General features: G+C 42.4%; 6 non-coding genes across 6 annotated transcripts; 1 reads left to right on the top strand and 5 right to left on the bottom strand.

The window, feature by feature from the left end:
* Positions 1–14,325: 14,325 nt before the first annotated feature.
* LOC140287531 (U5 spliceosomal RNA) lies at positions 14,326–14,441 on the top strand. Its single transcript, XR_011911682.1, has one exon. It is a non-coding gene; the product is annotated as a U5 spliceosomal RNA (small nuclear RNA).
* Positions 14,442–15,889: 1,448 nt separating this feature from the next.
* LOC140287535 (U2 spliceosomal RNA) lies at positions 15,890–16,073 on the bottom strand. Its single transcript, XR_011911685.1, has one exon. It is a non-coding gene; the product is annotated as a U2 spliceosomal RNA (small nuclear RNA).
* Positions 16,074–16,381: 308 nt separating this feature from the next.
* Positions 16,382–16,495, bottom strand: LOC140287528 (U5 spliceosomal RNA). The gene has a single exon (XR_011911679.1). It is a non-coding gene; the product is annotated as a U5 spliceosomal RNA (small nuclear RNA).
* Positions 16,496–18,694: 2,199 nt separating this feature from the next.
* LOC140287537 (U2 spliceosomal RNA) lies at positions 18,695–18,878 on the bottom strand. The gene has a single exon (XR_011911687.1). It is a non-coding gene; the product is annotated as a U2 spliceosomal RNA (small nuclear RNA).
* Positions 18,879–19,186: 308 nt separating this feature from the next.
* On the bottom strand, positions 19,187–19,300 carry LOC140287527 (U5 spliceosomal RNA). The gene has a single exon (XR_011911678.1). It is a non-coding gene; the product is annotated as a U5 spliceosomal RNA (small nuclear RNA).
* Positions 19,301–33,564: 14,264 nt separating this feature from the next.
* LOC140287533 (U5 spliceosomal RNA) lies at positions 33,565–33,680 on the bottom strand. Its single transcript, XR_011911684.1, has one exon. It is a non-coding gene; the product is annotated as a U5 spliceosomal RNA (small nuclear RNA).
* Positions 33,681–72,089: the final 38,409 nt, after the last annotated feature.

The following is a 72,089-nucleotide window of genomic DNA, read 5'->3' as shown; positions in this document are numbered from 1 at the left end:
GGTTCAGCTGCAAGAAGGTTTGAATGTCCGACTAAAGTTAAAATATATTAAAGAAAGCGGGAGGAGAGGTCTTCGGATGAGAGTGGTTGAAAATTTCCGACCATAATGTATAAAATGCGGTGAAAAAAAGGTGTGATAGAACACTAAAAGGTGGAGCGGAAGTGTTCGGCTGCAAGAAGGTGTGAATGTCCGACTATATTTGGTGAAAAGCAGGTGAAGCAAGGTCTGAATGCCCAACCTTACATCATCAAAAGCGAGATCAGAGGTGTTTGGCTGCAAGAAGGCCATAGTTTGCCAAAAGCGGGTAAGGTGCGAATGTCATACTAAATATCAACAAAATTTGGGGCAGAGGTCTTCGGATGCAAGTGGGTGTGAATATCCAACCATACAAGTATGGTGGAGAGGAAGCTGTGAATAGCCGACCATAGTTTGGAAAAAGCGGGTAAGAAAAGGTTTGAATACCCGAACATACACCATCAAAAGAGGGAGCGGAGGTGTTCCGCTGTACGAAGGTGTGAATGTCCGACCATAGTTGGTAAGAAGCGGGTAAGAAAAGGTTAAAATACCCGACTGTACACAATCAATAGCGGGAGCGGATGTGTTCGGCTACAAGAAGGTGCTAAAGTCCGACCATGGTTTGTAAAAAGCGGGTAAGAAAAGGTGCGAATGTCCGACAATGTATGATCAAAAGAGAGAGCGGAGGTTTTCGGATATAAGAAGGTTTGAATGTCCCACCATAGTTTGTAAAAAGCGGGTAAGAAAAGGTTCTAATGCCCGACTATACACCATCAAAAGCGGGAGCAGAGGTGTTCCGCTGTAAGACGGTGTGAATGTCCGACCATAGTTGGTAAAAAGCGGGTAAGAAAAGGTTAAAATACCCGACTGTACACAATCAATAGCGGGAGCGGAGTTGTTCGGCTACAAGAAGGTGTGAAAGTCCGACCATGGTTTGTAAAAACCGGGAAGAAAAGGCTTGAAAGCCCGACTATACACCATCAAAAAGAAGGTTTGAATGTCCATCAATAATTGCTTTAAAACAAGAAAGTAAATTTTCGAACATCAAACCGTACATGATCATAAGCGGGAGAGGAGGTGTTCCGCTCTAAGACGGTGTGAATGTCCGACAATAGTTGGTAAAAAGCGGTAAGAAAAGGTTAAAATACCCGACTGTACACAATCAATAGCGGGAGCGGAGTTTTTCGGCTACTAAAAGGTGTGAAAGTCCGATCCTGGTTTGTAAAAAGCGGGTAAGAAAAGGTTCGAATGCCCGAACATACACCATCAAAAGAGGGAGCGGAGGTGTTCGGCTGTAAGACGGTGTGAATGTCCGATCATAGTTGGTAAAAAGCGGGTAAGAAAAGGTTAAAATACCCGACTGTACACAATCAAAAGAGGGAGCGGAGTTGTTCAGCTAAGAGAAGGTGTGAATGTCCGACCATGGTTTGTAAAAAGCGGGTAAGAAAAGGTTCGTATGCCCGAAAATACACTATCAAAACCGGAAGCGTAGGTGTTCGGCTGCAAGAAGGTGTGAACGTCCGACCAAAGTTTGTAAAAAAGCAGTTAAGAAAAGGTTCGAATATCTAACCAAACATAATCAAAAGCGGATGAGAAGGTGTTCGACTGCAAGTAGGTGTGAATGTCAGAGAATAATTTGCAAAAAGCTGATGAGAAAGGGTGAGAAATCCCGACTATACACCATCAAATGCGGTAGCGGAGTTGTTCGGCTGTGAGTAGGTGTGATTCTCCAACCATAATTGCTGAAAAATGTGTTAGAAAAGGTAAGAATGCCTGTCCATACATCATCAAAAGCGGGAGAGGTGGTGTTCGGCTGCAAGTAGGTGTGAATGTCCATTAATAATTGCTTTAAAACATGAAAGAAAATTTTCGAATATCAAACCTTACATGATCATTAGCAGGAGAGGAGGTGTTCAGCTGCAAGAAGGTGTGAATGTCCAGCCATAATTACTCACAAATGGGTAAGAAAAGGTACTATTGCCAGACCATATATGATCAAAACAGGGAGCGGAGGTGGTTCAGCTGCAAGAAGGTTTGAATGTCCGACTAAAGTTTGTAAAAAGCGGGTAAGACAAGGTGTGAATGCCCAACAATGTATGATCAAAAGAGGAGCGGAGGTTTTCGGCTGCAAGAAGGTCTGAATGCCCACCCATAATTACTGAAAAATGGGTAAGAAAAGGTGCGAAAGCCCAACCGCACATGATCATAAGTGGATGAGAAGGTGTTCGACTGCAAGTAGGTGTGAATGTAAGATCATAATTTGTAAAAAGCGGGTAAGAAAAGGTAAGAATGCCCAACCATAAATTATCAAAAGCGGCAGCAGAGTTTTGGCTGGTATTTATCAATGTCTAGATAGATTTCAACAAAAAACAACGTTGTACTTTGCAGTAAAAGAAAGTGCAAATCAAAAGTTTTAGGAATCCGAGAATAAGCTTATTTTCATGAGTTCTGCACGATTTCGGATTTTATGTATAAAATGAATTTCTTCACGCAAACTAAGTTAACACTGCTTTGTCCTTCATATGTACCCATTTCTACATATATTTCAAGCATAAACTTCCTCATATTACCCTGAATGAGAAAGAGCCACACTTGTGATTAAGCCATACCTCCCTTTTGAGGAGTTCTGCATGATTTGGGATTTTATCTATAAAATTAATTCCTTCACTCAAACTATGTTAAAACGGCTTTTACCTTCATATTTATCAATGTCTCGATAGATTTAAACAAAAAAACAACGTTGTACTTTGCAATAAAAGAAAGAGCAAATCAAAAGTTTTAGGAATCCGAGAATAAGCTTATTTTCATGAGTTCTGCACGATTTCGGATTTTATGTATAAAATGAATTCATTCACTCAAACCAAGTTAAAACTGCTTTTTCCTTCATATTTATCAATGTCTAGATCAACTTCAACAAAGAACAACATTGTATTTTGCAGTAGAAGAAAGAGCAAAACTGAAGGATCAGGAATCCGAGAATAAGCTTCTTTTCATACGTTCTGCATGATTTGGGATTTTATGTATAAAATGAATTCCTTCACTCTAAGTTAACACTGCTTTGTCCTTCATATGTACCCATTTCTACATATATTTCAAGCATAAACTTCCTCATACTACCCTGAATGAGAAAGAACCACACTTGTGATTAAGCCATACGCCCCTTTTGAGGAGTTCTGCATGATTTGGGATTTTATCTATAAAATCAATTCCTTCACTCAAACTATGTTAAAACGGCTTTTACCTTCATATTTATCAATGTCTCGAAAGATTTAAACAAAAAAACAACGTTGTACTTTGCAGTAAAAGAAAGAGCCAATCAAAAGTTTTAGGAATCCGAGAATAAGCTTATTTTCATGAGTTCTGCACGATTTCGGATTTTATGTATAAAATGAATTCATTCACTCAAACCAAGTTAAAACTGCTTTTTCCTTCATATTTATCAATGTCTAGATCGACTTCAACAAAGAACAACATTGTATTTTGCAGTAGAAGAAAGAGCGAAGGATCAGAAATCAGGATCAGGAATCCGAGAATAAGCTTATTTTCTTATGGGCAAGTGGGAACTGCTTTGTCCTTCATATTTATCAATGTGTAGATGGATTTCAACTTCTTCTACTGCAAAGTCCAATGTTTTTCTTTGTTGAAGTCGATCTAGACATTGATGAATATGGAAGGACAAAGCAGTTTTAACTTGGTTTGAGCAAAGCAATTCATTTTATAGCAAAATCCGAAATCGTGCAGAACTCATGAAAGCAGGCTTATACTCGGATTCCTGAAACTTTAGATTTGCTCTTTCTTTTACTGCAAAGTACAACGTTGTTTTTTTGTTTAAATATTTCTAGACATGGTAAATATGAAGGACAAATCAGTTTTAACATAGTTTGAGTGAAGTAATGCATTTTATAAGCAAAATCCCAAATCATGCGGAACTCACGAAATGCTTTTTCTCGCTTTTCACTGCTTTTTACAAACTTTGGTTGGACGTTCACACCTTCTTGCATCCGAACACCTCCGCTTCCGCTTTTGATGATGTATATTCGGGCATTCGAATCTTTTATTACCCGCTTTTTACAAACCATTGTCGGACTTTCACACCTTCTTGCAGCCGAACACCACCTCTCCCGCTTTTGATGATGTATGGTCCAGTATTCTTACCTTTTCTAACACATTTTTCAGCAATTATGGTCGGACAATCACACCTACTCACAGCTGGACACCTCCGCTCCCGCTTTTGATCATACAATGTCGGGACATCGCTCCTTGTCTTACCAGCTTTTTACAAACTTTAGTCGAACATTCACACCTTCTTGCAGCTGAACACCTCCGCTCCCGCTTTTGATGATGTATAGTCGGGCTTTCGAGCCTTTTCTTACCCGGTTTTTACAAATTATGGTTGGACATTCAGACCTTGCAGCCGAACACCTCAGCTCTCTCTTTTGATCATACATTGTTGGGCATTCGCACCTTGTCTTACCCGCTTTTTACAAACTATAGTCAGACATTCACACCTTGCAGCTGAACCTCCGCTCCCTGTTTTGATCATGTATGGTCTGGCAATACTACCTTTTCTTCCTACGTTTGTGAGTAATTATGGCTGGACATTCACACCTACTTGCAGTCGAACTGCTCTGCTACCGCTTTTGATTATGTTTGGTTTGGATATTCGAACCTTTTCTTAACTGCTTTTTACAAACCATGGTCGGACTTTCACACCTTCTTGTAGCCGAACAACTCCGCTCCCGCTTTTGATTGTGTACAGTCGGGTATTTTAACCTTTTCTTACCCGCTTTTTACCAACTATGGTCGGACATTCACACCGTCTTACAGCGGAACACCTCCACTCCCGCTTTTTATGGTGTATAGTCGGGCATTCGAACCTTTTCTTACCCGCTATTTACAAACTATGGTACGACATTCAAACCTTCGTGTATCCAAAAACTCCGCTCTCTCTTTTGATCATACATTGTCGGACATTCGCACCTTTTCTTACCCGCTTTTTACAAACCATGGTCGGACTGTCACACCTTCTTGTAACCGAACACATCCGCTCCCGCTATTGATTGTGTACAGTCGGGAATTTTAACCTTTTCTTACCCGCTTTTTACCAAGTATGGTCGGACATTCACACCTTCGTACAGCGGAACACCTCCGCTCCCTCTTTTGATGGTGTATGTTCGGGCATTCAAACCTTTTCTTACCCGCTTTTTACAAACCATGGTCGGACTTTCACACCTTCTTGTAGCCGAACAACTCCGCTCCCGCTATTGATTGTGTACAGTCGGGTATTTTAACTTTTCTTACCCGCTTTTTACCAACTATGGTCGGACATTCACACCGTCTTACAGCGGAACACCTCCGCTCCCGCTTTTTATGGTGTATAGTCGGGCATTCGAACCTTTTCTTACCCGCTATTTACAAACTATGGTAGGATATTCAAACCTTCGTGTATCCGAAAACCTCCGCTCTCTCTTTTGATCATACATTGTCGGACATTCGCACCTTTTCTTACCCGCTTTTTACAAACCATGGTCGGACTGTCACACCTTCTTGTAGCCGAACACATCCGCTCCCGCTATTGATTGTGTACAGTCGGGTATTTTAACCTTTTCTTACCCGCTTTTTACCAAGTATGGTCGGACATTCACACCTTCGTACAGCGGAACACCTCCGCTCCCTCTTTTGATGGTGTATGTTCGGGCATTCAAACCTTTTCTTACCCGCTTTTTCCAAACTATGGTCGGCTATTCACAGCTTCCTCTCCACCATACTTGTATGGTGGGATATTCACACCCACTTGCATCCGAAAACCTCCGCCCCAAATTTTGTTGATATTTAGTCGGACATTCGCACCTTACCCGCTTTTGGCAAACTATGGCCTTCTTGCAGCCGAACAACTCTGATCTTGCTTTTGATGATGTAAGGTTGGGTATTCAGACCTTGCTTCACCTGCTTTTCACCAAATATAGTCGGACATTCACACCTTCTTGCAGCCGAACACTTCCGCTCCACCTTTTAGTGTTCTATCACACCTTTTTTTTCACCGCATTTTATACATTATGGTTGGAAATTTTCAACCACTTTCATCCGAAGACCTCTCCTCCCGCTTTTGTTAATATATTTGAACTTTAGTTTGACATTCAAACCTTCTTGCAGCTGAACCACCTCCGCTCCCTGTTTTGATCATATATGGTCTGGCAATACTACCTTTTCTTACCCGTTTGTGAGTAATTATGGCTGGACATTCACACCTACTTGCAGCCGAACACAACCTCTCTCGCTTTTGATGATGTATGGACCGGCATTTTTACCTTTTCTAACACATTTTTCAGCAATTATGGTCGGAGATTCACACCTACTCACAGCCGAACAACTCCGCTCCCGCATTTAATGATGTATAGTCGGGCATTCTCACCCTTTCTCATCAGCTTTTTGCAAATTATTATCTGACATTCACACCTACTTGCAGTCGAACAGCTCTGCTCCCGCTTTTGATTATGTTTGGTTGGATATTCGAACCTTTTCTTAACTTCTTTTTACATATTTTGGTTGGACGTTCACACCTTCTTGCATCCGAACACCTCCGCTTCCGCTTTTGATGATGTATATTCGGGCATTCGAACCTTTTATTACCCGCTTTTTACAAACCATTGTCGGACTTTCACACCTTCTTGCAGCTGAACACCACCTCTCCCGCTTTTGATGATGTATGGTCCAGTATTCTTACCTTTTCTAACACATTTTTCAGCAATTATGGTCGGACATTCACACCTACTCACAGCTGGACACCTCCGCTCCCGCTTTTGATCATACAATGTCGGGACATCGCTCCTTGTCTTACCAGCTTTTTACAAACTTTAGTCGAACATTCACACCTTCTTGCAGCTGAACACCTCCGCTCCCGCTTTTGATGATGTATAGTCGGGCTTTCGAGCCTTTTCTTACCCGGTTATTACAAATGATGGTTGGACATTCAGACCTTGCAGCCGAACACCTCCGCTCTCTCTTTTGATCATACATTGTCGGGCATTCGCACCTTGTCTTACCCGCTTTTTACAAACTATAGTCAGACATTCACACCTTGCAGCTGAACCTCCGCTCCCTGTTTTGATCATGTATGGTCTGGCAATACTACCCTTTCTTCCCCCGTTTGTGAGTAATTATGGCTGGACATTCACACCTACTTGCAGTCGAACAGCTCTGCTCCCGCTTTTGAATATGTTTGGTTGGATATTCGAACCTTTTCTTAATTGCTTTTTACAAACCATGGTCGGACTTTCAGACCTTCTTGTAGCCGAACAACTCCGCTCCCGCTATTGATTTTGTTCAGTCGGGTATTTTAACCTTTTCTTACCCGCTTTTTACCAACTATGGTCGGACATTCACACCGTCTTACAGCGGAACACCTCCGCTCCCGCTTTTTATGGTGTATAGTCGGGCATTCGAACCTTTTCTTACCCGCTATTTACAAACTATGGTAGGACATTCAAACTTTCGTGTATCCGAAAACCTCTGCTCTCTCTTTTGATCATACATTGTCGGACATTCGCACCTTTTCTTACCCGCTTTTTACAAACCATGGTCGGACTGTCACACCTTCTTGTAGCCGAACACATCCGCTCCCGCTATTGATTGTGTACAGTCGGGTATATTAACCTTTTCTTACTCGCTTTTTACCAAGTATGGTTGGACATTCACACCTTCGTACAGCGGAACACCTCCGCTCCCTCTTTTGATGGTGTATGTTCGGGCATTCCAACCTTTTCTTACCCGCTTTTTCCAAACTATGGTCGGCTATTCACAGCTTCCTCTCCACCATACTTGTATGGTGGGATATTCACACCCACTTGCATCCGAAGACCTCCGCCCCAAATTTTGTTGATATTTAGTCGGACATTCGCACCTTACCCGCTTTTGGCAAACTATGGCCTTCTTGCAGCCAAACAACTCTGATCTTGCTTTTGATGATGTAAGGTTGGGCATTCAGACCTTGCTTCACCTGCTTTTCACCAAATATAGTCGGACATTCACACCTTCTTGCAGCCGAACACTTCCGCTCCACCTTTTAGTGTTCTATCACACCTTTTTTTTCACCGCATTTTATACATTATGGTTGGAAATTTTCAACCACTCTCATCCGAAGACCTCTCCTCCCACTTTTGTTAATATATTTGAACTTTAGTTTGACATTCAAACCTTCTTGCAGCTGAACCATCTCCGCTCCCTGTTTTGATCATATATGGTCTGGCTACTACCTTTTCTTACCCGTTTGTGAGTAATTATGGCTGGACATTCACACCTACTTGCAGCCGAACACAACCTCTCTCGCCTTTGATGATGTATGGACCGGCATTTTTACCTTTTCTAACACATTTTTCAGCAATTATGGTCGGAGATTCACACCTACTCACAGCCGAACAACTCCGCTCCCGCATTTGATGATGTATAGTCGGGCATTCTCACCCTTTCTCATCAGCTTTTTGCAAATTATGATCTGACATTCACACCTACTTGCAGTCGAACAGCTCTGCTCCCGCTTTTGATTATGTTTGGTTGGATATTCGAACCTTTTCTTAACTTCTTTTTACATATTTTGGTTGGACGTTCACACCTTCTTGTAGCCGAACACTTCCACTCCTGCTTTTGATGATGTATGGTTGGGCATTCACACCTTTTTTTTGCCCATTTTTCAGGAATTATGGGTGGACATTCACACCTTGCAGCTGAACACCTCCTATCCCACTTATGCTCATGTGCGGTTTGATTTTCGAAAAGTTTCTTTCATGTTTTCTAGCAATTATTGATGGACATGTAGACCTTCTTGCAGCTGAACACCTCCGCTCCCGCTTTTGATCATACATTGTCAGGCATTCGCACCTTGTCTTACCCACTTTTTACAAACTTTAGTCGAACAGTCACACCTTTTTGCAGCCGAACACCACCTCTCCCGCTTTTGATGATGTATGGTCCAGCATTCTTACCTTTTCTAACACATTCTTCAGCAATTATGGTCGGACTTTCACACCTTCTTGTAGCCGAACAACTCCGCTCCCGCTATTGATTGTGTACAGTCGGGTATTTTAACCTTCTCTTACCCGCTTTTTACCAACTATGGTCGGACATTCACACCGTCTTACAGCGGAACACCTCTGCTCCCGCTTTTTACAAACCATGGTCGGACTGTCACATCTTCTTGTAGCCGAACACATCCGCTCCCGCTATTGATTGTGTACAGTCGGGTATTTTAACCTTTTCTTACCCGCTTTTTACCAAGTGTGGTCGGCCATTCACACCTTCGTACAGCGGAACACCTCCGCTCCCTCTTTTGATGGTGTATGTTCGGGCATTCCAACCTTTTCTTACCCGCTTTTTCCAAACTATGGTCGGCTATTCACAGCTTCCTCTCCACCATACTTGTATGGTGGGATATTCACACCCACTTGCATCCGAAGACCTCCGCCCCAAATTTTGTTGATATTTAGTCGGACATTCGCACCTTACCCGCTTTTGGCAAACTATGGCCTTCTTGCAGCCAAACAACTCTGATCTTGCTTTTGATGATGTAAGGTTGGGCATTCAGACCTTGCTTCACCTGCTTTTCACCAAATATAGTCGGACATTCACACCTTCTTGCAGCCGAACACTTCCGCTCCACCTTTTAGTGTTCTATCACACCTTTTTTTTCACCGCATTTTATACATTATGGTTGGAAATTTTCAACCACTCTCATCCGAAGACCTCTCCTCCCACTTTTGTTAATATATTTGAACTTTAGTTTGACATTCAAACCTTCTTGCAGCTGAACCACCTCCGCTCCCTGTTTTGATCATATATGGTCTGGCTACTACCTTTTCTTACCCGTTTGTGAGTAATTATGGCTGGACATTCACACCTACTTGCAGCCGAACACAACCTCTCTCGCCTTTGATGATGTATGGACCGGCATTTTTACCTTTTCTAACACATTTTTCAGCAATTATGGTCGGAGATTCACACCTACTCACAGCCGAACAACTCCGCTCCCGCATTTGATGATGTATAGTCGGGCATTCTCACCCTTTCTCATCAGCTTTTTGCAAATTATGATCTGACATTCACACCTACTTGCAGTCGAACAGCTCTGCTCCCGCTTTTGATTATGTTTGGTTGGATATTCGAACCTTTTCTTAACTTCTTTTTACATATTTTGGTTGGACGTTCACACCTTCTTGTAGCCGAACACTTCCACTCCTGCTTTTGATGATGTATGGTTGGGCATTCACACCTTTTTTTTGCCCATTTTTCAGGAATTATGGGTGGACATTCACACCTTGCAGCTGAACACCTCCTATCCCACTTATGCTCATGTGCGGTTTGATTTTCGAAAAGTTTCTTTCATGTTTTCTAGCAATTATTGATGGACATGTAGACCTTCTTGCAGCTGAACACCTCCGCTCCCGCTTTTGATCATACATTGTCAGGCATTCGCACCTTGTCTTACCCACTTTTTACAAACTTTAGTCGAACAGTCACACCTTTTTGCAGCCGAACACCACCTCTCCCGCTTTTGATGATGTATGGTCCAGCATTCTTACCTTTTCTAACACATTCTTCAGCAATTATGGTCGGACTTTCACACCTTCTTGTAGCCGAACAACTCCGCTCCCGCTATTGATTGTGTACAGTCGGGTATTTTAACCTTCTCTTACCCGCTTTTTACCAACTATGGTCGGACATTCACACCGTCTTACAGCGGAACACCTCTGCTCCCGCTTTTTACAAACCATGGTCGGACTGTCACATCTTCTTGTAGCCGAACACATCCGCTCCCGCTATTGATTGTGTACAGTCGGGTATTTTAACCTTTTCTTACCCGCTTTTTACCAAGTGTGGTCGGCCATTCACACCTTCGTACAGCGGAACACCTCCGCTCCCTCTTTTGATGGTGTATGTTCGGGCATTCAAACCTTTTCTTACCCGCTTTTTCCAAACTATGGTCGGCTATTCACAGCTTCCTCTCCACCATACTTGTATGGTGGGATATTCACACCCACTTGCATCCGAAGACCTCCGCCCCAAATTTTGTTGATATTTAGTCGGACATTCGCACCTTACCCGCTTTTGGCAAACTATGGCCTTCTTGCAGCCAAACACCTCTGATCTCGCTTTTGATGATGTAAGGTTGGGCATTCAGACCTTGCTTCACCTGCTTTTCACCAAATATAGTCGGACATTCACACCTTCTTGCAGCCGAACACTTCCGCTCCACCTTTTAGTGTTCTATCACACCTTTTTTTCACCGCATTTTATACATTATGGTCGGAAATTTTCAACCACTCTCATCCGAAGACCTCTCCTCCCGCTTTTGTTAATATATTTGAACTTTAGTCGGACATTAACACCTTCTTGCAGCTTAACCACCTCCGCTCCCTGTTTTGATCATGTATGGTCTGGCAATACTACCTTTTCTTACCCATTTGTGAGTAATTATGGCTGGACATTCACACCTACTTGCAGCCGAACACCACCTCTCCTGCTTTTGATGATGTATGGACCGGCATTTTTACCTTTTCTAACACATTTTTCAGCAATTATGGTTGGAGATTCACACCTACTCACAGCCGAACAACTCCGCTCCCGCATTTGATGGTGTACAGTCGGGCATACAAACCTGTTCTTACCCGCTTTTTACAAACTATGGTCGGACATTCAAACCTTCTTGTAGCCGAACACATCCACTCCTGCTTTTGATGATGTATGGTTGGGCATTCGCACCTTTTCTTACCCATTTTTCAGTAATTATGGGTGGATATTCACACCTTCTTGCAGCGGAACACCTCCTCTCCCGCTTATGATTATGTGCGGTTTGATATTCGAAAATTTTCTTTCATGTTTTATAGCAATTATTGATGGACATTCATACCTTCTTGAAGCCGAACACATCCACTCCTGCTTTTGATGATGTATGGTTGGGCATTCGAACCTACTTGTTGCCCGTTTTTCATTAATTATGGGTGGACATTCACACCTTGTCGCAGCCAAACACCTCCGCTCCCTGTTTTGATCATGTATGTTTTGACATTCGCACCTTTTCTCACCTGCTTTTTACTATTGTCGGCCAATCACAGCTTCCTCTCCACCATACTTGTATGGTAGGAAATTCTCACCCACTCTCATCCGAAGACCTCTCCTCCCGCTTTTGTTAATATTTAGTCGGGCATTCGAACCTTTTCTTACCCACTTTTTACAAATTATGGTCGAACATTCACACCTACTTGCAGCTGAATACTTCCGCTCCACCTTTTAGTGATGTATAGTTGGCATTTGCACCTTTTGTTACCCTCTTTTTATACTGATTGCTGAAGATTAAGTTGTTCTTTCTCAAACTACAATTTTTTTTTAATTGTTGAAACTTGATTTGAAGTGGATAAATAAGGAGGACAAACAGTTTTAAGTCACGCTGATAGAAGAAATTAATTTTATAACAAAATCTGTATTTCGTCATATGTCGAGAGATGCTTATTGCTGAAGAAGTTCTTTCACATTCTACAAAGTACGTTGTTTATCGTTGAAACTTGATTAGACATGAATAAATATGAAGGACAAAGCAGTCTTAACTTGGTTTGAGTTAATTAATTCGTTTTATAGGAGAATCCGAATTCGTGCTTATTTTCGGATTCCTGAAGAATGAGTCTGGTTCTTTCTCATAATACAAAGTTTGTTGTTTATTGTTGAAACTTCATCAGAAGCGAAGAAATAAATGAATGCCTATCAACAAATGTGGGATCTAAACTCTACTGCTTCCTCTAAAATAATTTCTTTTCTCAATTCAGAAATGTGTGTGTGTAAGTCACAACACCCGTGACACCAAAACGGCTTTCTTTTCTCTCTTTTCTCTACACTCTGCACTATGAGCACACACACCAAATCAGAAAGGCTTTTTTCTCTCTTTTCTACATTATGGACTGTGGGGACACAAAACCGCTCTCTCTTTTTTTTTTTGATTGTGTGCCAGGGCGTTGTCTCACGTATTAGATTATGCTTAAGATACGAATGGGTTTATCAGTCACATCAGAATCCATACATACTGATCCTCCCGTAATAAAATGGTCGGATCTTATCAAACACACTTTGCTTCTTGTGACAATCAAGTCAGCGAAACAGCGTATACACGTCAAGACACTGAATCAAGTTTGCCACAAGAACTCATAAGTTTGGCAGTATTGCTCTGCCGTCAGCAATCATACACCCATTTTATTTTCGTGAGACGTGCAGGCACCTGTTCATCTACTGTTCTATCACTATGAATTAGTTTATCTATTATCAATAAGGATACTTCTACAACTACTATCAAAGTATGTCCAGACTTCTTATGTTGTCAGTTGCTATATATGAATAAGTGGATAGCTACTGACAAGCATTAAGCATGTCACACAGCCCAAACATATAACATTTCAGGACACACCACACAGTTAACAACCACAGTGAAGTGTCAAAGCCCAAACATTCAACAGGACACTTACACAACACATTCAAATCAAACAGTCAGACAACATACAAGAACATATACCCCAGCCGGCATTGCTCCCTGCCTATTTTCCTACAGCTCACTATGTGTGCGCACACCTTTATTCACAAACTCTTCAACTTATACTCTTTTACCGAAGCTGCTACAGCTCGATTGGCCGAATACCCTTAGATCCTATTTCGGTGAATTTGACATCTGCCTTACATGTAACAGATTAGCGGTTTAGCAGTTTTAATTTAGTTTGAGTGAAGGAATTCATTTTATAGCAAAATCCGAAATCGTGAAGCACTCATGAAAGTAAGCTTATTCTCGGATTCCTGAAACTTTAGATTTGCTCTTTCTTTTACTGCAAAGTACAACGTTGTTTTTTTTGTTTAAATCTTTCTAGACATGGTAAATATGAACGACAAAGCAGTTTTGACATAGTTTGAGTGAAGGAATTCATTTTATAGATAAAATCCCAAGAGTCTGCAGAGAAAAGAGAGTGAATGCGAAGTAGACTTTAACACGGCTATGGGAGCGGGCCGAGTGTCGGCTAACCGGGAGAATTGCTTGAAAGAAACGCGACACCGAATGAGCGGTCAGAACAAAGCCTCAATACGGGATTCTCGTGGTGTTTTTGTTGCTGCCTTGTCTTTTGCATAGAGTAAAAGAAAAGGCAGCCATCGAATAGGGCCCGATTGTTCCTACTTGGTCAGCCGAGGAGCAAGGGGGGGGGGCAAGCGTCTCAACCAAGCAAAGCTCACCATGGGGAAGGTGGCTATACCAACTAGCCTGATGCCCTGCTCCCGCAGTGACAGATAATCGTACTCTGGTTTCTCTTCATAACATACAAGTCTTTCGCCTTTTACTAAAGACTTCCGTGGAGAGCAGCACTAATGAGTTGTTTCAATTATATTACCGGGAGTTGTGTAAGTGTCCTGTTGAATGTTACATGTTTGGGCTTTGACACGCTTCACTGTGGTTGTTAACTGTGTGGTGTGTCCTGAAATGTTATATGTTTGGGCTGTGTGACATGCTTAATGCTTGTCAGTAGCTACCCACTTATTCATATATAGCAACTGACTACGTAAGAAGTCCGGACATACTTTGATAGAGTAGTTGTAGAAGTATCCTTATTGATAATAGATAAACTAATTCATAGTGATAGAACAGTAGATGAACAGGTGCCTGCACATGTCTCACGAAAATAAAATGGATGTATGATTGCTGACGGCAGAGCAATACTGCCAAACTTATGAGTTCTTTTGGCAAACTTGATTCAGTGTCTTGACGTGTATACGCTGTTTCGCTGACTTGATTGTCACAAGAAACAAAGTGTGTTTGATAAGATCCGACCATTTTATTACGGGATGATCAGTATGTATGGATTCTTATGTGACTGATAAACCCATTCGTATCTTAAGCACAATCTAATACGTGAGACAACGCCCTGGCACACGATAAAAAAAAAAAGAGAGAGCGGTTTTGTGTCCCCACAGTCCATAATGTAGAAAAGAGAGAAAAAAGCCTTTCTGATTTGGTGTGTGTGCTCATAGTGCAGAGTGTAGAGAAAAGAAAGCCGTTTTGGTGTCACGGGTGTTGTGACTTACACACACACATTTCTAAATTGAGAAAGGAAATTATTTTAGAGGAAGCACTAGAGTTTAGATCCCACATTTGTTGATAGGCATTCATTTATTTCTTCACTTCTGATAAAAATGATAAGACTGACCTAAAGAATTGGAGGCCCATCACACTTTTAAACTTTGACTGTAAACTTTTTAGCAAGGTTTTAACGACACGGATGTCCTCTGTTTTAGAGGAGGTAATTCACCCAGACCAGGCTTGTGTCATCTCAGAGAGACAACTCACCGACAGCCTCGTACTGATTCGAGACATCATTGATTACGCTAGAGACAGAAACACCCGGCTTGTCATCTTAAATTTAGACTTTGAAAAAGCTTTTGATCGGGTCTCGCATCAATATCTCTTTCAGGTGTTGCAGCCATCGAATAGGGCCCGATTGTTCCTACTTGGTGAGATTTGCTTGGTTGAGACGCTTGCTCCCCCCCCCTTGCTCCTCGGCTGACCAAGTAGGAACAATCGGGCCCTATTCGATGGCTGCCTTGTCTTTTACTCTGTGCAAAAGACAAGGCAGCCACAAACACCACGGGAACACCGTATTGAGGCTTTGTTCTGACCACTCATTCGGTGTCGCGTTTCTTTCAAGCAATTCTCCCGGTTAGCCCACACTCAGCTCGCTCCCAGAGCTGTGTTAAAGTCTACTTCGCATTCACTCTCTTTTCTCAGCAGATTAAAAGAAAGTTTCATCTTGGGCTCCCTGAAACTTCCATCCTGCATCGCTGTTTGCTTTTTCACAAGAGCAGAGAAGAGCGCACCGTTCCCAGCGGCACGGCAGTACTGGGTCGATGCTTGGAGTGAACGGAGCAAGCTTCTTTTTCAACTCCTATTCTTAAAAATCCATTTAATATGTAGTCCTCGTATAGAGGACATATTAAACTGATAAGAACAGATACTACACTTGATCTTAGCCAAAAGGCCGAGAAGCGATAACTGTCCACTGTTTCAGGTCCGAGGGCCCTTGCTGGCACAATGCGCACTTGTAGCAGTGTTCTTTTTATGGCCATAGGTGGCCAGAGTGTCACGTTGCACCTCCGCCCACCCGCTGCACTGAGCACTCTTCAGCCCTTTTAAATGGTATAACTTTGCACTCCCGCATGCTCCAGCAAGCACCATTCAAGCAACAACTTTGCACTCCAGCTTCGAACATCGGCACAATCGCAACAAGTAAGGCGACTCTACTCAGAGAAGTAACTCTGCACAGTAACAAAATGTATTTTGCACAGACAGAAAGGGCTTCACCCGCAAAGGTAAAGCCTGCCAAAAATAGAAACAACTCATTAGTGCTGCTCTCCACGAAAGTCTTTAGTAAAAGGCGAAAGACTTGTATGTTATGAAGAGAAACCAGAGTACGATTATCCGTCACTGCGGGAGCAGGGCATCAGGCTAGTTGCCATAGCCACCTTCCCCATGGTGAACGTTGCTTGGTTGAAACGCTTGCCCCTGTGCAATCGACAAGGCAGCAACAAAAACACCACGGGAACACCGTATTGAGGCTTTGTTCTGACCGCTCATTCGGTGTCGCGTTTCTTTCAAGCAATTCTCCCGGTTAGCCCACACTCGGCTCGCTCCCAGAGCCGTGTTAAAGCCTACTTCGCATTCACTCTCTTTTCTCAGCAGACTCTTGGGATTTTATCTGTAAAATGAATTCCTTCACTCAAACTATGTTAAAACTGCTTTGTCCTTCATATTTACCATGTCTAGAAAGATTTAATAAAAAAAAAAACAACGTTGTACTTTGCAGTAAAAGAAAGAGCAAATCTAAAGTTTCAGGAATCCGAGAATAAGCTTACTTTCATGAGTTCTTCACAATTTCGGATTTTGCGATAAAATGAATTCCTTCACTCGAACTAAATTAAAACTGCTAAACCGCTAATCTGTTACATGTAAGGCAGATGTCAAATTCACCGAAATAGGATCTAAGGGTATTCGGCCAATCGAGCTGTAGCAGCTTTGGTAAAAGAGTATAAGTTGAAGAGTTTGTGAATAAAGGTGTGCGCACACATAGTGAGCTGTAGGAAAATAGGCAGGGAGCAATGCCGGCTGGGGTATATGTTCTTGTATGTTGTCTGACTGTTTGATTTGAATGTGTTGTGTAAGTGTCCTGTTGAATGTTACATGTTTGGGCTTTGACACTTCACTGTGGTTGTTAACTGTGTGGTGTGTCCTGAAATGTTATATGTTTGGGCTGTGTGACATGCTTAATGCTTGTCAGTAGCTACCCACTTATTCATATATATAACAACTGACAACATAAGAAGTCTGGACATACTTTGATAGTAGTTGTAGAAGTATCCTTATTGATAATAGATAAACTAATTCATAGTGATAGAACAGTAGATGAACAGGTGCCTGCACATGTCTCACGAAAATAAAATGGGTGTATGATTGCTGACGGCAGAGCAATACTGCCAAACTTATGAGTTCTTGTGGCAAACTTGATTCAGTGTCTTGACGTGTATAGGCTGTTTCGCTGACTTGATTGTCACAAGAAACAAAGTGTGTTTGATAAGATCCGACCATTTTATTACGGGAGGATCAGTATGTATGGATTCTGATGTGACTGATAAACCCATTCGTATCTTAAGCACAATCTAATACGTGAGACAACGCCCTGGCACACGATAAAAAAAAAAAGAGAGAGCGGTTTTGTGTCCCCACAGTCCATAATGTAGAAAAGAGAGAAAAAAGCCTTTCTGATTTGGTGTGTGTGCTCATAGTGCAGAGTGTAGAGAAAAGAAAGCCGTTTTGGTGTCACGGGTGTTGTGACTTACACACACACATTTCTAAATTGAGAAAGGAAATTATTTTAGAGGAAGCACTAGAGTTTAGATCCCACATTTGTTGATAGGCATTCATTTATTTCTTCACTTCTGATAAAAATGATAAGACTGACCTAAAGAATTGGAGGCCCATCACACTTTTAAACTTTGACTGTAAACTTTTTAGCAAGGTTTTAACGACACGGATGTCCTCTGTTTTAGAGGAGGTAATTCACCCAGACCAGGCTTGTGTCATCTCAGAGAGACAACTCACCGACAGCCTCGTACTGATTCGAGACATCATTGATTACGCTAGAGACAGAAACACCCGGCTTGTCATCTTAAATTTAGACTTTGAAAAAGCTTTTGATCGGGTCTCGCATCAATATCTCTTTCAGGTGTTGCAGCCATCGAATAGGGCCCGATTGTTCCTACTTGGTGAGATTTGCTTGGTTGAGACGCTTGCTCCCCCCCCCTTGCTCCTCGGCTGACCAAGTAGGAACAATCGGGCCCTATTCGATGGCTGCCTTGTCTTTTACTCTGTGCAAAAGACAAGGCAGCCACAAACACCACGGGAACACCGTATTGAGGCTTTGTTCTGACCACTCATTCGGTGTCGCGTTTCTTTCAAGCAATTCTCCCGGTTAGCCCACACTCAGCTCGCTCCCAGAGCTGTGTTAAAGTCTACTTCGCATTCACTCTCTTTTCTCAGCAGATTAAAAGAAAGTTTCATCTTGGGCTCCCTGAAACTTCCATCCTGCATCGCTGTTTGCTTTTTCACAAGAGCAGAGAAGAGCGCACCGTTCCCAGCGGCACTGCAGTACTGGGTCGATGCTTGGAGTGAACGGAGCAAGCTTCTTTTTCAACTCCTATTCTTAAAAATCCATTTAATATGTAGTCCTCGTATAGAGGACATATTAAACTGATAAGAGCAGATACTACACTTGATCTTAGCCAAAAGGCCGAGAAGCGATAACTGTCCACTGTTTCAGGTCCGAGGGCCCTTGCTGGCACAATGCGCACTTGTAGCAGTGTTCTTTTTATGGCCATAGGTGGCCAGAGTGTCACGTTGCACCTCCGCCCACCCGCTGCACTGAGCACTCTTCAGCCCTTTTAAATGGTATAACTTTGCACTCCCGCATGCTCCAGCAAGCACCATTCAAGCAAAAACTTTGCACTCCAGCTTCGAACATCGGCACAATCGCAACAAGTAAGGCGACTCTACTCAGAGAAGTAACTCTGCACAGTAACAAAATTTATTTTGCAGAGACAGAAAGGGCTTCACCCGCAAAGGTAAAGCCTGCCAAAAATAGAAACAACTCATTAGTGCTGCTCTCCACGAAAGTCTTTAGTAAAAGGCGAAAGACTTGTATGTTATGAAGAGAAACCAGAGTACGATTATCCGTCACTGCGGGAGCAGGGCATCAGGCTAGTTGCCATAGCCACCTTCCCCATGGTGAGCGTTGCTTGGTTGAAACGCTTGCCCCTGTGCAATCGACAAGGCAGCAACAAAAACACCACGGGAACACCGTATTGAGGCTTTGTTCTGACCGCTCATTCGGTGTCGCGTTTCTTTCAAGCAATTCTCCCGGTTAGCCCACACTCGGCTCGCTCCCAGAGCCGTGTTAAAGCCTACTTCGCATTCACTCTCTTTTCTCAGCAGACTCTTGGGATTTTATCTGTAAAATGAATTCCTTCACTCAAACTATGTTAAAACTGCTTTGTCCTTCATATTTACCATGTCTAGAAAGATTTAATAAAAAAAAAAACAACGTTGTACTTTGCAGTAAAAGAAAGAGCAAATCTAAAGTTTCAGGAATCCGAGAATAAGCTTACTTTCATGAGTTCTTCACAATTTCGGATTTTGCGATAAAATGAATTCCTTCACTCGAACTAAATTAAAACTGCTAAACCGCTAATCTGTTACATGTAAGGCAGATGTCAAATTCACCGAAATAGGATCTAAGGGTATTCGGCCAATCGAGCTGTAGCAGCTTTGGTAAAAGAGTATAAGTTGAAGAGTTTGTGAATAAAGGTGTGCGCACACATAGTGAGCTGTAGGAAAATAGGCAGGGAGCAATGCCGGCTGGGGTATATGTTCTTGTATGTTGTCTGACTGTTTGATTTGAATGTGTTGTGTAAGTGTCCTGTTGAATGTTACATGTTTGGGCTTTGACACTTCACTGTGGTTGTTAACTGTGTGGTGTGTCCTGAAATGTTATATGTTTGGGCTGTGTGACATGCTTAATGCTTGTCAGTAGCTACCCACTTATTCATATATATAACAACTGACAACATAAGAAGTCTGGACATACTTTGATAGTAGTTGTAGAAGTATCCTTATTGATAATAGATAAACTAATTCATAGTGATAGAACAGTAGATGAACAGGTGCCTGCACATGTCTCACGAAAATAAAATGGGTGTATGATTGCTGACGGCAGAGCAATACTGCCAAACTTATGAGTTCTTGTGGCAAACTTGATTCAGTGTCTTGACGTGTATACGCTGTTTCGCTGACTTGATTGTCACAAGAAACAAAGTGTGTTTGATAAGATCCGACCATTTTATTACGGGAGGATCAGTATGTATGGATTCTGATGTGACTGATAAACCCATTCGTATCGTAAGCATAATCTAATACGTGAGACAACGCCCTGGCACACAATCAAAAAAAAAAAGAGAGAGCGGTTTTGTGTCCCCACAGTCCATAATGTAGAAAAGAGAGAAAAAAGCCTTTCTGATTTGGTGTGTGTGCTCACAGTGCAGAGTGTAGAGAAAAGAGAGAAAAGAAAGCCATTTTGGTGTCACGGGTGTTGTGACTTACACACACACATTTCTGAATTGAGAAAGGAAATTATTTTAGAGGAAGCACTAGAGTTTAGATCCCACATTTGTTGATAGGCATTCATTTATTTCTTCACTTCTGATGAAGTTTCAACAATAAACAACAAACTTTGTATTATGAGAAAGAACCAGACTCATTCTTCAGGAATCCGAAAATAAGCTCTATTTTACGAGTTATGCACGAATTCGGATTCTCCTATAAAACGAATTCCTTAACTCTAACCAAGTTAAGACTGCTTTGTCCTTCATATTTATTCATGTCTAATCAAGTTTCAACGATAAACAACGTTGTACTTTGTAGAATGAGAAAGAACTTCTTCAGCAATAAGCATCTCTCGACATATGACGAAATACAGATTTTGCTATAAAATTAATTCCTTCTATCAGCCTGACTTAAAACTGTTTGTCCTCCTTATTTATCCACTTCAAATCAAGTTTCAACAATTAAAAAAATGTTGTAGTTTGAGAAAAAACAACTTAATCTTAAGCAATCAGTAGGGTAAGAAAGGGTAAGAAAAGGTGCCAAATGCCAACCATACATCACTAAAAGGTGGAGCGGAAGTATTCGGCTGCAAGTAGGTGCGAATGCCTGACAATGTATGATCAAAAGAGGGAGCGGAGGTTTTCGGCTGCAAGGTCTGAATGTCCAACCATAATTTGTAAAAACCGGGGAAGAAAAGGCTCGAAAGCCCGACTATACACCATCAAAAGCGGGAGCGGAGGTGTTCGGCTGCAAGTAGGTGTGAATGTTCGACCACAATTTGTAAAAAGCGGGTAAGAAAAGGTTCGAATGCCCGACTATATATTAACCAAAGCAGGAGGAGAGGTCTTCGGATAAGAGTGGGTGAGAATTTACAACCATAATCTATAAAATGCGGTGAAAAAAAAGGTGTGAATACCCCATAGAACACTAAAAGGTAGAGCGGAAGTGTTCGGCTGCAAGAAGGTGTGAATGTCTGACCATAGTTTGTAAAAAGCGGGTAAGAAAAGGTTCGAATGCCCGAACATACACCATCAAAGGAGGGAGCGGAGGTGTTCCGCTGTAAGAAGGTGTGAATGTCCGACCATAGTTGGCAAAAAGCAGGTAAGAAAAGGTTAAAATACCCGATTGTACACAATCAATAGCGGGAGCAGAGTTGTTCCGCTACTAAAAGGTGTGAAAGTCCGACCATGGTTTGTAAAAAGCGGGTAAGAAAAGGTGCGAATGCCCGACAATGTATGATCAAAAGAGGGAGCGGAGGTTTTCGGCTGAAACAAGGTCTGAATGTCCATCCATATTTTGTAAAAATCTGGGAAGAAAAGGCTCGAAAGCCCGACTATACACCATCAACAGCTGGAGCGGATGTGTTCAACTGCAAGAAGGTCTGAATGTCCATCAATAATTGCTAGAAAACATGGAAGAGAATTTTCGAATATCAAACCGCACATGATCATAAGCGGGAGAGGAGGTGTTCAAATGCAAGAAGGTGTGAATGTCCACCCATAATTACTGCAAAATGGGTAAGAAAAGGTACGAATGCCCAACCATACATGATCCTAACAGGGAGCGGAGGTGTTTGGCTGCGACAAGGTGTGTATGTCCACCCATAATTAATGAAAAGCGGGCAACAAGTAGGTTTGAATAACCATCATCAAAAGCAGGAGTGGATGTGTTCGGCTACAAGAAGGTTTGAATGTCTGACCATAGTTTGTAAAAAGCGGGTAAGAAAAGGTTCGAATGCCCGAACATACACCATCAAAGGAGGGAGCGGAGGTGTTCCGCTGTAAGAAGGTGTGAATGTCCAACCATAATTGGCAAAAAGCAGGTAAGAAAAGTTTTAAATACCCTATTGTACACAATCAATAGCGGGAGCAGAGTTGTTCCGCTACTAAAAGGTGTGAAAGTCCGACCATGAATTGTAAAAAGCGGGTAAGAAAAGGTGCGAATGCCCGACAATGTATGATCAAAAGAGGGAGCGGAGGTTTTCGGCTGAAAGAAGGTCTGAATGTCCATCCATAATTTGTAAAAATCGGGGAAGAAAAGGCTCGAAAGCCCGACTATACACCATCAACAGCTGGAGCGGAGGTGTTCAGCTGCAAGAAGGTCTGAATGTCCATCAATAATTGCTAGAAAACATGGAAGAGAATTTTCGAATATCAAACCGCACATGATCATAAGCGGGAGAGGAGGTGTTAAAATGCAAAAAGGTGTGAATGTCCACCCATAATTACTGCAAAATGGGTAAGAAAAGGTACGAATGCCCAACCATACATCATCAAAAGCAGGAGTGGATGTGTTCGGCTACAAGAAGGTTTTAATGTCCGACCATAGTTTGTAAAAAGCGGGTAAGAAAAGGTTCGAAAGCCCGAACATACACCATCAAAAGAGGGAGCGGCGGTGTTCCACTGTAAGAAGGTGTGAATGTCTGACCATAGTTGGTAAAAAGCGGGTAAGAAAAGGTGAAAATACCCGATTGTACACAATCAATAGCGGGAGCAGAGTTGTTCCGCTACTAAAAGGTGTGAAAGTCCGACCATGGTTTGTAAAAAGCGGGTAAGAGAAGGTGCGAATGCCCGACAATGTATGATCAAAAGAGGGAGCGGAGGTTTTCGGCTGCAAGAAGGTCTGAATGTCCAACCATAATTTTGTAAAAACCGGGGAAGAAAAGGCTCGAAAGCCCGACTATACATCATCAAAAGCGGGAGCGGAGGTGTTCAGCTGCAAGGAGGTCTGAATGTCCATCAATAATTGCTAGAAAACATGAAAGAAAATTTTCGAATATCAAACTGCACATGATCATAAGCGGGAGAGGAGGTGTTCAGCTGCAAGAAGGTGTGAATGTCTACCCATAATTACTGAAAAATGGGTAAGAAAAGGTTCGAATGCCCGAATATACATCATCAAAAGCGGAAGCGGAGGTGTTCGGCTGCAAGAAGGTGTGAACGTCCGACCAAAGTTTGTAAAAAGCAGTGAAGAAAAGTTTCGAATATCCAACCAAACATAATCAAAAGCAGAGCTGTTCGACTGCAAGTAGGTGTGAATGTCAGATCATAATTTGCAAAAAGCTGATGAGAAAGGGTGAGAATGCCCGACTATACACCATCAAATGCGGGAGCGGAAGTGTTCGGCTGTGAGTAGGTGTGAATGTCAAACCATAATTGCTGAAAAATGTGTTAGAAAAGACTAGAATGCCGGACCATACATCATCAAAAGCGGGAAAAGTGGTGTTCGGCTGCAAGTAGGTGTGAATGTCCAGCCATAATTACTCACAAACCGGTAAGAAAAGGTAGTATTGCCAGACCATACATTATCAAAACAGGGAGCGGAGGTGGTTCAGCTGCAAGGTTTGAATGTCTGACTAAAGTTTATAAAAAGCGGGGTAAGACAAGGTGCGAATGCCTGACAATGTATGATCAAATGAGGGAGCGGAGGTTTTCGGCTGCAAGGTCTGAATGTACAACCATAATTTGTAAAAAGCGGGTAAGAAAAGGTTTGAATGCCCGACTATATATTAACAAAAGCAGGAGGAGAGGTCTTCGGATGAGTGGGTGAGAATTTCCAACCATAATCAATAAAATGCGGTGAAAAAAAAGGTGTGAATACCCCATAGAACACTAAAAGGTGGAGCAGAAGTGTTCGGCTGCAAGAAGGTGTGACTGTTCGACTATATTTGGTGAAAAGCAGGTGAAGCAAGGTCTGAATGCCCAACCTTACATCATCAAAAACGAGATCAGAGGTGTTTGGCTGCAAGAAGGCCATAGTTTGCCAAAAGCGGGTAAGCTGCGAATGACCGACTAAATATCAAAAAAAGTGGGGGCGGAGGTTTTCGGATGCAAGTGGGTGTGAATATCCCACCATACAAGTATGGTGGAGAGGAAGCTGTGAATGGCCGACCATAGTTTGGAAAAAGCGGGTAAGAAAAGGTTTGAATGCCCGAACATACACCATCAAAAGAGGGAGTGGAGGTGTTCCGCTGTACGAAGGTGTGAATGTCCGACCATACTTGGTAAAAAGCGGGTAAGAAAAGGTTAAAATACCCGACTGTACACAATCAATAGCGGGAGCGGATGTGTTCGGCTACAAGAAGGTGTGACAGTCCGACCATGGTTTGTAAAAAGCGGGTAAGAAAAGGTGCGAATGTCCGACAATGTATGATCAAAAGAGAGAGCGGAGGTTTTCGGATACACGAAGGTTTGAATGTCCTACCATAGTTTGTAAATAGCGGGTAAGAAAAGGTTCGAATGCCCGACTATACACCATAAAAAGCGGGAGCGGAGGTGTTCCACTGTAAGACGGTGTGAATGTCCGACCATAGTTGGTAAAAAGTGGGTAAGAAAAGGTTAAAATACCCGACTGTACACAATCAATAGCGGGAGCGGAGTTGTTCGGCTACAAGAAGGTGTGAAAGTCCGACCATGGTTTGTAAAAAGCAGTTAAGAAAAGGTTCGAATATCCAACCAAACATAATCAAAAGCGGGAGCAGAGCTGTTCGACTGCAAGTATGTGTGATTGTCCAGCCATAATTACTCACAAACGGGGGAAGAAAAGGTAGTATTGCCAGACCATACATGATCAAAACAGGGAGCGGAGGTTCAGCTGCAAGGTGTGAATGTCTGACTATAGTTTGTAAAAAGCGGGTAAGACAAGGTGCGAATGCCCAACAATGTATGATCAAAAGAGAGAGCGGAGGTGTTCGGCTGCAAGGTCTGAATGTCCAACCATAATTTGTAAAAACCGGGTAAGAAAAGGCTCGAAAGCCCGACTATACATCATCAAAAGCGGGAGCGGAGGTGTTCAGCTGCAAGAAGGTGTGAATGTTCGACTAAAGTTTGTAAAAAGCTGGTAAGACAAGGAGCGATGTCCCGACATTGTATGATCAAAAGCGGGAGCGGAGGTGTCCAGCTGTGAGTAGGTGTGAATGTCCGACCATAATTGCTGAAAAATGTGTTAGAAAAGGTAAGAATACTGGACCATACATCATCAAAAGCGGGAGAGGTGGTGTTCGGCTGCAAGAAGGTGTGAAAGTCCAACAATGGTTTGTAAAAAGCGGGTAAAAAAAGGTTCGAATGCCCGAATATACATCATCAAAAGCGGAAGCGGAGGTGTTCGGATGCAAGAAGGTGTGAACGTCCGACCAAAGTTTGTAAAAAGCAGTGAAAAGCGAGAAAAAGCATTTCGTGAGTTCTGCATGATTTGGGATTTTGCTTATATAATGCATTACTTCACTCAAACTATGTTAAAACTGATTTGTCCTTCATATTTACCATGTCTAGAAATATTTTTTTAAAAAAAACAACGTTGTACTTTGCAGTAAAAGAAAGATCAAATCTAAAGTTTCAGGAATCCGAGTATAAGCCTGCTTTCATGAGTTCTGCACGATTTCGGATTTTGCTATAAAATGAATTGCTTTGCTCAAACCAAGTTAGAACTGCTTTGTCCTTCCATATTCATCAATGTCTAGATCGACTTCAACAAAGAAAAACATTGGACTTTGAAGTAGAAGAAGTTGAAATCCATCTACACATTGATAAATATGAAGGACAAAGCAGTTCCCACTTGCCCATAAGAAAATAAGCTTATTCTTGGATTCCTGATCCTTCAGTGTTGCTCTTTCTTCTACTGCAAAATACAATGTTGTTCTTTGTTGAAGTCGATCTAGACATTGATAAATATGAAGGAAAAAGCAGTTTTAACTTGGTTTGAGTGAATGAATTCATTTTATACATAAAATCCGAAATCGTGCAGAACTCATGAAAATAAGCTTATTCTCGGATTCCTAAAACTTTTGATTTGCTCTTTCTTTTATTGCAAAGTACAACGTTGTTTTTTTGTTTAAATCTATCAAGACATTGATAAATATGAAGGTAAAAGCCGTTTTAACATAGTTTGAGTGAAGGAATCAATTTTATAGATAAAATCCCAAATCATGCAGAACTCCTCAAAAGGGAGGTATGGCTTAATCACAAGTGTGGCTCTTTCTCATTCAGGGTAATATGAGGAAGTTTATGCTTGAAATATATGTAGAAATGGGTACATATGAAGGACAAAGCAGTGTTAACTTAGTTTGAGTGAAGGAATTCATTTTATACATAAAATCCCAAATCATGCAGAACGTATGAAAAGAAGCTTATTCTCGGATTCCTGATCCTTCAGTTTTGCTCTTTCTTCTACTGCAAAATACAATGTTGTTCTTTGTTGAAGTTGATCTAGACATTGATAAATATGAAGGAAAAAGCAGTTTTAACTTGGTTTGAGTGAATGAATTCATTTTATACATAAAATCCGAAATCGTGCAGAACTCATGAAAATAAGCTTATTCTCGGATTCCTAAAACTTTTGATTTGCTCTTTCTTTTATTGCAAAGTACAACGTTGTTTTTTTGTTTAAATCTATCAAGACATTGATAAATATGAAGGTAAAAGCCGTTTTAACATAGTTTGAGTGAAGGAATCAATTTTATAGATAAAATCCCAAATCATGCAGAACTCCTCAAAAGGGAGGTATGGCTTAATCACAAGTGTGGCTCTTTCTCATTCAGGGTAATATGAGGAAGTTTATGCTTGAAATATATGTAGAAATGGGTACATATGAAGGACAAAGCAGTGTTAACTTAGTTTGCGTGAAGAAATTCATTTTATACATAAAATCCAAAATCGTGCAGTACTCATGAAAATAAGCTTATTCTCGGATTCCTAAAACTTTTGATTTGCACTTTCTTTTACTGCAAAGTACAACGTTGTTTTTTGTTGAAATCTATCTAGACATTGATAAATACCAGCCGAAACTCTGCTGCCGCTTTTGATAATTTATGGTTGGGCATTCTTACCTTTTCTTACCCGATTTTTACAAATTATGATCTTACATTCACACCTACTTGCAGTCGAACATCTTCTCATCCACTTATGATCATGTGCGGTTGGGCTTTCGCACCTTTTCTTACCCATTTTTCAGTAATTATGGGTGGACATTCAGACCTTCTTGCAGCCGAAAACCTCCGCTCCTCTTTTGATCATACATTGTCGGGCATTCACACCTTGTCTTACCCGCTTTTTACAAACTTTAGTCGGACATTCAAACCTTCTTGCAGCTGAACCACCTCCGCTCCCTGTTTTGATCATATATGGTCTGGCAATAGTACCTTTTCTTACCCGTTTGTGAGTAATTATGGCTGGACATTCACACCTTCTTGCAGCCGAACACAACCTCTACCGCTTTTGATGATATATGGTCCGGCATTCTTACCTTTTCTAACACATTTTTCAGCAATTATGGTCGGAGATTCACACCTACTCACAGACGAACACCTCCGCTCCCACATTTGATAGTGTATAGTCGGGCATTCTCACCCTTTCTCATCAGCTTTTTGCAAATTATGATCTGATATTCACACCTACTTGCAGTCGAACATCTCTGCTCCCGCTTTTGATTATGTTTGGTTGGATATTCGAACATTTTCTTAATGCTTTTTACAAACTTTGGTCGGACGTTCACACCGTCTTGCAGCCGAACACCTCCGCTTCCGCTTTTGATGGTATATAGTCGGGCATTCGAGCCTTTTCTTACCCACCTTTTACTTACTATGGTTGGACATTCAAACCTTCTTGTAGCCGAACACATCCGCTCCTGCTTTTGATGATGTATGATTTGGCATTCGCACCTTTTCTTACCCATTTTTCAGTAATTATTGGTCGGACATTCAGACCTTCTTGCAGCTGAACACCTCCTCTCCCACTTATGATTATGTGTGGTTTGATTTTCGAAAATTTTTTTTCATGTTTTCTAGCAATTATTGATGGACATTTAGACCTTCTTGCAGCTGAACACCACCTCTCCCGATTTTGATTATGTATGGACCGGCATTTTTACCTTTTCTAACACATTTTTCAGAAATTATGGTTGGAGATTCACACCTACTCATAGCCGAACAACTCCGCTACCGCATTTGATGGTGTATAGTCGGGCATTCTCACCCTTTCTCATCAGCTTTTTGCAAATTATGATCTGACATTCACACCTACTTCCAGTCGAACACCTCCGCTCCCGCTTTTGATTATGTTTGGTTAGATATTCGAACCTTTTCTTAACTGCTTTTTACAAACTTTGGTCGGACGTTCACAATATCTTGCAGCCGAACACCTCCGCTTCCGCTTTTGATAGTGTATATTCGGAAATACGAACCTTTTCTTACCCGCTTTTTACAAACCAAGGTCGGACTTTCACACCTTCTCTCAGCTGAACAACTCCGCTCCCTCTTTTGATTGTGTACAGTCGGGTAATTAAACCTTTTCTTACCCGCTTTTTACCATCTATGGTCGGACATTCACACCGTCTTACAGCGGAACACCTCCGCTCCCTCTTTTGATGATGTATGGTTAGGCATTCGCACCTTTTCTTACCCATTTTTCAGTAATTATGGGTAGACATTCACACCTTCTTGCAGCTGAACACCTCCTCTCCCGCTTATGATCATGTGCAGTTTGATATTCGAAAATTTTCTTTCATGTTTTCTAGCAATTATTGATGGACATTCAGACCGTCTTGCAGCTGAACACCTCCGCTCCCACTTTTGATGGTGTATAGTCGGGCTTTCGAGCCTTTTCTTCCCTGGTTTTTACAAATTATGGTTGGACATTCAGACCTTCTTGCAGCCGAAAACCTCCACTCCCTCTTTTGATCATACATTGTCGGGCATTCGCACCTTTTCTTACCCGCTTTTTACAAACCATGGTCGGACTTTCACACCTTTTAGTAGCCGAACAACTCCGCTCCCGCTATTGATTGTGTACAGTCGGGTATTTTAACCTTTTCTTACCCGCTTTTTACCAACTATGGTTGGACATTCACACCTTCTTACAGCAGAACACCTCCGCTCCCTGTTTTGATTATGTATGGTTTGACATTCGCACCTTCTCTCACCCGCCTTTTACTATGGTCGGCCATTCACAGCTTCCTCTCCACCATACTTGTATGGTGGGATATTCACACCCACTTGCATCCGAAGACCTCCGCCCCCACTTTTGTTGATATTTAGTCGGTCATTCGCACCTTACCCGCTTTTGGCAAACTATGGCCTTCTTGCAGCCAAACACCTCTGATCTCGCTTTTGATGATGTAAGGTTGGGCATTCAGACCTTGCTTCACCTGCTTTTCACCAAATATAGTCGGACATTCACACCCACTTTGCATCCGAAGACCTCCGCCCCAAATTTTGTTGATATTTAGTCGGACATTCGCACCTTACCCGCTTTTGGCAAACTATGGCCTTCTTGCAGCCAAACACCTCTGATCTCGCTTTTGATGATGTAAGGTTGGGCATTCAGACCTTGCTTCACCTGCTTTTCACCAAATATAGTCGGACATTCACACCTTCTTGCAGCCGAACACTTCCGCTCCACCTTTTAGTGTTCTATCACACCTTTTTTTCACCGCATTTTATACATTATGGTTGGAAATTTTCAACCACTCTCATCCGAAGACCTCTCCTCCCGCTTTTGTTAATATATTTGAACTTTAGTCGGACATTCAAACCTTCTTGCAGCTGAACCACCTCCGCTCCCTGTTTTGATCATATATGGTCTGGCAATACTACCTTTTCTTACCCGTTTGTGAGTAATTATGGCTGGACATTCACACCTACTTGCAGCCGAACACAACCTCTCTCGCATTTGATGATGTATGGTCCGGCATTCTTACCTTTTCTAACACATTTTTCAGCAATTATGGTCGGAGATTCACACCTACTCACAGCCGAACAACTCCGCTCCCGCATTTGATGGTGTATAGTCGGGCATTCTCACCCTTTCTCATCAGCTTTTTGCAAATTATGATCTGACATTCACACCTACTTGCAGTCGAACAGCTCTGCTCCCGCTTTTGATTATGTATGGTTGGATATTCGAACCTTTTCTTAACTGCTTTTTACAAACTTTGGTTGGACGTTCACACCTTCTTGTAGCCGAACACATGCACTCCTTCTTTTGATGATGTATGGTTGGGCATTCGCACCTTTTTTTTACCCATTTTTCAGGTATTATGGGTGGACATTCACACCTTCTTGCAGCTGAACACCTCCTCTCCCACTTATGATCATGTGTGGTTTGATTTTCGAAAATTTTCTTTCATGTTTTCTAGCAATTATTGATGGACATTTAGACCTTCTTGCAGCTGAACACCACCTCTCCCGATTTTGATGATGTATGGACCGGCATTTTTACCTTTTCTAACACATTTTTCAGCAATTATGGTTGGAGATTCACACCTACTCACAGCCGAATAACTCCGCTACCGCATTTGATGGTGTATAGTCGGGCATTCTAACCCTTTCTCATCAGCTTTTTGCAAATTATGATCTGACATTCACACCTACTTCCAGTCGAACAGCTCTGCTCCCGCTTTTGATTATATTTGGTTAGATATTCGAACCTTTTCTTAACTGCTTTTTACAAACTTTGGTCGGACGTTCACAATATCTTGCAGCCGAACACCTCCGCTTCCGCTTTTGATGGTGTATATTCGGGCATACGAACCTTTTCTTACCCGCTTTTTACAAACCAAGGTCGGACTTTCACACCTTCTCTTAGCTGAACAACTCCGCTCCCTCTTTTGATTGAGTACAGTCGGGTAATTTAACCTTTTCTTACCCGCTTTTTACCATCTATGGTCGGACATTCACACCGTCTTACAGCGGAACACCTCCGCTCCCTCTTTTGATGATGTATGGTTAGACATTCGCACCTTTTCTTACCCATTTTTCAGTAATTATGGGTAGACATTCACACCTTCTTGCAGCTGAACACCTCCTCTCCCGCTTATGATCATGTGCAGTTTGATATTCGAAAATTTTCTTTCATGTTTTCTAGCAATTATTGATGGACATTCAGACCGTCTTGCAGCTGAACACCTCCGCTCCCACTTTTGATGGTGTATAGTCGGGCTTTCGAGCCTTTTCTTCCCCGGTTTTTACAAATTATGGTTGGACATTCAGACCTTCTTGCAGCCGAAAACCTCCACTCCCTCTTTTGATCATACATTGTCGGGCATTCGCACCTTTTCTTACCCGCTTTTTACAAACCATGGTCGGACTTTCACACCTTTTAGTAGCCGAACAACTCCGCTCCCGCTATTGATTGTGTACAGTCGGGTATTTTAACCTTTTCTTACCCGCTTTTTACCAACTATGGTTGGACATTCACACCCACTTGCATCCGAAGACCTCCGCCCCCACTTTTGTTGATATTTAGTCGGTCATTCGCACCTTACCCGCTTTTGGCAAACTATGGCCTTCTTGCAGCCAAACACCTCTGATCTCGCTTTTGATGATGTAAGGTTGGGCATTCAGACCTTGCTTCACCTGCTTTTCACCAAATATAGTCGGACATTCACACCTTCTTGCAGCCGAACACTTCCGCTTTTAGTGTTCTATGAGGCATTCACATATTTTTTTTCACCGTATTTTATAGATTATGGTTGGAAATTCTCACCCACTCTCATCCGAAGACCTCTCCTCCCGCTTTTGTTAATATATAGTCGGGCATTCGAACCTTTTCTTATCCGCTTTTTACAAATTATGGTCGAACATTCACACCTACTTGCAGCTGAATACTTCCGCTCCACCTTTTAGGTATGTATGGTTGGCATTTGCACCTCTTTTTATACTGATTGCTGAAGATTAAGTTGTTCTTTCTCAAACTACAAATTTTTTTTAATTGTTGAAACTTGATTTGAAGTGGATAAATAAGGAGGACAAACAGTTTTAAGTCAGGCTGATAGAAGGAATTAATTTTATAGCAAAATCTGTATTTCGTCATATGTCGAGAGATGCTTATTGCTGAAGAAGTTCTTTCTCATTCTACAAAGTACAACATTGTTTATCGTTGAAACTTGATTAGACATGAATAAATATGAAGGACAAAGCAGTCTTAACTTGGTTTGAGTTAATGAATTCGTTTTATAGGAGAATCCGAATTCGTGCATAACTCATAAAATAGAGCTTATTTTCGGATTCCTGAAGAATGAGTCTGGTTCTTTCTCATAATACAAAGTTTGTTGTTGAAACTTCATCAGAAGTGAAGAAATAAATGAATGCCTATCAACAAATGTGGGATCTAAACTCTAGTGCTTCCTCTAAAATAATTTCCTTTCTCAATTTAGAAATGTGTGTGTGTAAGTCACAACACCCGTGACACCAAAACGGCTTTCTTTTCTCTACACTCTGCACTATGAGCACACACACCAAATCAGAAAGGCTTTTTTCTCTCTTTTCTACATTATGGACTGTGGGGACACAAAACCGCTCTCTCTCTTTTTTTTTTTTTATCGTGTGCCAGGGCGTTGTCTCACGTATTAGATTATGCTTAAGATACGAATGGGTTTATCAGTCACATCAGAATCCATACATGCTGATCCTCCCGTAATAAAATGGTCGGATCTTATCAAACACACTTTGTTTCTTGTGACAATCAAGTCAGCGAAACAGCGTATACACGTCAAGACACTGAATCAAGTTTGCCACAAGAACTCTAAAGTTTGGCAGTATTGCTCTGCCGTCAGCAATCATACACCCATTTTATTTTCGTGAGACATGTGCAAGCACCTGTTCATCTACTGTTCTATCACTATGAATTAGTGATCTATTATCAATAAGGATACTTCTACAACTACTATCAAAGTATGTCCGGACTTCTTATGTTGTCAGTTGCTATATATGAATAAGTGGGTAGCTACTGACAAGCATTAAGCATGTCACACAGCCCAAACATATAACATTTCAGGACACACCACACAGTTAACAACCACAGTGAAGCGTGTCAAAGCCCAAACATGTAACATTCAACAGGACACTTACACAACTCCCGGTAATATAATAGAAACAACTCATTAGTGCTGCTCTCCACGGAAGTCTTTAGTAAAAGGCGAAAGACTTGTATGTTATGAAGAGAAACCAGAGTACGATTATCCGTCACTGCGGGAGCAGGGCATCAGGCTAGTTGGTATAGCCACCTTCCCCATGGTGAGCTTTGCTTGGTTGAGACGCTTGCCCCCCCCCCCCCCTTGCTCCTCGGCTGACCAAGTAGGAACAATCGGGCCCTATTCGATGGCTGCCTTGTCTTTTACTCTATGCAAAAGACAAGGCAGCAACAAAAACACCACGAGAATCCCGTATTGAGGCTTTGTTCTGACCGCTTATTCGGTGTCGCGTTTCTTTCAAGCAAATCTCCCGGTTAGCCCACACTCGGCTCGCTCCCATAGCCGTGTTAAAGTCTACTTCGCATTCACTCTCTTTTCTCTGCAGACTCTTGGGATTTTATCTATAAAATGAATTCCTTCACTCAAACTATGTTAAAACTGCTTTGTCGTTCATATTTACCATGTCTAGAAAGATTTAAACAAAAAAAACAACGTTGTACTTTGCAGTAAAAGAAAGAGCAAATCTAAAGTTTCAGGAATCCGAGAATAAGCTTACTTTCATGAGTGCTTCACGATTTCGGATTTTGCTATAAAATGAATTCCTTCACTCAAACTAAATTAAAACTGCTAAACCGCTAATCTGTTACATGTAAGGCAGATGTCAAATTCACCGAAATAGGATCTAAGGGTATTCGGCCAATCGAGCTGTAGCAGCTTCGGTAAAAGAGTATAAGTTGAAGAGTTTGTGAATAAAGGTGTGCGCACACATAGTGAGCTGTAGGAAAATAGGCAGGGAGCAATGCCGGCTGGGGTATATGTTCTTGTATGTTGTCTGACTGTTTGATTTGAATGTGTTGTGTAAGTGTCCTGTTGAATGTTTGGGCTTTGACACTTCACTGTGGTTGTTAACTGTGTGGTGTGTCCTGAAATGTTATATGTTTGGGCTGTGTGACATGCTTAATGCTTGTCAGTAGCTACCCACTTATTCATATATAGCAACTGACAACATAAGAAGTCTGGACATACTTTGATAGTAGTTGTAGAAGTATCCTTATTGATAATAGATAAACTAATTCATAGTGATAGAACAGTAGATGAACAGGTGCCTGCACGTCTCACGAAAATAAAATGGGTGTATGATTGCTGACGGCAGAGCAATACTGCCAAACTTATGAGTTCTTGTGGCAAACTTGATTCAGTGTCTTGACGTGTATACGCTGTTTCGCTGACTTGATTGTCACAAGAAACAAAATGTGTTTGATAAGATCCGACCATTTTATTACGGGAGGATCAGTATGTATGGATTCTGATGTGACTGATAAACCCATTCGTATCTTAAGCATAATCTAATACGTGAGACAACGCCCTGGCACACAATCAAAAAAAAAAAGAGAGAGCGGTTTTGTGTCCCCACAGTCCATAATGTAGAAAAGAGAGAAAAAAGCCTTTCTGATTTGGTGTGTGTGCTCATAGTGCAGAGTGTAGAGAAAAGAGAGAAAAGAAAGCCGTTTTGGTGTCACGGGTGTTGTGACTTACACACACACATTTCTGAATTGAGAAAAGAAATTATTTTAGAGGAAGCAGTAGAGTTTAGATCCCACATTTGTTGATAGGCATTCATTTATTTCTTCGCTTCTGATGAAGTTTCAACAATAAACAACAAACTTTGTATTATGAGAAAGAACCAGACTCATTCTTCAGGAATCCGAAAATAAGCACGAATTCGGATTCTCCTATAAAACGAATTAATTAACTCAAACCAAGTTAAGACTGCTTTGTCCTTCATATTTATTCATGTCTAATCAAGTTTCAACGATAAACAACGTTGTACTTTGTAGAATGTGAAAGAACTTCTTCAGCAATAAGCATCTCTCGACATATGACGAAATACAGATTTTGCTATAAAATTAATTTCTTCTATCAGCGTGACTTAAAACTGTTTGTCCTCCTTATTTATCTACTTCAAATCAAGTTTCAACAATTAAAAAAAAATTGTAGTTTGAGAAAGAACAACTTAATCTTCAGCAATCAGTATAAAAAGAGGGTAACAAAAGGTGCAAATGCCAACCATACATCACTAAAAGGTGGAGCGGAAGTATTCAGCTGCAAGTAGGTGTGAATGTTCGACCATAATTTGTAAAAAGTGGGTAAGAAAAGGTTCGAATGCCCGACTAAATATTAACAAAAGCGGGAGGAGAGGTCTTCGGATGAGAGTGGGTGAGAATTTCCTACCATACAAGTATGGTGGAGAGGAAGCTGTGATTGGCCGACAATAGTAAAAAGCAGGTGAGAAAAGGTGCGAATGTCAAAACATACATGATCAAAACAGGGAGCGGAGGTGTTTGGCTGCGACAAGGTGTGAATGTCCACCCATAATTAATGAAAAACGGGCAAAAAGTAGGTTCAAATGCCCAACCATACATCATCAAAAGCAGGAGTGGATGTGTTCGGCTTCAAGAAGGTATGAATGTCCATCAATAATTGCTATAAAACATGAAAGAAAATTTTCGAATATCAAACCGCACATAATCATAAGCGGGAGAGGAGGTGTTCCGCTGCAAGAAGGTGTGAATATCCACCCATAATTACTGAAAAATGGGTAAGAAAAGGTGCGAATGCCCAACCATACATCATCAAAAGCAGGAGTGGATGTGTTCGGCTACAAGAAGGTTTGAATGTCCGACCATAGTTTGTAAAAAGCGGGTAAGAACAGGTTTGTATGCCCGACTGTACACCATCAAATGCGGGAGCGGAGGTGTTCGGCTGTGAGTAGGTGTGAATCTCCAACCATAATTGCTGAAAAATGTGTTAGAAAAGGTAAGAATGCCGGTCCATACATCATCAAAAGCAGGAGAGGTGGTGTTCAGCTGCAAGTAGGTGTGAATGTCCAGCCATAATTACTCACAAATGGGTAAGAAAAGGTAGTATTGCCAGACCATACATGATCAAAACAGGGAGCGGAGGTGGTTAAGCTGCAAGAAGGTGTTAATGTCCGACTAAAGTTCAAATATATTAACAAAAGCGGGAGGAGAGGTCTTCGGATGAGAGTGGTTGAAAATTTCCGACCATAATGTATAAAATGCGGTGAAAAAAAGGTGTGATAGAACACTAAAAGGTGGAGCGGAAGTGTTCGGCTGCAAGAAGGTGTGAATGTCCGACTATATTTGGTGAAAAGCAGGTGAAGCAAGGTCTGAATGCCCAACCTTACATCATCAAAAGCGAGATCAGAGGTGTTTGGCTGCAAGAAGGCCATAGTTTGCCAAAAGCGGGTAAGGTGCGAATGTCCGACTAAATATCAACAAAATTTGGGGGGGAGGTCTTCGGATGCAAGTGGGTGTGAATATCCCACCATACAAGTATGGTGGAGAGGAAGCTGTGAATAGCCGACCATAGTTTGGAAAAAGCGGGTAAGAAAAGGTTTGAATGCCCGAACATACACCATCAAAAGAGGGAGCGGAGGTGTTCCGCTGTACGAAGGTGTGAATGTCCGACCATACTTGGTAAAAAGCGGGTAAGAAAAGGTTAAAATACCCGACTGTACACAATCAATAGCGGGAGCGGATGTGTTCGGCTACAAGAAGATGTGACAGTCCGACCATGGTTTGTAAAAAGCGGGTAAGAAAAGGTGCGAATGTCCGACAATGTATGATCAAAAGAGAGAGCGGAGGTTTTCGGATACAAGAAGGTTTGAATGTCCCACCATAGTTTGTAAAAAGCGGGTAAGAAAAGGTTCGAATGCCCGACTATACACCATCAAAAGCGGGAGCAGAGGTGTTCCGCTGTAAGACGGTGTGAATGTCCGACCATAGTTGGTAAAAAGCGGGTAAGAAAAGGTTAAAATACCCGACTGTACACAATCAATAGCGGGAGCGGAGTTGTTCGGCTACAAGAAGGTGTGAAAGTCCCACCATGGTTTGTAAAAACCGGAAAGAAAAGGCTCGAAAGCCCGACTATACACCATCAAAAAGAAGGTTTGAATGTCCATCAATAATTGCTTTAAAACAAGAAAGTAAATTTTCGAATATCAAACCGCACATGATCATAAGCGGGAGAGGAGGTGTTCGGCTGCAAGAAGGTGTGAATGTCCACCCATAATTCATGAAAAATGGGTAAAAAAAAGGTGCGAATGCCTACCAATACATTATCAAAAGCAGGTGTGAATGTCAGATCATAATTTGTAAAAAGCTGATGAGATAGGGTGAGAATGCCCGACTATACACCATCAAATGCGGGAGCGGAGGTGTTCGGCTCTGAGTAGGTGTGAATGTCCGACCATAATTGCTGAAGAATGTGTTAGAAAAGGTAAGAATGCTGGACCATACATCATCAAAAGCGGGAGAGGTGGTGTTCGGCTGCAAAAAGGTGTGACTGTTCGACTAAAGTTTGTAAAAAGTGGGTAAGACAAGGTGCGAATGCCTGACAATGTATGATCAAAAGCGGGAGCGGAGGTGTTCAGCTGCAAGAAGGTCTACATGTCCATCAATAATTGCTAGAAAACATGAAAGAAACTTTTCGAAAATCAAACCGCACATGAGCATAAGTGGGATAGGAGGTGTTCAGCTGCAAGGTGTGAATGTCCACCCATAATTCCTGAAAAATGGGCAAAAAAAAGGTGTGAATGCCCAACCATACATCATCAAAAGCAGGAGCTGAAGTGTTCGGCTACAAGAAGGTGTGAACGTCCAACCAAAATATGTAAAAAGAAGTTAAGAAAAGGTTCGAATATCCAACCAAACATAATCAAAAGCGGGAGCAGAGCTTTTCGACTGCAAGTAGGTGTGAATGTCAGATCATAATTTGCAAAAAGCTGATGAGAAAGGGTGAGAATGCCCGACTATACATCATCAAATGCGAGAGAAATAAAAGGACACCTTTATTCAAACTCATTTTGACAGGTGACCTCTGACCTCTTATCGATCAATCAAATGAATATGACAGGTGACCTTTGTTTGACATCCGTTTGCTGACATCTGGGGATATGACTTTTGACCTCTTATCGATCGATCAAGCTATTTTGACGTGTGACCTCTGTTTGACATAGATTAGCCATCTGTTGAAGAGATCTAAGGAAGGAAGGGGGAGTTTATGGCTAGGGTTAAGAATGATTACAGCTAAAGTCAGGAGGTTGTGAGAAATATATTAGTTGAATGTTTAAATAAGAGAAAGGGTTAGGGTTAATAGAAAAGGTTAAGTTGTAGAAGCGGTCAGCATTTTAACAGCTTCAAAGACCGGTCCCTGTAAGGTAAAGATGGGAAAATAATTAGATGTGTGGGGTGGGGTATTGTTCGACCCCCAGGTTTGAGGGCCAATGGGTGGACAGGGGAGGTGTTTCGAGTAAAGGATAAAAACCCTGAGACAGTCAGTGTGTAGAGAACGACTTTGGGGTGAAAGATAGCTGATTCAAGATGCCGAGGACAAGAAGCAGAGTGAGTGTAGAGGATAAATCTACGCAGGCCCCGGAGAGGACGTGTGCTCTGCGGTCTCTCATTTGTGAGACTCCGGTAACGATAATTGAAGATCAGCCCTTGGTACCTAATGCTCCCAAGAAAAGGATGGTGTTTCTGTGCAGAACGCAGCAACCGCCGCCCGTGTCTCTACGGGAAGAATGGTCACTGGAGCCTTATGGACTGCGGGGAAGATGGGGCTATGTGTTCATGTATGAAACAGGTGACCTCTGTCTGTATCAGCTTGACGAGGGTGGTGAGAAGCCGGGACCTCTGACCACTGTGGGTATGCTAACTTCCAACGACTGGGGAGTGTTGAAACTAGCGATACCGCGTCATAGAGAAGGAGGCATGGGCTCGGCTGAGGAGGTGTTAACAGTGAAAGAAGAACCCGAAGAAATCCCGGCAACGTCTGCAGCCAAACGGCCGAGACTGGAGAGTCCGAGACTGAGGAATCCTCTGGATGATGCTGAGCTGGCCAAAACAAGGATGGTTTTCACTGCTGTGTGGCAATCGAAAACAGGCGTTACAGGCCGTTGGTTCTTCCGTGCAAGCCACCGGAAATCTAATGAGAATGAAGACGGGGATCTTTTTGTTCTTGAGTGCTATAACTCTGACTGTGGTGTGTTTAGGACGCTGTTAGCAATACCTCATGCAGCCTGGGTGGAGAAGATGAATGATATAGCGGATCGAGTTTCCACGCTGTTCCGCAGTTGCCAGAACTGGGGTGAGATTCTAGCAGTCAAGAAAACCCTGGCTGTGTAGACCTCCCTCCGCTGAGAACCCTCCTCCTCAACCTCAATAACCACACCCCCTTCAGGTTTATAAGGACACACTCCAGCACAGGTCATACACCGATCAACACGAGGAACAGGATGAGAACTAGCGTCCAGAAGACATTGTGCGAGGAGATCGCTGACCGCGATCTGGAGAATGCTTCTCCGTCGCTATTGGTGCATACAGGGAGTCCTTCTTCAACATCCACATCACCGCAGTTTGGATCACCAGACAGCGACAGATACTACCTGGAGCCGTATCACCCTCCTTCACCAGCGACTTCGTCTGAGTCTTTCTTCTCCTCCAACTCCTCCTCTTCTCTCGAGATCGAGTTCTCAAACTCGGCGCCTGATGACCGCTGCTTAACGCTCTACCCGATAGGATCCACCGTGGCCGTAACAACGGAGGAAGCTAAATCTAACGAAATGGAGGACTCTCAGCTTCCACCAGGCCAGGGGTCCCCTGCACACACTCAGGATGCCGGAGGAGAGGGTGAGGACGAGTTTGATGGATGGGTCCCCTCAGGTTTCATCAAAGTTGTGAAAACTGCAGTGATACACCTCTTGAACGAGACCATCAAAAAATTTATGATTGAATCATGCTACGGGTGTAGTGTCGATCACCCTAGTTTACGCCAACATCAGTGCAAGGATGTCCTCGAGGACGACTTTTTTCATGACCATTACTACACTCTGATGCGGAGACTTTATAATCAACGATTCGTTGCTTCCATTCAACATCTTCTAACTGCGCGTAACATTTGTGAAGATGATGCCAGAGTCAGGGCTGTGGCAGAAGCTTACTTGTACGAACTAACTCTGGTGAAACAAATCAACACTTCTATACACGATATGTACGAGCAGTTGATTGGAGATGATGTAAAGAAATTGCAGCAGCTTCAAACCATGACAAAGTTCTGGGAGGGTTAAAAGAGGGGTGTTACATTCCTTCTTTCCATCAGCCGGATGTGTTTAGACTAATATTGTATTCGTGTGATGTTTTTATAACATTTAACTTTTCTTAAATCCTATATTACTAGCATTCCTGCTTTTTGTGATCATTTGTATGTGTGTGTGTGTGTGTGTGTATTATTACACATTAGAGAAAAAATAAAAGGTTGAAATATACTTGCGTTTTGTGTTTTCTGTCATTACAAGCCAGAGTTTGTATAAGGTGAGATGGCTGAAACGAGATTAATGAAAAAGGTTTTCTACGATCCTATCCACCCTGGTAGTTTTGGGGGAGTAGAGAGGTTGCGTAAAGCTGTACAGGACGAAACGGGTAAGAAAGTCGCGTGCGAAAAAGTGCAAGACTTCTTATCAGAGCAAGATGCATATACTCTACATAAACCTGCAAGAATACATTTTCCGAGAAACAGAGTTTTTGTCACCAGCCCCTTAAAACAATTCCAAGCAGATCTCTGCGACATGCAGGCCTTGGCTGAGTACAATGACGGGTATAATTATCTATTAACCGTCATTGACGTGTTTTCAAAAAAGGCTTACGTTCGCACTATGAAGAGAAAAACAGCCGCAGAGGTCGTAAAGGCTTTTGAATCTGTTTTTAGAGAAAGCGAGACCCCTAAAAAACTTCAAACTGATGCCGGGAAAGAATTTTTTAACAAAAAATTTAAGGCATTATTAGAGAACCACAGAGTTGTGCATTTTGCTACTCCGAGCGAGGTAAAGGCATCTGTGATTGAGAGGTTTAACCGCACGTTAAAAACCAGGATGTGGAGATATTTTACTGCTAATAACACACGTCGATACGTCGACGTCCTGCAGGATCTCGTGGAAAGTTACAACCACAGTTACCACACGAGCATCAAAATGAAGCCTGTAGAAGTGACTCTAGAAAACACCTTTAAAGTTTTTCAGAACCTGTACGGCTCTGCACGCGATCGATGCTGCAAGGACTCAAGGATAAAGTTTAAAAAAGGAGATCTTGTAAGAATATCTAAACTGCGAGGTGTGTTTGACAAGAAATATGAACAAAGTTTTACAGACGAAGTGTTTACAGTGACCGAGCAGCTTGCACGATCTCCCCCTGTGTACAAACTCAAAGATTTTGATGGAGAAGCTATTGAAGGTTCATTTTACGCGGAGGAGATTCAAAAAGTTAAACTGAATAAAGACAAGATGTATCAAGTGGAGAAGATATTAAAACGACGCAACATAAGGGGTGTAAAACAGGTTTTTGTCCGTTGGAAAAACTGGCCTGAGAAATTCAACAGCTGGGTCAGAGCCAGTGACCTTCACGAGGTATAAAGGGGGCCATCGCTACTCCTAGCCCGCTACATTACACCATGAACCGAACGGTGGAGGATGAGGGGTTTTATATCACCCTGCCCTCCAACGCTAGTCTCAACGTCTTTAAGAATAATACCAGTTCCAGTTTCCGCGTGGATTTAGCCCAGCATATCGATTTGGAAGGTTCGTGGCAGGTTGCCTTGACGGAGATTTCTTATCCGTACACATGGCATAACGCCCCCAAGGACCAGGCTTTTTTTGAATGGAGGAAAGCGGGGCTGGAAAATTTCTACCGCCACAATATAGGATGGGGACATTTCAAGGATTTGAATCAGCTCAAAGCCGAGATTGAGGGTCACCTTAGAAAAATAGGTTCTGATATTTATTTAGTCGTGAACACGGTGGAAAATAGACTCGTGTATCAGGCAGGTGGCCAGTACCACCTGCGTTTTTATCCACCACTGAGCTACATGCTAGGTGTGGAGCCTGGCAAATGGATCGTGTTTGATAAAAGGAGTGCCCCTTACCCGATGGATTTAAAAGCAGGTTTCTACCAGCTTTACTGTTACAGCGATGTGGTTGCTCCTCAGATAGTCGGCGATGCTTATGCCCCGCTCTTGCGAACAGCTAGAGTAGAGGGTAAGTTTGGCGATATAATTACGCATACTTTTAACCCGGTCAACTATTTACCTGTAGCAAAGAGGCATATTGAAAACATCCACATAGAGATTAAAACGGATCAAAACACTCCGGTAAATTTTACTTATGGGAAAACCGTTGTGAGACTACACTTCCGACCCGTGATATCACAACGCGTAATGAAATGATGGTCATTCACTCTAATATCACAGAGAGAGTAAGAGGTAATATATATATATATATGAAAACGGGTTGATCACAGACTCATTAGTCACTATCAAACAAACGTTCAGTCAGAGGTCACCTCAGTGTCTGTGTCTGTGTCAGGAGGAGGACGACAAAACAAAGCAACATGGTTCAGATAAACATGAGGGATGATCCTCACCGCTTTGTAAACTATTACCAGAACCAGGTCGGAGGTACCCTGCCTGGTTTTTATGGAGCACCTGTAATGTACGGTCGTGGAATAGGTTCTATATTTTCAAAATTATTTCGCTTCGTAGCCCCCCTTGTTAAAAAAGGTTTTGCTATAGCTAAGCCTCATCTGAAAACAGCAGCTACAAACATTGCCTCAGATGTCATAGGCAAAACCATGAGAAGGATCTCTGGTCCTGCAGAGACGGGAGGACAAGAAGGATCGGGTATCATGGTTCTGTCACGAAGACCAAGAAAGCGGCCGCCGGGTGAACGTGTGAGGAGGTCACAAATAGTGAGGCCGCTCAAAAGAAAGAAGTCAGTTGGAAGGATCAAGCCTAAAGGGAGGAAGTCTGCACGGAGCAGGGATATATTCCACTGAATCATAAATAGAGAGAGAAAGAGAGTGAAACATGGCTCTTTTGCATCACAAATCCCCTGAGTGCACCCTGGCAGAACTGGACTTATTTTCAGTCCCTATGACCCAGCTTTCTATCGAGGATAAGATCTACACGGAAATTATGCCTCTATCCGCTATTACTGAGAATGGTCCGATTGAGTTTTTTATACCGGGAGATTGTGAAAAGTATCTGGATCTCAACGATACCTTGTTACATCTACGCGTGAAGATCACCAATGCAGACGGCACAAACTTGGCGAACGACGCACCTGTGGGTCTCATCAATTATCCTCTCAATACACTATTCAGTCAATGCGATGTTACTCTGGGTGATAGATTAATTTCACAGTCTAGTGCCACCCACCCATATAGAGCTATGATCGAGACTCTGCTAAACTTTTCTGAAGACACGTTAAAGAGTCAGTTCAGCGCTGGTCTTTATTGTAAAGACACAGCCGGCGCCATAGACTCTATAGTAACCAATAATGGGCCAAACAGTGGGCTAAACCAGAGGGCTCTCTGTACAGCTAATTCCAGAGAAGTACACCTATTGGGCCCCCTCCATGGGGATATCTTTTTCTGCGAAAGGCTCCTGCTGAACTCTGTGGATATGAGAGTTAAACTAACCAGAGCCAGTGAGGCCTTCTATCTCATGGGAACCAGAGACTCGACTTACCGATTAATGATATTAGGAGCCTCTCTTTTTATCAAAAAAGTTTCCGTCTCCCCCGCTGTTCGTTTAGGCCACACATCGGCCTTAATGAGAGGAAACGCTCTCTACCCACTGTCACGAGTGAATGTAAAAACATACTCCATCCCTGAAAATTCGAGGATATGCAATCAGGAGAATCTCTTTTTGGGAGCGATGCCTAAATATATTGTTTTAGGTATGGTGCACCACGAGGCATTTACGGGAAGAAGGGACTTGTCACCCTTCAACTTTAAACATATGGATATAGAGTATCTAGCTCTTTGTCAGGATGGTAAACAAGTTCCCGCCAAGGCGTTCCAGCCTCAGTTCAACCAAGGCATTTCAGTCCGGGAATTTTACAATTTGTTCACAGCGACAGGTCGTCATTTAAAAGATCTCCCTCTGAGTATCACACGTGAAGAATTTAACAACGGTTACTCGCTGTTTATCTTTAATCTCAATCCTGGTGAGGATAGCGACGCCTTGTCACCTGTTTCTAATGGGAATTTAAGACTGGAGGCGAGGTTTAGAGTTCCGCTACCTCACACCACAACCCTCATTGTCTACGCATGTTACGATTCCATTTTGGAGATCAACTCAAGAAGACAGGTGCTGGTGGACTATTATTAAAAGAGTAAGCATGAATAACCACCAACTGGAGAGCCTGTTGCACCATCTACTGGGTGACCTATTTTGTGGCGTGTGGGCTAGTGACCAACTCCCCTTGCTCACACAAACGTTTACAAAGCCGGCTTACTTCATTGTGAACACACATCCTTCTCACATGCCTGGGGAGCATTGGCTAGCTCTGACTCTGGAGGAGAACGGTCAAGCCACCTTTTTCGACTCTTACGGGCTACCGCCAGATTTTTCTCACTACCCCTCAGACATTGTGTCATTTCTGAAAGACCGATCCCTGAAGATAACGTACCATAATCGCCAACTTCAGAACACCTTGTCCACCGTGTGCGGTCAGCAGTGCGTTTATTACCTCTGCCACCGGGCGTGCGGAATGTCTCTGCAGCAAGTATTATCCTCCTACAGTGACGATGTTCTTAAAAATGATGTGATGGTATCTAACTATGTGAAAAAATATCAGAGATGCATCAGAAAGCACAGTGCTACCTCATTTCATCACGGAGCCTGTTCTTTACAGATGTTCAAAGAGTGCTATAAATTGTGAATGCATGAAAGTGATGACTCTGTAGACTCTGAAAATTGGAATCAATACAAATTTTTTATTGAGAACAAATGACGGTATCATTTTATTCATTTCTTACAGAAATTTATGGTGAAAAGGTAACCCAGCGCGGAGGCTTTATCTTTTTATGCAGACTATGTTCATCTACAGCCTCGTCTCGCTCACCATGTCCAGATCTTAAAAAATGTGGGGAGAGGGTTATCTTCTTCTTCGGTTTTACAGATGGTATTTTCTCTATTCCGCTCGACTCTGTTTTGAGACGACGATATTGTTCACGGGCTTGCGGATTATTCACAGAGGATAAAGGTATGTTCAGTTCATTCAGAACATTGAGAAAACTTGTCCAGCCTGCTGGTTGCATGGTTTGGGCTTTTCTTTTAAAAGGGAGCAGAAGGTTTTTAAGTAAATCAACCAAATGTGATCCTCTCACAACCTGCCCCTGATAAACAAATTCTCCTCTGGTGGTCCAGCCATTTCTCTCAGATAATTTCCTCAAGATGTATTCACCATTTCTGCGATCGCGCTTTGGAAGGATTTTTAATACCTCACTCGCCGTTGCATCCAATTCTAGCTGATCGGGCTCGTGAACACGATCCGTCTCACGGGAATCTGATTCAGGTATTGGATCATTAAGATTGTTTCGCTGAAGAGTCACAGTCATCCGCGGCTCCTCCATCTGACCTTGCTTGATTAGGGTGAGGTATCTTTGCATCAGGGCGTCGTATTTCTTAATTTTTTCATAAGAGGTCATTCCTGACTCGTCGAGTATCGCTCTCATTTTACTATCCAAATCATCCTCCGCCGTCTGTCTGATAGAAGTCTCTGACTGACTCAAGTGTTTGAACTGATGAGGTGAGATGAGAAACATCTTTTGTGCTGTCCTGAGCGACATCTTATCTTCTAACGATTCCGGCCACTAGATCCCCAATTACGGGTGCAAGAGCCGTTAGGATGGGGAGAATAAACCCTCCTCCTTGACTTTTGAGAGCCAGCTGCTTACGTTTTAAACCGGTTCTCTTATCAGCCAGCAGTCTGATAACTTTCTTTTGCTTTTTCAAACTCCGATACTGGGGAGGGGATAGCTTAATGTTACCCTTTAAAATATTCAGAGCAATCTCACACAAAGCTTTAAGAAAGTCGGGTGAACAATGGCCGAGAATGTCCTTACGTTTCTGAGGTGTGGCGTGGTACAGAGCTCGGAGTAACGGAGCATTCCTTTTTATACGGGCTGACATGATAAATTACTATGCTTTCGGAACATAGACAACTGGCCACTGACTAGGAAGTAAACCCGTTCTCAGTCTGTATTGTTCTGGGCATGAGTGGGTCAGGTCGACGATTAAATACCCGTGCGGCTCTCTGGTGGCGTCCTCAAAGCTCTCCAGAAAAATAGCTTTCTCTGAGGGGAAGATTTGACGGGCTAGTATATTCACCTGCAATCTATCTCTGGGATTCTTAAACAGCACCAGGTAGTTACTGTTCAGGCTGATGGTGCGACTGTATTTCCCTTGATGAAATACATTTTGAGTCAACATCATGACACTCATATTTCTGTGATGTCTGTACTGAGTGAAAATTTTTACCACTTCAGGATGGTCTGAAGCCTGAAAAATGACATCGTCCAGAATAACCAAGTGCTTACGATCAGGAGGGAACAGATTTTCATCTTCAAAAGAATGAGGCAATCCTTCCACAAATTTGATGTTTTTATTCAACCGCTGCAGTTCAGCATACAGTGGTTGGAAAGAGGTATAAATCCAAACAATATTATCCGGTACAACATCCATCACATGGTTACACTTTTTTAAAACACTTTTAACAAAAAATGATTTTCCACATCCGCTGGGCCCCACAATCAGACATGAAAAAGTAGTCTTTAGTCTGGGGTCAAAATCAATCTCCTTCATATCAGAAAATTGCGGCATTTTTATTTTTTATTTTTTTCCCTCTCTTAACCACCTTAATACCTTAATAACCGAAAGGCAGAGTTGTACCGTCAGGAAAAAGGCGTCTCTTGTCATACACCACCCGGAACTTTTTCTGGAATGTCACATTTTTTAACAGAAACCCCTTTTTATCTCTTCTGATGGTACGCTGAGGGGTCTCGATCACTGTTTCTCTGGAGTCAGCCAAGTATCCCTCCACTAACTCTTTGACGCTGTCAAAGTTGACCTTCTCGCTGCATTCATGCGTCTTAGTGATGCCTTTAACGCGCATCGATACTTTTTTCTGATTTCTGGTCTGGTAGGCGTAACTCTTGGGTCCTGCTGCAACAAATTCCTGAATTGTGTCACCTCCCAGCTCGTCGGTCAAATCCCCCAGATAGTTTCCCAGTTTCAGTGGAGTCTCACCTTTTTTCACCACATAGATCAGACTGTCTGTGTCTATGTAGAGAATTTTGTCCTGCATTACTTCCAGACAGCTGTACAGTTTTAAACGTGCATATGCGGTGGTAAATGCTGCAATGAATACATTGTTTACCTTGTTGGGTGGAGCGATGCACCGTTTGTTGTAAGTCCACTGCAACATGCACATGTCAGGGTTTAGAAAGTGGAAGTAGGCTATCTTGTATTTACCCGAGAACATGAAATTAAAAAATTCATTCGGGTCTGTGACGATGGTGGTCTGATGGAGGTCGCTTCTCTGCGCAAATTTCCCCCAGAAACTGTTCAGACACAGTTTAGCCACCTGTCTTTTAGCAGGGTTCACCTCTATTTTGCTGGTATCCAACTGAATACCTTGATGGAGTTTGTAATCTCTGACGTACCTCTGCTTACTCTCCTCATCAACTGCGTCTGCGGGATATCCTGAAGCCTCTTGTTTACCCTTAAGAAATGTGTGTATGTAGTCTACAAAGATTGAGCTACTGGTCCTGTCAAAGTGCCACACCTCAGTGATTTTAGCAAGGCGATAACCAAGCTTTAACGCCTTGCTAAACTCCACACTCACCCACACACCTGTTAGTGCTCTCTCCTCATCGCTGTGGCTGCACGCACCTGCCTGGTTATTCATTTCAGCACAGGTGCGACAGAGAGTGAATACAAGTTTTCCGTGAGATGACTTGTAAGGTAAAACTGGGAAAAACAGCCCACGCGGAGGATAAACAACAGCTCTTATGAAACCAAAGTAGCTGTCAGGGTCATCAAAATCTCTGCAGATGATTCTGGGATGGCCGAGAGGGTAAGGAAAGCTGCAATTTACATAGGGGTAAAGAGATGTAAAGTCAGCGTAGTGCACAGTTTCATCTACCCCCGCACTGTACCTCAACCTGAGTGCGCAGGTCCGACCACCGTACAGTGCCTGTCTTGGAGAGAGAGGTTCAGGGGCGTTAAAGCTCTTGAGAAATTCAATCACCTCCGGATGGGACTTTTTCATCTCAGTCCACTCGTGCTCCCACATGATATGCAGACGAAGACCGTACACTGACTGAAGTTCTCTCTCTCTCTCATGGGTCTCTGCATAGAACTTTTCAAACGGCTCCTTCCTCAGCGGACATGTGTCTTGAGGCTGATAGCAGATGGGGCAGCCGTGAAAGAAACAGCCGTAAAACTCAAAAGCTACCCTCACACCGAAATTTCCGCATACCCATCTACGTGATAAGGACCGATTCCTTTTTCCCCTGTGTTTAACGCATGGCTAATCTCAATCCCTCTGCTAAACGCTAACCACTCCAGCCACTGGATGGATGCGTTTGAGAAGGTCTTACTCTGCTGACTGTAATCAACGGGTGAAGGTATGGCCAGGGTTTTAGGCTGCAGAAAGTTGGCGGTAAAAACCTTCATACAGGCCGACGCGATCGTGATGCATTTCAGGGGGTCCACGCGCGTCTCGTTAAAGAATTGCTCGCGGAATTTGACACACCCCTTGAACAGTATATCTACATCATTTTTGCAGTAAAGCATGCTCTGTTCACGAAAGTTAAAGGTGCCTTTACAAACTCCATCGTACCATCTGTAGAACTCTCCCTGCTCACTGGGGCTCATGAGTTCTACAGAGTAGTAACTCGGTGAAGGAAAAGGCCCCACATATTTCAAATTCTGCTCTGAAGAGAATCTGTGGGGAAAGAAACCTTTGGTATGATCACTGAAACCTAACGCTTTCGGCATCATACTCAGTTTCATAGCCAGGAAGGACAGACTATCGATGAATCTCAAACCATAATCACAGTCTGTAAAACAGAGAATTTTACTCCCCTGTGTGATGAGAGAGGGCTTCATACCTAGTTGCACCATGACGTTAAGGATTAGATAACTATCATAACCTCGTCCGTTGTGAGCAATAAACGTGTATCCACGGTAGCGTGGTCTCCTGAAACGGAGGAGGAATTTCTTGACACAATCCAACCCGTAGGCAGACCACTCCACACCTTTCAGCGTTTTTGCACAGACCAGAAAGGGGACATGCACATCGTTCTGACCGACTAAGGATTCAAAATCATAAAAGATCAGTTTTTCGTCAAGCCGTTCGTCGGTGCTGGTAGGCTGAATGTAACACTGATATCCACCGAGAGTTGGTGTAGAACCGAGGGTCAGTTTCTCACCACAGATTTTACATTTTAAACCTTCACACACGTGGGGGGTTTTTACCTTAGTCATCGCAACGCGATAAAATCTCTTACACGTCGGACACCTTTTAATCAGATCACAATGACTCACTTGCATTCTGGCTTGGGGTCTCTCACGAGGTTCTTTGTGTCTGTTGAAGCACGACGAGTTACGACAGCTTCTGTTGCAATCGCCACAAAATACAGGACTGAGCTCTTGATTTGTACATGACGAGTCGCAACACACAGGACAGTAACCAGGACAGTAGTGTGAGTGTGGCTCATTGTAACTGGTGTAGCAGTGCTCGCAAATGTACTTCGACCCTAAAAATCCTTTGAGGTTTTTTATTCCATAGTAATGGTTTTGGAGTAATAACAGAAAGAGAGGGCTTGATCGATCTCTGAAATCAGTCTCAAATTTACACAGAGCTCGATCACCCTTGGTTCTGTGAAACACCACAATTTTTCTGTTTAGGATTTTTTCGAATTTTCCAACATCACCGAAAGACACAGGCGTCTGATCAGTCAGCCCTGCCTGACGCTGCCACTCTCTCGCCTGGGCCGAAGCCTGACTATCGGTAAATTTAGAACCGGAGATGTGCGCGAGACTGATGGCGAAACAGAGCTGATTGTCACAGTTATCTGTAATGTACAAGTGACGTTTTTTCTTATGGATTAATTCGCATTCTAAGGTTTTTGAAGCCTTCCGTTTGGCGCCCCCTGTAGGGTTTCTTACTACCTGGAGGACTAACTCCATGTTAGTATCAGAGGCAATCTCTGCGTTCGATTGAGTTAACTCGTCTAAAAAGTCCAGAAAGGCTTTCAGGATTACATCAGACTCATTTGTGACAGAAACGGTAATATGTTGAGAAATACTCTCACCTACTAATTCTAGCTGGACGACATCATTACATCTGGCGTGTGATCGCGCTGTTTCTGCCACTTCAATAAGATTGCTCATAACAGCTGAAGTGAACTCAGCGATGTTGGGCATTCTATCAGGGCACGGACGCGGTATTGTGACGGGACGTCTTATTTCAAGACAATTGTAGCGTTCCCGCTCAATCGGTTGAGGTGTAGCTCTCCGACTCGTTTCAGGGACGGCTACGTTCTCCTGATTCACCCCCCTACCATGCTGCAGAGTTTGTTCTGCTGCAGCTGGAGAAGGTAAAGAATTCAGATTTGATGAGGCTGTGTCTGATGCTGAAGATTGAGAAGCACTAATCGCTGAGGCTGTCTCTAGTGATGTGACACAAGGAGCTGGATTTGATGACTCATTTTGTAAACTCGGGCCGGGTGGCGGAGGCCCGTTTAAATTCAGGACTGACGATTCTAATTCAGGGACGGCTACGTTCTCCTGATTCACCCCCCTACCATGCTGCAGAGTTTGCTCTGCTGCAGCTGGAGAAGGTAAAGAATTCAGATTTGATGAGGCTGTGTCTGATGCTGAAGATTGAGAAGCACTAATCGCTGAGGCTGTCTCTAGTGATGTGACACAAGGAGCTGGTTTTGATGACTCATTTTGTAAACTCGGGCCGGGTGGCGGAGGCCCGTTTAAATTCAGGACTGATGATTCTAATTCATGTAACACATCAATTTGACCATTTTCATCTTCTTCAATATTCATAGGAGATGATTGATAATCGATATTAAGGAGCGCATACTCCAGTGGTGTAAAGTAATCCCACACATGAACCGGTATGGGTATGTTTTCCAAATTTCCCACAGCCTCGGATATTACAGCCGGCACAGCTCTGCCTGCTTGATTATCCATCTTTACACAGAATTGAGAATGGCTAAGAGGGGTTAAGATATCTACTTATATATATATACACACATTTACTTTACTTCGAAATCACGGCCAAGTCACGGTTAATTCTCTGTATAAGAATCTCGCTACTTCTCATGAATGCCCGAGCTCTTGATCTTTCACGTCGGATGGTAGCGTTTCTTTTCCTCCACAGACGAGGGTCGGGCCGGTTTGGAGGATTTATCCGTTCTATTGACAGATCGGCCTCTGTGGTTGAAGGAGAAATAACCATAAAAGTATTTTGAATATACCTGGTTCAGTGATTGTGAATTTAAAAAAAATAAATAAATAAAAAAAATAAATAAATAAAAAAAAATTAAGAATTAAAAATTTAAATTAAAGTTTAAAAAAAAAAAAAATTTTAATTAAAAATTAAAAATTTAAATTAAAATAAATGAAAAAAATTAAAGAAATTATATATAAAAAGATTTTAAAAAAAATTAATAATAATAATTTAAAATAATAATAATAATAATAATAATAATAATAATAATAATAATAGGCTGTACCTTTCATTAGCCCTTCGACAAGCGACAGTCTGTTGCGCACTCTATTGCACCGCCGATTCTACACCACGGACCTCACGGGAGCTATAACATCAGATTCTGTCAAATTGAAACACAGTTTAATAGCGTAAAATAGATAAATAAATAAATTTAAAAAAAAAAAAACCTTGCTTAAGTATACACTATGTGAAATTTGCATAGATGTTACCATGTAATGCTCCCGTTGAATGCAGCACGGATAAGTGGACAGAGCAGTAATAATATATCAACTGGCTTGTTTTACAGGCACCAGACATGAGTTCTACTGGAAAAAAAAAGGCTGCGCTCTTTTAACCCCTCTCACCCTTCACGCTCTCCCTATGCGTCACATCCGTGTTGATGACGTATGACGCTTACGCGCTCACGTGAGAAAACAAAAACAATGAGTGATGAGTTTTTTTTAAAAACTTACCCCGCTGATCAGGCTGTTTAGCGAGGGGTCCCTCCTCCCCGCGAGCAACGCTTGGCGCCTCTAATAGCTGCGCCGTTATGCAGCCTAGTAAACCGACAGCCCCTTCAGCCCCTGCAGCCGTGTCGGTATGGTAGCCGCTCACAGGCGACTCGGGTCGTTGGGTTTCTCGTGGGCTGTAAGGTATACTCGGTGGTGTGTGTAGAACAGATGTTTCCTGCCGTCCGTCCTCTGTACTAACACTCGGACACTCAGTTGAAAACTGGTTGTGTTGTACAGGGAGCAGTCTTCGTCGTAGCCGGGATTTATTCAGGGAAAGTCCGTTTCCCCCTCCCGGCGCGTTTAAAGTCAATTCACCTTCGAACACGGCTGGGTTCTTCTTTTTTCGGCCTTGCTCCACACTGTTTAGTAAATCTGTGAACAATTACATCTGTTGTTATTTCATTGAAACATTTCACTTGTTAAAGGTTATTAAAGTTAAAGTAACATTACCATAATCGGCTTGCGTCAATATGAAGTCATCCAAATCCTCTGCGTCCAACTCTGGAAATTAACACTCTGTCATGGTGTGGTAATATAATTATACACGCATTCATATGTTTATCATCAGATCTTTTTTACTTACCGTTGAATACTCCTAAGAGTGCCAAAGAACCGCCGGTTGGCTGTGTATGGATGTCAGCTCTTGTTTTCCGTCCTAAAAAAGTTGTTTGTTGTTGGTTTTTTTTTTTTTTGGTTTTTTTTTGTTGTTTTTTTTTTTTTTTTAAAGTTTTAAGGAGACTTTTTGCGTACCTGTGTCCATGGTTCCTATCCTGTCGGTTGAGCCCCTGACGTAAATGCCTGAACCATTTTATATAGTCTTACCCCCCTCCATAGAAATAAGGGAGTGTTTTAAAAATTTCTTGAAGTGCTAATTTCAACCCATTTGCTCTTCACACTTAGTTTATATCCACCCTACGGTTAGTAACAGATTGATTCTGTTTACTTGTGAAGTAAGACGTTGTCTCATTCCCACACAGCATGGTGCATCCTAGTGAACATCATATATGTTCATTTGTTTACTTGCGAACTAAGACAACGACATATACTGTTTACCACACTGTACTTTGCATTCTTAATGAACCCATTTGTCCTTACTGTTCAGTGCCACAGCATGATGCATTCTTACGACCCCCTGCAGTTGGCTCTCATAGTATCAGTCAGAGCGAGAACTACATGTAAACTTTATGGGCAACCTGTTCTATTAGTGAATTCTCTGTAGATTAGCCCATGATACCATATACAACATGTATGCAAACTAAGAGGGAAACCTTTTTCATGTAATTTAAACCTACCTCTATTTGCTATAAACAACCCATCCTCCGTTCAGTGTCACAGTATGGTGCAGCCAGAGACAACCAGATGTCTGTTAACACCCCCCCCCCCACCCCACCCCACCCAAATCCATGCAGTGCTAGCAACACCTGGTAAAAGGAGGACTTTCCGGCACCCTGAGCCTTGCTCGTACGAGACTTAAAATGTTATCTCATTCCCACACAGCATGGTGCATCCTTGTGAACATCATATATGTTCATTTGTTTACTTGCGAACTAAGACAAGGACACATACTGTTTACCACACTGTACTTTGCATTCTTATTGACCCGGGCCATTTGCCCCCTACAGCCCAGTGCCACAGCATGATGCATTCTTACGACCCCCTGCAGTTGGCTCTCATAGTATCAGTCAGAGCGAGAACTAGATGTAAACTTTATGGGCAACCTGTTCTATTAGTGAATTCTCTGTAGATTAGCCCATGATACCATATACAACATGTATGCAAACTAAGAGGGAAACCTTTTTCATGTAATTTAAACCTACCTCTATTTGCTATAAACAACCCATCCTCCGTTCAGTGTCACAGTATGGTGCAGCCAGAGACAACCAGATGTCTGTTAACAGACCCCACCCCACACATCTAATTATTTTCCCATCTTTACCTTACAGGGACCGGTCTTTGAAGCTGTTAAAATGCTGACCGCTTCTACAACTTAACCTTTTCTATTAACCCTAACCCTTTCTCTTATTTAAACATTCAACTAATATATTTCTCACAACCTCCTGACTTTAGCTGTAATAATTCTTAACCCTAGCCATAAACTCCCCCTTCCTTCCTTAGATCTCTTCAACAGATGGCTAATCTATGTCAAACAGAGGTCACACGTCAAAATAGCTTGATCGATCGATAAGAGGTCAAAAGTCATATCCCCAGATGTCAGCAAACGGATGTCAAACAAAGGTCACCTGTCATATTAATTTGATTGATCGATAAGAGGTCAGAGGTCACCTGTCAAAATGAGTTTGAATAAAGGTGTCCTTTTATTTCTCTAATGCGGGAGCGGAGTTGTTCGGCTGTGAGTAGGTGTGAATCTCCGACCATAATTGCTGAAAAATGTGTTAGAAAAGGTAAAAATGCCGGTCCATACATCATCAAAGGCGAGAGAGGTTGTGTTCGGCTGCAAGTAGGTGTGAATGTCCAGCCATAATTACTCACAAACGGGTAAGAAAAGGTAGTAGCCAGACCATATATGATCAAAATAGGGAGCGGAGGTGGTTCAGCTGCAAGAAGGTTTGAATGTCAAACTAAAGTTCAAATATATTAACAAAAGTGGGAGGAGAGGTCTTCGGATGAGAGTGGTTGAAAATTTCCAACCATAATGTATAAAATGCGGTGAAAAAAAAGGTGTGATAGAACACTAAAAGGTGGAGCGGAAGTGTTCGGCTGCAAGAAGGTGTGAATGTCCGACTATATTTGGTGAAAAGCAGGTGAAGCAAGGTCTGAATGCCCAACCTTACATCATCAAAAGCAAGATCAGAGTTGTTTGGCTGCAAGAAGGCCATAGTTTGCCAAAAGCGGGTAAGGTGCGAATGTCCGACTAAATATCAACAAAATTTGGGGCGGAGGTCTTCGGATGCAAGTGGGTGTGAATATCCCACCATACAAGTATGGTGGAGAGGAAGCTGTGAATAGCCGACCATAGTTTGGAAAAAGCGGGTAAGAAAAGGTTGGAATGCCCGAACATACACCATCAAAAGAGGGAGCGGAGGTGTTCCGCTGTACGAAGGTGTGAATGTCCAACCATACTTGGTAAAAAGCGGGTAAGAAAAGGTTAATATACCCGACTGTACACAATCAATAGCGGGAGCGGATGTGTTCGGCTACAAGAAGGTGTGACAGTCCGACCATGGTTTGTAAAAAGCGGGTAAGAAAAGGTGCGAATGTCCGACAAAATATGATCAAAAGAGAGAGCGGAGGTTTTCGGATACACGAAAGTTTGAATGTCCTACCATAGTTTGTAAATAGCGGGTAAGAAAAGGTTTGAATGCCCGACTATACACCATAAAAAGCGGGAGCGGAGGTGTTCCGCTGTAAGACGGTGTGAATGTCCGACCATAGTTGGTAAAAAGCGGGTAAGAAAAGGTTAAAATACCCGACTGTACAAAATCAATAGCGGGAGTGGAGTTGTTCGGCTACAAGGTCTGAAAGTCCGACCATGGTTTGTAAAAAGCAATTAAGAAAAGGTTCGAATATCCAACCAAACATAATCAAAAGCGGGAGCAGAGCTGTTCCACTGCAAGTAGGTGTGAATGTCCAGCCATAATTACTCACAAACGGGGGAAGAAAAGGTAGTATTGCCAGACCATACATGATCAAAACAGGGAGCGGAGGTTCAGCTGCAAGGTGTGAATGTCTGACTATAGTTTGTAAAAAGCGGGTAAGACAAGGTGCGAATGCCCGACAATGTATGATCAAAAGAGAGAGCGGAGGTGTTCGGCTGCAAGGTCTGAATGTCCAACCATAATTTGTAAAAACCGGGTAAGAAAAGGCTCGAAAGCCCGACTATACATCATCAAAAGCGGGAGCGGAGGTGTTCAGCTGCAAGAAGGTGTGAATGTTCGACTAAAGTTTGTAAAAAGCTGTTAAGACAAGGAGCGATGTCCCGACATTGTATGATCAAAAGCGGGAGCGGAGGTGTCCAGCTGTGAGTAGGTGTGAATGTCCGACCATAATTGCTGAAAAATGTGTTAGAAAAGGTAAGAATACTGGACCATACATCATCAAAAGCGGGACAGGTGGTGTTCAGCTGCAAGAAGGTGTGAAAGTCCGACAATGGTTTGTAAAAAGCGGGTAATAAAAGGTTCGAATGCCCGAATATACATCATCAAAAGCGGAAGCGGAGGTGTTCGGATGCAAGAAGGTGTGAACGTCCAACAAAAATATGTAAAAAGAAGTTAAGAAAAGGTTCGAATATCCAACCAAACATAATCAAAAGCGGGAGCAGAGCTGTTCGACTGCAAGTAGGTGTGAATGTCAGATCATAATTTGCAAAAAGCTGATGAGAAAGGGTGAGAATGCCCGACTATACATCATTAAATGCGGGAGCGGAGTTGTTCGGCTGTGAGTAGGTGTGAATCTCCGACCATAATTGCTGAAAAATTTGTTAGAAAAGGTAAAAATGCCGGTCCATACATCATCAAAAGCGAGAGAGGTTGTGTTCGGCTGCAAGTAGGTGTGAATGTCCAGCCATAATTACTCACAAACGGGTAAGAAAAGGTAGTATTGCCAGACCATATATGATCAAAACAGGGAGCGGAGGTGGTTCAGCTGCAAGAAGGTTTGAATGTCAAACTAAAGTTCAAATATATTAACAAAAGCGGGAGGAGAGGTCTTCGGATGAAAGTGGTTGAAAATTTCCAACCATAATGTATAAAATGCGGTGAAAAAAAAGGTGTGATAGAACACTAAAAGGTGGAAGAAGACCATAGTTTGCCAAAAGCGGGTAAGGTGCGAATGTCCGACTAAATATCAACAAAATTTGGGGCGGAGGTTTTCGGATGCAATTGGGTGTGAATATCCCACCATACAAGTATGGTGGAGAGGAAGCTGTGAATAGCCGACCATAGTTTGGAAAAAGCGGGTAAGAAAAGGTTTGAATGCCCGAACATACACCATCAAAAGAGGGAGCGGAGGTGTTCCGCTGTACGAAGGTGTGAATGTCCGACCATACTTGGTAAAAAGCGGGTAAGAAAAGGTTAAAATACCCGACTGTACACAATCAATAGCGGGAGCGGATGTGTTCGGCTACAAGAAGATGTGACAGTCCGACCATGGTTTGTAAAAAGCGGGTAAGAAAAGGTGCGAATGTCCGACAATGTATGATCAAAAGAGAGAGCGGAGGTTTTCGGATACAAGAAGGTTTGAATGTCCCACCATAGTTTGTAAAAAGCGGGTAAGAAAAGGTTCGAATGCCCGACTATACACCATCAAAAGCGGGAGCAGAGGTGTTCCGCTGTAATACGGTGTGAATGTCCGACCATAGTTGGTAAAAAGCGGGTAAGAAAAGGTTAAAATACCCGACTGTACACAATCAATAGCGGGAGCGGAGTTGTTCGGCTACAAGAAGGTGTGAAAGTCCGACCATGGTTTGTAAAAACCGGAAAGAAAAGGCTCGAAAGCCCGACTATACACCATCAAAAAGAAGGTTTGAATGTCCATCAATAATTGCTTTAAAACAAGAAAGTAAATTTTCGAATATCAAACCGCACATGATCATAAGCGGGAGAGGAGGTGTTCGGCTGCAAGAAGGTGTGAATGTCCACCCATAATTCATGAAAAATGGGTAAAAAAAAAGGTGCGAATGCCTACCAATACATTATCAAAAGCAGGTGTGAATGTCAGATCATAATTTGTAAAAAGCTGATGAGATAGGGTGAGAATGCCCGACTATACACCATCAAATGCGGGAGCGGAGGTGTTCGGCTCTGAGTAGGTGTGAATGTCCGACCATAATTGCTGAAGAATGTGTTAGAAAAGGTAAGAATGCTGGACCATACATCATCAAAAGCGGGAGAGGTGGTGTTCGGCTGCAAAAAGGTGTGACTGTTCGACTAAAGTTTGTAAAAAGTGGGTAAGACAAGGTGCGAATGCCTGACAATGTATGATCAAAAGCGGGAGCGGAGGTGTTCAGCTGCAAGAAGGTCTACATGTCCATCAATAATTGCTAGAAAACATGAAAGAAACTTTTCGAAAATCAAACCGCACATGAGCATAAGTGGGATAGGAGGTGTTCAGCTGCAAGGTGTGAATGTCCACCCATAATTCCTGAAAAATGGGCAAAAAAAAGGTGTGAATGCCCAACCATACATCATCAAAAGCAGGAGCTGAAGTGTTCGGCTACAAGAAGGTGTGAACGTCCAACCAAAATATGTAAAAAGAAGTTAAGAAAAGGTTCGAATATCCAACCAAACATAATCAAAAGCGGGAGCAGAGCTGTTCGACTGCAAGTAGGTGTGAATGTCAGATCATAATTTGCAAAAAGCTGATGAGAAAGGGTGAGAATGCCCGACTATACATCATCAAATGCGGGAGCGGAGTTGTTCGGCTGTGAGTAGGTGTGAATCTCCGACCATAATTGCTGAAAAATGTGTTAGAAAAGGTAAAAATGCCGGTCCATACATCATCAAAGGCGAGAGAGGTTGTGTTCGGCTGCAAGTAGGTGTGAATGTCCAGCCATAATTACTCACAAACGGGTAAGAAAAGGTAGTAGCCAGACCATATATGATCAAAACAGGGAGCGGAGGTGGTTCAGCTGCAAGAAGGTTTGAATGTCAAACTAAAGTTCAAATATATTAACAAGAGTGGGAGGAGAGGTCTTCGGATGAGAGTGGTTGAAAATTTCCAACCATAATGTATAAAATGCGGTGAAAAAAAGGTGTGATAGAACACTAAAAGGTGGAGCGGAAGTGTTCGGCTGCAAGAAGGTGTGAATGTCCGACTATATTTGGTGAAAAGCAGGTGAAGCAAGGTCTGAATGCCCAACCTTACATCATCAAAAGCAAGATCAGAGTTGTTTGGCTGCAAGAAGGCCATAGTTTGCCAAAAGCGGGTAAGGTGCGAATGTCCGACTAAATATCAACAAAATTTGGGGCGGAGGTCTTCGGATGCAAGTGGGTGTGAATATCCCACCATACAAGTATGGTGGAGAGGAAGCTGTGAATAGCCGACCATAGTTTGGAAAAAGCGGGTAAGAAAAGGTTGGAATGCCCGAACATACACCATCAAAAGAGGGAGCGGAGGTGTTCCGCTGTACGAAGGTGTGAATGTCCAACCATACTTGGTAAAAAGCGGGTAAGAAAAGGTTAATATACCCGACTGTACACAATCAATAGCGGGAGCGGATGTGTTCGGCTACAAGAAGGTTTGAATGTCCCACCATAGTTTGTAAAAAGCGGGTAAGAAAAGGTTCGAATGCCCGACTATACACCATCAAAAGCGGGAGCAGAGGTGTTCCGCTGTAAGACGGTGTGAATGTCCGACCATAGTTGGTAAAAAGCGGGTAAGAAAAGGTTAAAATACCCGACTGTACACAATCAATAGCGGGAGCGGAGTTGTTCGGCTACAAGAAGGTGTGAAAGTCCGACCATGGTTTGTAAAAACCGGAAAGAAAAGGCTCGAAAGCCCGACTATACACCATCAAAAAGAAGGTTTGAATGTCCATCAATAATTGCTTTAAAACAAGAAAGTAAATTTTCGAATATCAAACCGCACATGATCATAAGCGGGAGAGGAGGTGTTCGGCTGCAAGAAGGTGTGAATGTCCACCCATAATTCATGAAAAATGGGTAAAAAAAAAGGTGCGAATGCCTACCAATACATTATCAAAAGCAGGTGTGAATGTCAGATCATAATTTGTAAAAAGCTGATGAGATAGGGTGAGAATGCCCGACTATACACCATCAAATGCGGGAGCGGAGGTGTTCGGCTCTGAGTAGGTGTGAATGTCCGACCATAATTGCTGAAGAATGTGTTAGAAAAGGTAAGAATGCTGGACCATACATCATCAAAAGCGGGAGAGGTGGTGTTCGGCTGCAAAAAGGTGTGACTGTTCGACTAAAGTTTGTAAAAAGTGGGTAAGACAAGGTGCGAATGCCTGACAATGTATGATCAAAAGCGGGAGCGGAGGTGTTCAGCTGCAAGAAGGTCTACATGTCCATCAATAATTGCTAGAAAACATGAAAGAAACTTTTCAAAAATCAAACCGCACATGAGCATAAGTGGGATAGGAGGTGTTCAGCTGCAAGGTGTGAATGTCCACCCATAATTCCTGAAAAATGGGCAAAAAAAAGGTGTGAATGCCCAACCATACATCATCAAAAGCAGGAGCTGAAGTGTTCGGCTACAAGAAGGTGTGAACGTCCAACCAAAATATGTAAAAAGAAGTTAAGAAAAGGTTCGAATATCCAACCAAACATAATCAAAAGCGGGAGCAGAGCTGTTCGACTGCAAGTAGGTGTGAATGTCAGATCATAATTTGCAAAAAGCTGATGAGAAAGGGTGAGAATGCCCGACTATACATCATCAAATGCGGGAGCGGAGTTGTTCGGCTGTGAGTAGGTGTGAATCTCCGACCATAATTGCTGAAAAATGTGTTAGAAAAGGTAAAAATGCCGGTCCATACATCATCAAAGGCGAGAGAGGTTGTGTTCGGCTGCAAGTAGGTGTGAATGTCCAGCCATAATTACTCACAAACGGGTAAGAAAAGGTAGTAGCCAGACCATATATGATCAAAACAGGGAGCGGAGGTGGTTCAGCTGCAAGAAGGTTTGAATGTCAAACTAAAGTTCAAATATATTAACAAGAGTGGCAGGAGAGGTCTTCGGATGAGAGTGGTTGAAAATTTCCAACCATAATGTATAAAATGCGGTGAAAAAAAGGTGTGATAGAACACTAAAAGGTGGAGCGGAAGTGTTCGGCTGCAAGAAGGTGTGAATGTCCGACTATATTTGGTGAAAAGCAGGTGAAGCAAGGTCTGAATGCCCAACCTTACATCATTAAAAGCAAGATCAGAGTTGTTTGGCTGCAAGAAGGCCATAGTTTGCCAAAAGCGGGTAAGGTGCGAATGTCCGACTAAATATCAACAAAATTTGGGGCGGAGGTCTTCGGATGCAAGTGGGTGTGAATATCCCACCATACAAGTATGGTGGAGAGGAAGCTGTGAATAGCCGACCATAGTTTGGAAAAAGCGGGTAAGAAAAGGTTGGAATGCCCGAACATACACCATCAAAAGAGGGAGCGGAGGTGTTCCGCTGTACGAAGGTGTGAATGTCCAACCATACTTGGTAAAAAGCGGGTAAGAAAAGGTTAATATACCCGACTGTACACAATCAATAGCGGGAGCGGATGTGTTCGGCTACAAGAAGGTGTGACAGTCCGACCATGGTTTGTAAAAAGCGGGTAAGAAAAGGTGCGAATGTCCGACAATGTATGATCAAAAGAGAGAGCGGAGGTTTTCGGATACACGAAAGTTTGAATGTCCTACCATAGTTTGTAAATAGCGGGTAAGAAAAGGTTCGAATGCCCGACTATACACCATAAAAAGCGGGAGCGGAGGTGTTCCGCTGTAAGACGGTGTGAATGTCCGACCATAGTTGGTAAAAAGCGGGTAAGAAAAGGTTAAAATACCCGACTGTACAAAATCAATAGCGGGAGCGGAGTTGTTCGGCTACAAGGTCTGAAAGTCCGACCATGGTTTGTAAAAAGCAATTAAGAAAAGGTTCGAATATCCAACCAAACATAATCAAAAGCGGGAGCAGAGCTGTTCCACTGCAAGTAGGTGTGAATGTCCAGCCATAATTACTCACAAACGGGGGAAGAAAAGGTAGTATTGCCAGACCATACATGATCAAAACAGGGAGCGGAGGTTCAGCTGCAAGGTGTGAATGTCTGACTATAGTTTGTAAAAAGCGGGTAAGACAAGGTGCGAATGCCCGACAATGTATGATCAAAAGAGAGAGCGGAGGTGTTCGGCTGCAAGGTCTGAATGTCCAACCATAATTTGTAAAAACTGGGTAAGAAAAGGCTCGAAAGCCCGACTATACATCATCAAAAGCGGGAGCGGAGGTGTTCAGCTGCAAGAAGGTGTGAATGTTCGACTAAAGTTTGTAAAAAGCTGTTAAGACAAGGAGCGATGTCCCGACATTGTATGATCAAAAGCGGGAGCGGCGGTGTCCAGCTGTGAGTAGGTGTGAATGTCCGACCATAATTGCTGAAAAATGTGTTAGAAAAGGTAAGAATACTGGACCATACATCATCAAAAGCGGGACAGGAGGTGTTCAGCTGCAAGAAGGTGTGAAAGTCCGACAATGGTTTGTAAAAAGCGGGTAATAAAAGGTTCGAATGCCCGAATATACATCATCAAAAGCGGAAGCGGAGGTGTTCGGATGCAAGAAGGTGTGAACGTCCAACAAAAATATGTAAAAAGAAGTTAAGAAAAGGTTCGAATATCCAACCAAACATAATCAAAAGCGGGAGCAGAGCTGTTCGACTGCAAGTAGGTGTGAATGTCAGATCATAATTTGCAAAAAGCTGATGAGAAAGGGTGAGAATGCCCGACTATACATCATTAAATGCGGGAGCGGAGTTGTTCGGCTGTGAGTAGGTGTGAATCTCCGACCATAATTGCTGAAAAATGTGTTAGAAAAGGTAAAAATGCCGGTCCATACATCATCAAAAGCGAGAGAGGTTGTGTTCGGCTGCAAGTAGGTGTGAATGTCCAGCCATAATTACTCACAAACGGGTAAGAAAAGGTAGTATTGCCAGACCATATATGATCAAAACAGGGAGCGGAGGTGGTTCAGCTGCAAGAAGGTTTTAATGTCAAACTAAAGTTCAAATATATTAACAAAAGCGGGAGGAGAGGTCGTCGGATGAAAGTGGTTGAAAATTTCCAACCATAATGTATAAAATGCGGTGAAAAAAAAGGTGTGATAGAACACTAAAAGGTGGAAGAAGACCATAGTTTGCCAAAAGCGGGTAAGGTGCGAATGTCCGACTAAATATCAACAAAATTTGGGGCGGAGGTTTTCGGATGCAAGTGGGTGTGAATATCCCACCATACAAGTATGGTGGAGAGGAAGCTGTGAATAGCCGACCATAGTTTGGAAAAAGTGGGTAAGAAAAGGTTTGAATGCCCGAACATACACCATCAAAAGAGGGAGCGGAGGTGTTCCGCTGTACGAAGGTGTGAATGTCCGACCATACTTGGTAAAAAGCGGGTAAGAAAAGGTTAAAATACCCGACTGTTCACAATCAATAGCGGGAGCGGATGTGTTCGGCTACAAGAAGGTGTGACAGTCCGACCATGGTTTGTAAAAAGCGGGTAAGAAAAGGTGCGAATGTCCGACAATGTATGATCAAAAGAGAGAGCGGAGGTTTTCGGATACACGAAGGTTTGAATGTCCTACCATAGTTTGTAAATAGCGGGTAAGAAAAGGTTCGAATGCCCGACTATACACCATAAAAAGCGGGAGCGGAGGTGTTCCGCTGTAAGACGGTGTGAATGTCCGACCATAGTTGGTAAAAAGCGGGTAAGAAAAGTTAAAATACCCGACTGTACACAATCAATAGCGGGAGCGGAGTTGTTCGGCTGCAAGAAGGTGTGAAAGTCCGACCATGGTTTGTAAAAAGCGGGTAAGAAAAGGTTTGAATGCCCGAACATACACCATCAAAAGAGGGAGCGGAGGTGTTCCGCTGGACGAAGGTGTGAATGTCCGACCATACTTGGTAAAAAGCGGGTAAGAAAAGGTTAAAATACCCGACTGTTCACAATCAATAGCGGGAGCGGATGTGTTCGGCTACAAGAAGGTGTGACAGTCCGACCATGGTTTGTAAAAAGCGGGTAAGAAAAGGTGCGAATGTCCGACAATGTATGATCAAAAGAGAGAGCGGAGGTTTTCGGATACACGAAGGTTTGAATGTCCTACCATAGTTTGTAAATAGCGGGTAAGAAAAGGTTCGAATGCCCGACTATACACCATAAAAAGCGGGAGCGGAGGTGTTCCGCTTTAAGACGGTGTGAATGTCCGACCATAGTTGGTAAAAAGCGGGTAAGAAAAGTTAAAATACCCGACTGTACACAATCAATAGCGGGAGCGGAGTTGTTCGGCTGCAAGAAGGTGTGAAAGTCCGACCATGGTTTGTAAAAAGCGGGTAAGAAAAGGTTTGAATGCCCGAACATACACCATCAAAAGAGGGAGCGGAGGTGTTCCGCTGTACGAAGGTGTGAATGTCCGACCATACTTGGTAAAAAGCGGGTAAGAAAAGGTTAAAATACCCGACTGTACACAATCAATAGCGGGAGCGGATGTGTTCGGCTACAAGAAGGTGTGACAGTCCGACCATGGTTTGTAAAAAGCGGGTAAGAAAAGGTGCGAATGTCCGACAATGTATGATCAAAAGAGAGAGCGGAGTTTTCGGATACACGAAGGTTTGAATGTCGTACCATAGTTTGTAAATAGCGGGTAAGAAAAGGTTCGAATGCCCGACTATACACCATAAAAAGCGGGAGTGGAGGTGTTCCGCTGTAAGACGGTGTGAATGTCCGACCATAGTTGGTAAAAAGCGGGTAAGAAAAGGTTAAAATACCCTACTGTACACAATCAATAGCGGGAGCGGAGTTGTTCGGCTACAAGAAGGTGTGAAAGTCCGACCATGGTTTGTAAAAAGCAGTTAAGAAAAGGTTTGAATATCCAAACCAAACATAATCAAAAGCGGTAGCAGAGCAGTTCGACTGCAAGTAGGTGTGAATGTCCAGCCATAATTACTCACAAACGGGGGAAGAAAAGGTAGTATAACCAGACCATACATGATCAAAACAGGGAGCGGAGGTGTTCGGCTGCAAGGTCTGAATGTCCAACCATAATTTGTAAAAAGCGGGTAAGAAAAGGCTCGAAAGCCCGACTATACATCATCAAAAGCGGGAGCGGAGGTGTTCAGCTGCAAGAAGGTGTGAATGTTCGACTAAAGTTTGTAAAAAGCTGGTAAGACAAGGAGCGATGTCCCGACATTGTATGATCAAAAGCGGGAGCGGAGGTGTCCAGCTGTGAGTAGGTGTGATTGTCCGACCATAATTGCTGAAAAATGTGTTAGAAAAGGTAAGAATACTGGACCATACATCATCAAAAGCGGGAGAGGTGGTGTTCGGCTGCAAGAAGGTGTGAAAGTCCGACAATGGTTTGTAAAAAGCGGGTAATAAAAGGTTCGAATGCCCGAATATACATCATCAAAAGCGGAAGCGGAGGTGTTCGGATGCAAGAAGGTGTGAACGTCCAACCAAAGTTTGTAAAAAGCAGTGAAAAGCGAGAAAAAGCATTTCGTGAGTTCCGCATGATTTGGGATTTTGCTTATAAAATGCATTACTTCACTCAAACTATGTTAAAACTGATTTGTCCTTCATATTTACCATGTCTAGACATATTTAAACAAAAAAACAACGTTGTACTTTGCAGTAAAAGAAAGAGCAAATCTTAAGTTTCAGGAATCCGAGTATAAGCCTGCTTTCATGAGTTCTGCACGATTTCGGATTTTGCTATAAAATGAATTGCTTTGCTCAAACCAAGTTAAAACTGCTTTGTCCTTCCATATTCATCAATGTCTAGATCGACTTCAACAAAGAAAAACATTGGACTTTGCAGTAGAAGAAGTTGAAATCCATCTACACATTGATAAATATGAAGGACAAAGCAGTTCCCACTTGCCCATAAGAAAATAAGCTTATTCTCGGATTCCTGATCCTTCAGTGTTGCTCTTTCTTCTACTGCAAAATACAATGTTGTTCTTTGTTGAAGTCGATCTAGACATTGATAAATATGAAGGAAAAAGCAGTTTTAACTTGGTTTGAGTGAATGAATTAATTTTATACATAAAATCCGAAATCGTGCAGAACTCATGAAAATAAGCTTATTCTCGGATTCCTAAAACTTTTGATTGGCTCTTTCTTTTACTGCAAAGTACAACGTTGTTTTTTGTTTAAATCTATCGAGACATTGATAAATATGAAGGTAAAAGCCGTTTTAACATAGTTTGAGTGAAGGAATTGATTTTATAGATAAAATCCCAAATCATGCAGAACTCCTCAAAAGGGGCGTATGGCTTAATCACAAGTGTGGTTCTTTCTCATTCGGGGTAGTATGAGGAAGTTTATGCTTGAAATATATGTAGAAATGGGTACATATGAAGGACAAAGCAGTGTTAATTTAGTTTGAGTGAAGGAATTCATTTTATACATAAAATCCCAAATCATGCAGAACGTATGAAAAGAAGCTTATTCTCGGATTCCTGATCCTTCAGTTTTGCTCTTTCTTCTACTGCAAAATACAATGTTGTTCTTTGTTGAAGTCGATCTAGACATTGATAAATATGAAGGAAAAAGCAGTTTTAACTTGGTTTGAGTGAATGAATTCATTTTATACATAAAATCCGAAATCGTGCAGAACTCATGAAAATAAGCTTATTCTCGGATTCCTAAAACTTTTGATGTGCTCTTTCTTTTATTGCAAAGTACAACGTTGTTTTTTTGTTTAAATCTATCGAGACATTGATAAATATGAAGGTAAAAGCCGTTTTAACATAGTTTGAGTGAAGGAATTCATTTTATAGATAAAATCCCAAATCATGCAGAACTCCTCAAAAGGGAGGTATGGCTTAATCACAAGTGTGGCTCTTTCTCATTCAGGGTAATATGAGGAAGTTTATGCTTGAAATATATGTAGAAATGGGTACATATGAAGGACAAAGCAGTGTTAACTTAGTTTGCGTGAAGAAATTCATTTTATACATAAAATCCGAAATCGTGCAGAACTCATGAAAATAAGCTTATTCTCGGATTCCTAAAACTTTTGATTTGCACTTTCTTTTACTGCAAAGTACAACGTTGTTTTTTGTTGAAATCTATCTAGACATTGATAAATACCAGCCAAAACTCTGCTGCCGCTTTTGATAATTTATGGTTGGGCATTCTTACCTTTTCTTACCCGCTTTTTACAAATTATGATCTTACATTCACACCTACTTGCAGTCGAACACCTTCTCATCCACTTATGATCATGTGCGGTTGGGCTTTCGCACCTTTTCTTACCCATTTTTCAGTAATAATAACCTTCTTGCAGCCGAAAACCTCCGCTCCTCTTTTGATCATACATTGTCGGGCATTCACACCTTGTCTTACCCGCTTTTTACAAACTTTAGTCGGACATTCAAACCTTCTTGCAGCTGAACCACCTCCGCTCCCTGTTTTGATCATATATGGTCTGGCAATAGTACCTTTTCTTACCCGTTTGTGAGTAATTATGGCTGGAAATTCACACCTTCTTGCAGCTGAACACCTCCTCTCCTGCTAATGATCATGTATGGTTTGATATTCGAAAATTTTATTTCATGTTTTAAAGCAATTATTAATGGACATTCACACCTACTTGCAGCCGAACACCACCTCTCCCGCTTTTGATGATGTATGGACAGGCATTCTTACCTTTTCTAACACATTTTTCAGCAATTATGGTTGGAGAATCACACCTACTCACAGCCGAACAACTCCGCTCCCGCATTTGATGGTGTATAGTCGGGCATTCTCACCCTTTCTCATCAGCTTTTTGCAAAATTATGATCTGACATTCACACCTACTTGCAGTCGAAAAGCTCTGCTCCAGCTTTTGATTATGTTTGGTTGGATATTCGAACCTTTTCTTAACTGCTTTTTTCAAACTTTGGTTGGACGTTCACACCTTCTTGTAGCCGAACACATGCACTCCTGCTTTTGATGATGTATGGTTGGGCATTCGCACCTTTTTTTTACCCATTTTTCAGGTATTATGGGTGGACATTCACACCTTCTTGCAGCTGAACACCTCCTCTCCCACTTATGATCATGTGTGGTTTGATTTTCGAAAATTTTCTTTCATGTTTTCTAGCAATTATTGATGGACATTTAGACCTTCTTGCAGCTGAACACCACCTCTCCCGATTTTGATGATGTATGGACCGGCATTTTTACCTTTTCTAACACATTTTTCAGCAATTATGGTTGGAGATTCACACCTACTCACAGCCAAATAACTCCGCTACCGCATTTGATGGTGTATAGTCGGGCATTCTCACCCTTTCTCATCAGCTTTTTGCAAATTATGATCTGACATTCACACCTACTTCCAGTCGAACTGCTCTGCTCCCGCTTTTGATTATGTTTGGTTAGATATTTGAACCTTTTCTTAACTGCTTTTTACAAACTTTGGTCGGACGTTCACAATATCTTGCAGCCGAACACCTCCGCTTCCGCTTTTGATGGTGTATATTCGGGCATACGAACCTTTTCTTACCCGCTTTTTACAAACCAAGGTCGGACTTTCACACCTTCTCTTAGCTGAACAACTCCGCTCCCTCTTTTGATTGTGTACAGTCGGGTAATTTAACCTTTTCTTACCCACTTTTTACCATCTATGGTCGGACATTCACACCGTCTTACAGCGGAACACCTCCGCTCCCTCTTTTGATGATGTATGGTTAGGCATTCGCACCTTTTCTTACCCATTTTTCAGTAATTATGGGTAGACATTCACACCTTCTTGCAGCTGAACACCTCCTCTCCCGCTTATGATCATGTGCAGTTTGATATTCGAAAATTTTCTTTCATGTTTTCTAGCAATTATTGATGGACATTCAGACCGTCTTGCAGCTGAACACCTCCGCTCCCACTTTTGATGGTGTATAGTCGGGCTTTCGAGCCTTTTCCTCCCCGGTTTTTATAAATTATGGTTGGACATTCAGACCTTCTTGCAGCCGAAAACCTCCACTCCCTCTTTTGATCATACATTGTCGGACATTCGCACCTTTTCTTACCCGCTTTTTACAAACCATGGTCGGACTTTCACACCTTTTAGTAGCCGAACTAATCCGCTCCCGCTATTGATTGTGTACAGTCGGGTATTTTAACCTTTTCTTACCCGCTTTTTACCAACTATGGTTGGACATTCACACCTTCTTACAGCAGAACACCTCCGCTCCCTGTTTTGATTATGTAAGGTTTGACATTCGCACCTTCTCTCACTCGCCTTTTACTATGGTCGGCCATTCACAGCTTCCTCTCCACCATACTTGTATGGTGGGATATTCACACCCACCTGCATCCGAAGACCTCCGCCCCCACTTTTGTTGATATTTAGTCGGTCATTCGCACCTTACCCGCTTTTGGCAAACTATGGCCTTCTTGCAGTCAAACACCTCTGATCTCGCTTTTGATGATGTAAGGTTGGGCATTCAGACCTTGCTTCACCTGCTTTTCACCAAATATAGTCGGACATTCACACCTTCTTGCAGCCGAACACTTCCGCTCCACCTTTTAGTGTTCTATCACACCTTTTTTTCACCGCATTTTATACATTATGGTTGGAAATTTTCAACCACTCTCATCCGAAGACCTCTCCCCCCGCTTTTGTTAATATATTTGAACTTTAGTCGGACATTCAAACCTTCTTGCAGCTGAACCACCTCTGCTCCCTGTTTTGATCATATATGGTCTGGCAATACTACCTTTTCTTACCCGTTTGTGAGTAATTATGGCTGGACATTCACACCTACTTGCAGCCGAACACAACCTCTCTCGCTTTTGATGATGTATGGACCGGCATTCTTACCTTTTCTAACACATTTTTCAGCAATTATGGTCGGAGATTCACACCTACTCAAAGCCGAACAACTCCGCTCCCGCATTTGATGGTGTATAGTCGGGCATTCTCACCCTTTCTCATCAGCTTTTTCCAAATTATGATCTGACATTCACCCCTATTTGCAGTCGAACAGCTCTGCTCCCGCTTTTGATTATGTATGGTTGGATATTCGAACCTTTTCTTAACTGCTTTTTACAAACTTTGGTTGGACGTTCACACCTTCTTGTAGCCGAACACATGCACTCCTGCTTTTGATGATGTATGGTTGGGCATTGGCACCTTTTTTTTACCCATTTTCCAGGTATTATGGGTGGACATTCACACCTTCTTGCAGCTGAACACCTCCTCTCCCACTTATGATCATGTGTGGTTTGATTTTCGAAAATTTTCTTTCATGTTTTCTAGCAATTATTGATGGACATTTAGACCTTCTTGCAGCTGAACACCACCTCTCCCGATTTTGATTATGTATGGACCGGCATTTTTACCTTTTCTAACACATTTTTCAGCAATTATGGTTGGAGATTCACACCTACTCACAGCCGAACAACTCCGCTACCGCATTTGATGGTGTATAGTCGGGCATTCTCACCCTTTCTCATCAGCTTTTTGCAAATTATGATCTGACATCCACACCTACTTGCAGTCGAACAGCTCTGCTCCCGCTTTTGATTATGTATGGTTGGATATTCGAACCTTTTCTTAACTGCTTTTTACAAACTTTGGTTGGACGTTCACACCTTCTTGTAGCCGAACACATGCACTCCTGCTTTTGATGATGTATGGTTGGGCATTCGCACCTTTTTTTTACCCATTTTTCAGGTATTATGGGTGGACATTCACACCTTCTTGCAGCTGAACACCTCCTCTCCCACTTATGATCATGTGTGGTTTGATTTTCGAAAATTTTCTTTCATGTTTTCTAGCAATTATTGATGGACATTTAGACCTTCTTGCAGCTGAACACCACCTCTCCCGATTTTGATGATGTATGGACTGGCATTTTTACCTTTTCTAACACATTTTTCAGCAATTATGGTTGGAGATTCACACCTACTCACAGCCGAACAACTCCGCTACCGCATTTGATGGTGTATAGTCGGGCATTCTCACCCTTTCTCATCAGCTTTTTGCAAATTATGATCTGACATTCACACCTACTTCCAGTCGAACAGCTCTGCTCCCGCTTTTGATTATGTTTGGTTAGATATTCAAACCTTTTCTTAACTGCTTTTTACAAACTTTGGTCGGACGTTCACAATATCTTGCAGCCGAACACCTCCGCTTCCGCTCTTGATGGTGTATATTCGGGCATACGAACCTTTTCTTACCCGCTTTTTACAAACCAAGGTCGGACTTTCACACCTTCTCTTAGCTGAACAACTCCGCTCCCTCTTTTGATTGTGTACAGTCGGGTAATTTAACCTTTTATTACCCGCTTTTTACCATCTATGGTCGGACATTCACACCGTCTTACAGCGGAACACCTCCGCTCCCTCTTTTGATGATGTATGGTTAGGCATTCGTGCAGTTTGATATTCGAAAATTTTCTTTCATGTTTTCTAGCAATTATTGATGGACATTCAGACCGTCTTGCAGCTGAACACCTCCGCTCCCACTTTTGATGGTGTATAGTCGGGCTTTCGAGCCTTTTCTTCCCCGGTTTTTACAAATTATGGTTGGACATTCAGACCTTCTTGCAGCCGAAAACCTCCACTCCCTCTTTTGATCATACATTGTCGGGCATTCGCACCTTTTCTTACCCGCTTTTTACAAACCATGGTCGGACTTTC

The sequence above is a fragment of the Leuresthes tenuis genome, unplaced genomic scaffold (genome assembly GCF_036924035.1).
Source record: "Leuresthes tenuis unplaced genomic scaffold, fLeuTen1.0.hap1 SCAF_142, whole genome shotgun sequence".
NCBI lineage: Eukaryota > Metazoa > Chordata > Actinopteri > Atheriniformes > Atherinopsidae > Leuresthes > Leuresthes tenuis.
This window is presented reverse-complemented; position numbering and strand designations above follow the sequence as displayed.